This window comes from Sciurus carolinensis, chromosome 4, assembly GCF_902686445.1.
Source record: "Sciurus carolinensis chromosome 4, mSciCar1.2, whole genome shotgun sequence".
Taxonomy (NCBI): Eukaryota; Metazoa; Chordata; class Mammalia; order Rodentia; family Sciuridae; genus Sciurus; species Sciurus carolinensis.
Window position 1 is genome coordinate 89623468 of NC_062216.1, and position 72089 is coordinate 89695556.

A 72089-nucleotide genomic window follows, 5' to 3' on the forward strand; every position below is an offset into this window, starting at 1 on the left:
TCTTGCATAGAAGGGAAATAAATTAGTTTCCAGGCTTGCTTTCTGAATGTCCAACATAAATACAACAATGTTTCAGCTCACTGGCTTAGGTATGGTCAACTGCCAGCTCAAGAACAAAAATAACATGTATTTAAACTGAAAACATGTTAAAATTCTTGTCTCAGCCACAGTTGCATTATGGTGATAGAAGTCATCCTAAGGTGAATAGAGTCTTCTCTTTCTTGGTGTCCATGTGGAAGAAAATCCAGAGATGTGTGTTCAAAAGAGAGGGATCACTTGTTTATAACCCTTGATTGTTTCTAAAACCACTTGCAGTAGCATTTTTACTTTAGCTGCTTTCAACAATACCTTCACAATACCTTCTCAAAAAGAGGGCATCTCACTGAGGAAAATGGCTGTCAGATGATAATGGTTCTTTGACAATTCACCATAAAATACAAGGAGTCTGGATATGGAAAAGGTTAAAACAGGGTAACCTAGTAATACACTCAGTTTGTGGTGTTATACACTGTGCATACGATGGTGAGGGAGCCAGAGAGCTATAATTAGGTTCTCGATAGTTGAATAGCCCAAAGATAGAAATTGTTGTATTGAAAAACACCTCAAACTTAACAGTCCTGTGTCTTGCAAGGGACTGAGGGATGCCTGAGCCTGAGATAGACTCTTTATGGGAATAGGCTTTTCTAATATGTTTCCAGAAGCTCGATTCTACCATCTGGCTGAAGCAGCTGTGAGGAAAACCTTTGTTGTGTTGTTTTGCAATTTGTTTCTGCTAGTGTCAGACGGAAGCTCAATGCAAGAGGAGAGGGATGCAATACAAACAAAATAAAATCATTGAAAATAGATCATTGGAAAGAGGGTATCAAGGCCACCTAGGAAACACCTGGCATGCTGGTAAATTCTACTGGGGCACATAGGGTTGTTATTTCTTGGAATAATGGACTAGAGAAATGCCCCTTTGGGAATTTTAATTAGTTAACCAGAATTAAAATAATGCTTCTGGTTTGAAGTTTGAATCATGAATGCAAGTGTGTATTTCTAAAAAAGGTTTAATAGTATATCAACAATAAAAAGTTATTTTGAAGTACATCTTTAATAAGGTATGTAATTGTGAAGTCATTTTTAAATGTGTTTTTTAGCATAAAAGTAATCCATGATTATGGAAGATAATTAAAATATCAACAAAAGACTTTTGAAAACCATCAATAATCACACCATGCAGAAATAACTTCATATCTACGTCTATTGCTTTCTAGTGTTATGTATTACATTAGCTTGAACATATATCCATGAGGGTAGGGATTTTTGTCTTGTTTAGTTTTGTTTATTGCTGCATCTTCAGTGCCTAAATCATTTCCTACTTGGTAGTAGCTGCTCAAAATGTCTTGGGTTACTTAATGAATATTCACATGAATGATAAATTAAATGTGAATGATATATATAACTTAAGAATACATACAGATCACCTGTTATCCTCATTTTTTCATTAATATTGTCATGTGCTAGTAAATATTTTTCATGATTGAATTATATTCATCTTATGAGCTCATGATAATTTGGGTAACCAGTACACTGTTACTACTCTTTTTCTAATATTGATACTTAGGAAAATTTATTATTATTTCCTTAGAATTTAGCCCTAGAAGTGGAATATTATTCAATGGGTATGAATATATTCATATACCTGGAAATATATTTAAAACAACCCTACATATGGCCATGCCAATTATATCTATTATCTATCACATTATACACTCTATCTCCAATCCTGAAAATTTTTACTTTTAAAAAATTATGGGTTGAATAGACAAACATGATGTCTTCCTGATCATTTGAAAATATTTAGTTAATTACCTATAAGTTCAAAAGCTTTTATTATTTGTATTAACTCTTTTTTTATTTTTACAAACTGCATTTTGATTCATTGTACACAAATGGGGTTCAGCTTTTCCTTTCTATGATTGTGTATGATGTAGATTCATACCATGCACGTAATCATACATTTACATAGGGTAATGATGTCTGTCTCATTCTACCATCTTTTATACCCCCAACCCCTCACCCCCTCATTTCCCTCTACGTAATCTAAAGTTCCTCCATTCTTCTCTCATCTCCCATCCCCACCCCCATTATGTATCATAATCCACTTATCAGGGAAAACATTTGGCCTTTGATTTTTTGGGATTGGCTTATTTCACTTAGCATGATATTCTCCAATTCCATCCATTTATCTGCAAATGCCATAATATTATTCTTCTTTATGGCTGAATAATATTCCATTGTGTGTATATATATATATATATATATATATATATACACACACCACCATTTCTTTATCCATTCCTCTGTTGAAAGGCATCTAGGTTGGTCCCACAATCTAGTTATTATGAATTGCACTGCTATAAACATTGATGTGGCTGCATCACTGTAGTATGCTGATTTTAAGTCCTTTGGGTATAGGCCAAGGAGTGGGATAGCTGGGTCAAAAGGTAGGTCCATTCCAACTTTTCTGAGGATTCTCCACACTGCTTTCCAGAGTGGCTGCACCAAATTGCAACTTCACCAGCAATGTAAAAGTGTGCCTTTTTCCCCACATCCATGCCAACATCTATTTTTGTTTGTGTTCTTGAACATAACCATTCTAATTGATATAAGATGCACTCTTAGATTTCAATTTGCATTTCTCTAATTACTAGAGATGTTGAACACTTTTTCATGTATTTATTAATTGCCCATATATCTTCTTCTGTAAAGTGTCTGTCCAGTTCCTTGGCCCATTTATTGATTAGGTTCTTTGTATTTTTGGTGTAAAGTTTTGTAAGTTCTTTATAAATTTTGGAGATTAGTGCTCTATCTGAAGTGTATGTGGAAGAGATTTTTCTCCCACTCTGTTGGCTCTCTTTTCACATTATTGATTGTATCCTTTGTTGAGAAAAAGCTTTTTAGTTTGAATCCATCCCATTTATTGATTCTTGCTTTGATATCTTGTGCTTTGGGAGTCTTGTTAGGGAAGTCTGGTCCTAAACCAACATGATGAAGATTTGAGCCTACTTTTTCTTCTATTTGGTGCAGGGTCTCTGGTCTAAATCCTAAGTTCTTGGTTCATTTTGAGTTGAGTTTTGTGCAGGGTAAGAGATAGTGATTTAATTTCATTTTACCGCATATGGATTTTCAGTTTTGCCAGCACCATTTGTTGAACATTTCTTCATTGTATGTTTTTGGCTCCTTTGTCTAATATGAGATAACTATACTTATGTGGGTTTGTCTCTGTGTCTTCTATTCTGTACCATTGGTCTGCCTGTCTATTTTGGTGCCAATGCCATGCTGTTTTTATTACAATTGCTCTGTAGTATAACTTAAGTTCTGGTATTGTGATACCTCCTGCTTCACTCTTTCTGCTCAAGATTGCTTTGGCTATTCGAGGTCTCTTGTTCTTCCGGACGAAGTTCATTATTGCTTTCTCTATTTCTATGAGGAATGTCATTGGGCTTTTAATTGTAATTGCATTGAATCTGTATAGCACCTGTGGTAGATCTTATAAGTAATCTGACGCTTTTCTCGCGCAACCTTTAAAATCCTGTCTTTATCTTGTATGTGGTATTTTCATTGTAATGTGCCTTGATGTGAATCTGTTGTAATTTTTTGCACGTGGTATTCTGCAAGCCTCTTGTATTTGATTTTCCACTTCATTTTTCAGGTTTGGGAAATTTTCTCATGTAATTTTGTTAAACAGGTTGTTTATTTCTTTGCTTTGTATCTCTGTGCCTTCCTCAATCCCAATAATTCTTAAATTTGGTATTTTCATGATATTCCATAATTCTCTTTATTTTCAAGATTAAATATTTTGTCTTCATTGTCTGAGATTCTGTCTTCCATGAGATCTATTCTGTTTGATGCTTTATACTGAGTTTTTAATTTGGTTAATTGTTTCTTTCACTTCAAATATTTGTCTGTTTTTTCCTCAGAATCTCTCTTTATTGAAATGATCTTTTGTTTCCTGCATTTACTCTTCTAACTGTTTATTGGAGTGATCATACATTGCTTGCATTTATTTCTTATCTCATTTTTTGCTCCATGGATCATTTTAGTTATGTAGATTCTAAACTATTTTTCTGTCATTTCTACTGCCTTGCTGTCATTGGATTTTATCAAAATAGCATCTTTATTTATTTATTTTTTTAGGAATACTTACTTCCCGTTTTTTCATGTTGTTCCTGTATCTTCCCCTCTAGCAGTGAAAATCTGAGGTATTGCAGCTTCCCCCCATAGGCTTATTGTGACCCTGCAGGTTTCCAATAACTCTTTTTTGAGGAGGAGACCAATATTAGCAGCACCCAATACAAACAATATGTAACCCTAAACCAGATAGCCCCTATAAAGACATTAGCAGTATTGTAATAAACAGATAAGATGAGTTTGATTATTATCTACAGGATAGCCAATAGGCTTGCAATGAGCTCTACAAATTTCAGTGGTGGATGAAGAGGATGCAGAGGGGTGTAGGATGTAACTGTTAATGGGATAAAAAGTGAGTAAATAGAGATACCTGATCAAGGGAAGAGTGAGAGTGGGATGAAAAGAAGTTCGTCTTTAGCATGAGAAAAGGGAGAAAGAGACTCCGAGGAGATAGGTAAATAAAAGGAAAATAGAGTGAGAGAAAAATAAATAAATAAATTTTTTTTTAAATCTATGATTCAGTCATCCACCACTCAAATCTCTCAACCCGCAGCATCTTGATGCAAGTGCAGTACCTGTCAAAGGGCCTTCAGTCTTTTGCAGGCATCTCAGGATGGGAGCTGCCCACCCAAAGATGATGGTGGCTCAGGGATAATTCAAAATGTCTGCACCAGCCTCCAAACATGCTGGGGAGCCATAGTGCAGGTGGCGAGTCCGGAAGTGGCAGTTGCAGTCGGAGATCTGGAAACCTGTGATAACTCTGTGAATAATTTCTTTATGTCCTTTACCTATTGTGGGAGGTTGCTTTTCTTTTTCATATTAAGTTTTGATAATTTTCTTTATATTAAGTGACAGAAACCCATTGGTTCTCTTATACAATAAATGTCACTTTCTTTCCATTTACCTATTAGGTTTGTTTATAATTTTGAAATAAATACATTTTCTTATTTGATATAGCAAGTAGTCAGTCATCTTTCCATTTCCTAGCACTATTTTCTTTCATTTTATTTCATTGCTTTAATGTTTAATAAAGTCTTTCTCTTGCTATAATTAGACCTATTTTCATCTAATATGATTTTCTACCTTATCATTTAATCATAGTTAATCTGGGATTTGTTTTTGTTTGTGGCATGAGATGAGTGTAATATATGTCTCATTCTAATAATGAGTGATCTTAGATTCATTAGACAAATAATCCATTTATTATCCACTGGCTAAAAATAGAATTTTACTTTACATATATTTTGTATATATAGTGTCTTCTTATGTGACTTTTTATGGGATTTCTATTCATTTCCCTGCTCTGTATATTATATATTGCTGTTATTATATTTTTATGTAAATGTTTGTAGAATATTGTAGTATTTGGGAGAGTAAGTCTTGCTTCATTAATCATCTTTTCTAAAAAGTGTTTTTAGAATATTCTTTTCTACATATTGGTCAGTGTTGGAGTATTTTAAGTTTCAAAAATTAAGAACCTAAATTGGTATTTTATTACCTATGTAAATGAACTTTAAGAGGTTTGATATTTTGTATCTTACTGAGTCTTCCTACCAGGAACATAATGCAATTTTCCAATGAAGTCTATTCATGACCTTCAGTATTTTATTTACTCATACATATTTATTTTGCTATAGGGGTCTTTTTAAGGTGCTCAGACTGACCTCAAAATTGCAATCCTCCTGATTCAGCCTCCTGAGTTGCTGGGAAACAGGTGCGTGCCACCACACCCTGCTAGTAATTTTATACCCTTTGTCATATGCCTATTTTTACTGAGTGTGGTCATATATTTAGCAGATCTATCTGCACTGTACACTTTAATCAATATGAACTGACCTTTGTTCCAGTGTTTTCTTTGAATTACTCTATGATTCCCTCTTAGTTTACATTTGTGTTAAATTTTGCTGATCTTTAACTTTTAATTTTTCTATTTTACTAGATATAAATGAATCTCTACAAAACTCAGCCATGTTATCTTATTTATTGAGCCAACAATCTGAGTTATTTTTTGTTTCATATAGAAATATGATCCACTTGTAGTTATTGTTATTACTGGCATATTTATCTTTGTTATATCACCTTATACATTATATTTCTTATTTTTCTTTGCTGATTAATTTATTTCTTTATTACATATTTTTCTATATTTATCTTAAAGTCTATTATTTTAGGAGATATAAATTTCTTTTATATTATTGCCTATTTTTGTTTCTCAATGCATTAACTATAATTCTCCATTCAATTGTGAACAGAAATTATAACTTCATTTTTCTTGTGTTAATTAAACATAATCTGAGCTTAGAGGTATGTATTTCTCTTTATGTATACCAATAATATAATAAGATTCTCATTTTAAAAATTTACATATTTATTTCTTTCAGAATAATTTTGATTTTGTGGCATTTGATTTTTTTTTTTTCAATACTGGGGATTGAACCCAGGGATTCAAAATGCTTAGTCATTTTTATATTTTATTTTGAGACAGAGTCTCACTAAATTTCCCAGGCTGGCCTTGAAATTGTGATCCTCCTGCCTCAGCCTCCCAAGTAACTAGAATTACAGGTGTGTGCCACAGTGCCTAGTTGTAACACATAATTTTAATGTCACATAGTTTCTGTCAATTATAATGCATTGGAAAAAGATAATTATTTCATATCAACCTATGTTTAACTTTTCTAATTGTTTACTACATGATCTTAAAATTCTCATTTTTTGTTTTACCTGTTTCTGGTTCATTTGGGTGTTAGTTTCATATTATACAAAACTGAAGAAAATGTCCTTGACTAAAGGAGATTCCAATGTACCTATACTTTTGCTATTATAAATCCTTTTCTGTGGGGAGGAGGGGTACCAGAGATTGAACTCAGGGCACTCAACCACTGAGCCACATCCGCAGCTCTATTTTGTATTTTATTTAAAGACAGAGTCTCATTGAATTTCTTAGTGCCTGGCTTTTGCTGAGGCTGGCTTTGAACTCTCTGTCCTCCTGCCTCTGTCTCCAGAGCCGCTGGGATTACAGGTGTGTACTACTGCACCCTGCTAAATCTTTTTTTGGTTTAGAATATTTTCTCCACTTGTGTCCTTGCTGCTTCTTCAGATGTACAATTTGTATTTACATTTTAATTTTTATTCTCTGTTATCCAAATATTTCCTTTTTTAAATTTGTTCTTTTAGATATACATGACAGAAGAATATATTCTGATGTATTATGTGAACATGGAGTATAACTTATTCTAATTAGGATCCCAGTCTTGTGGTTGAACATGATGTGGAGTTACACTGGTGGTGTATTCATATATGAACATGGGAAAAGTTCTGTTTGATTCATTCCACTATCTTTCCTATTCTCATCCCCCTTCTCTTCCCTTCATTCCTCTTTGTCTAATCCAATGAATTTATATTCTTCCCTACCCACCCACATTGTGTTAGCATCCATAAATTAGAGAAAACATTCGGTCTTTGGTTTTTAGGCCGTGGCTTATTTCACTTAGCATAATAGTCTCCAGTTCCATTCTTTACAGGCACGTGCCATAATTTCACTCTTCTTTACGGCTGAATAATATTCCATTGTGTATATATACCATGTTTTCTTTATCCATTCGTCTGTTGAAGGGCACCTAGGTTGGTATTTCACTTTCATAGTGCACATTTTAATGTCTTTGTCTTTTCACTTAAAAGTAATCTGCAATTCTGTACACCAAATGACTAAATTTTCTGCTTTGTTATTTCTGTATTTTACTACCAGATGATGCATATTTGTTTCTTCAAATAATTTTTATTTATATATTTTAATAGTCCATTCTGTTGACTTTTTGCTTTTGTTTTTGTTTTTTTAGTTCTTTTAATAGCTAAACAGAATAATGGTTTATCTTCTTAGACTTTATCCATTGTGACAATTTGTCTTCTGCAACTTTCAGAGCAGATCTACTTAGAGAAATACTTTGACTTTAGTCAAATGAGGGAAGATATTTTCAGAACTATTATTTACTAACTAACAGGAATCTGTGTTACCTAAAACTGTCAGTGTGCTCCTATCAATTTTTTTAAATTTGGAATTCTAGTTGACTTGCATAGAACTGACTTAATTTCTATTTTGGGTAGGCATTAATATATTGTTTAATAGCCAGTGGAGCATGTGAAATGCTACACTACTAAACTGGCACTGCTCCTGACCCCTTTTTTATCTCTCTTTGAACTAGTATATTTTACTTGTAGAAACTATGCCTACAAAGCAGGGTTTTTGTTTTTGTTTTTGTTTTCAAATTTACCACTTTCTTGGCTTTTCCAATTTGCTAAATCTGAGTGGATGTGAATAGCTAAGACTGCAAAACCAAGACAGGAACAGCCTTCAATATTTTCCCCAAAGCATCACCTTTTGAGCACAGCTTAGCATAGACTGTGGGTCTCTGTTTTAATGAGAAATACAACATACTTTTTTTCTTATTTCTTTTTTCCCCAAGAAGGACCCATTCAGTGGCAGAGCCTAGGTTAAAATTTTTCCAATCAAATTTCATCTACCTATACTCAGTGGAATTTCTCTATGATTCTGGCATATGTTTTATGTTTGTGTCTTTCTTCAGTAATAATGACTTTTCTTTTTGGTGAGAGGGTGAGTTTTCATTCTGTATCTACAGGTTTTATAAGTTGGAATTTGTGAAGACCTGTATCTAGGTTTAAGGTGGAGGTGCATTCAAATATATCCATGAATGTAACATATAAGAATTATATACTTACACTATGCAAAATTACATGACTAACTCAAACATTACATGATTGTATTGTTGATGATTTCTAAACCCATGGACAACATCAACTAGTTTACCAAAAAAAAAAAAAAAAAAAACAAGACATAGGCCTGTGGATAAAGTTCAATGGTAGGGTATTTACCTAGCGTGTACGAGACTCTGAGTCAATCTGCAGCAACACACACACACACACACACACACACACACACACACACACACACATATGCACACAGACTACCTCAAAATATTCATAACTCTTAATGTAAATTTACTTTTCATAATTTAGTATCAATATAATAAAGAAGCACTATAATAATATCCAAAATGACATTAGTAATTGTGAGTCCAGACTCAGACTCAGAGAGCCTGGAATGCTCCATCATTCCAGCACCTCCCTGTTCTCGGCCTCTTGCAGTATCACGCTTGACACTTCCACTTTAGTACAACTTGGGCTTGAATTTTGCTAGGGATTTGCTCATCCTAAAACTAGGACTTCTGCCAAAGCACTTGGGTTAAAGCACTTAAAACTCTCACCATACATTTATATCTCCCTCTGACAGGAACATAGATTTCAGAGCTAGGAAAAGCAAAAAGATTGAGGAATGAGAGTTTATCACTAAGATGAAGAGATGAGGCCATTATTAGAGAAAAAAATAATAATAATCAAGACCTTCAGAAAACAAAGGTTAAAAGTATGTTTTGCCCATATTGTACTTATGCTTAGAGTCAACATTTACCTAACTCCCTGTCAGTTAGCAAATGATCTGATACCTACTTGAAATTATGACATGACTCTATTGACAATGTCCTTCCTGGAGATAGAGTATTTGATAAAACAATAATCAGGAGGTACTATTTGTTGACCATGCCCAGTGGTTAAGTACGATTTTTGAGGTTTTGAAATGTTCTATTTGCCACAGCCTTCAATACGACTTTAGCTCTCTTTTTTTATTCCTCTAAACCTGAGTCTGCATGTAGAAAAAACAAATTTTTAAAGTTCTACAGGGGAACATTTTTATTAAATTCGAAGCTCTACAAGGACAGAGAATTGTATTTTTCCCATCTCTGTCCCTGGCATTTAGGAGCATGTTCGACAAATAACGGTTGCTCAGTGATTAGTTGCTGATTGAATAAATTAATAAATGAATGATAAGTGAATGATATTAGGAGTAATTAAAGGGCAATATCAAGGCTACTGGACTTTAGGAAATTCTGTCTAGTTTAATGAGTACAGCCCTGAAAGAGACATCAGACTGGATTCTCCTTCCTGGCATGGAACTTGCTGTATAATACTTGATCGACAACATTATCTCCCACTATTGAGTTTTTTCCAACATAAGGTATCCCTTCTGAAGTATGAATGCTAGGAGAATTCTTAATGAATATAATCAGTATAAACTTTGTCACAACTTAAGTAGTAAATAGTTAAGGGTACTTTTTTTTTCCAATTAATTATTCTGATACCCCAGGTGTTATATTAGCCAGAATATCTGCTCCTTTTTCTCCCTGAATTTTCTGTTAACTTCGGGGTTTATGCAGTACAAAATGGAGAACATCAGTCTTAAAATTACATGCTGCTTGCTGCTATTGCTTTGCTCTGCCACATGGTATCTGACACCTTTGCCGGATAACACCAATCTACCCAGCGATGACCTGGATCCACATAGCTGTCCCTTCTGCCATAGATCTACCAGAAGGAAGAGTAAGGAGAGTAATTATTCTCACTTGAGTCGCTTGAGTAACTCTTAGGTACAACAGTGCTCAACCTTTTGAATCCCAAACCCAGCTGTCTTCCAGGATGCCAAATCAGCATCACGTGATTTCTTCCAGTATTTGCTCTTTCTGCACCAGAACCACCAACCTCTTCCCTCTGCAGGGGTCACACCTACAGAGACTGGGATGCCTTTCCTTTAAACCCACAGAGCATAAGTGTTCCTGATCATCATAAAATTAGTCTCCACACAAATTTCAGTACTATATGCTTGAGTTGTCAGTTTTGAAATTGCTTATTTATGATCAGGTTAGACCAAGAGGGAGAGAGTGAGAAAATGATGCCCACCCAACCTATGGCCAAGTTGTACAATGTTTAATTTTTATTTCCACTCAAACTGATAGGATATTTTGGTAAGCTGTATCTCCAGCACACACCCTATACCCTAACTCATTTTATTAATAATACAGAACTATTTTATTTTTAGGAGGGGTGAAATAATTGCATAGACTTTCTTCAATTATATTGCCCCATATGTTGTAAGATAAGTTATATGAGCATATGTGTTTCATTATGAATATGAGTATATCAAGAATAGAATATAAAGATATTTGGACACTTTCACTGCAAGCCCTCTCTTCTCCAACCCCATTGAAACCTCTGAAGTCTCAGGAAATTTGGATGATAATCACCTGTGAATCTTCTCACATAAAATTTCCAGTAGTTCCTGAAGTTAATACAACCAAAAATGCCAATAGAACAGACTTTGCTATATTACAGAACATCTGGTTCTGATCCTGGCAAGAGAAAATGAAAAGTAATGGAAACCAATATTTTGCCAGGGTATGTTTTTTTCAAGATTCTTTTTTAGAAACGGGCAGAGATTCAATGGGCATCAATTCCAGGAATCGCTCGTTCCCTCCCCATTTTTGGTTCTATAGCTTTTTCAATTATGCACACATCCAGATTTATATGCAGCCATATCTCCTTTTATTTGTAGAGAAAAATCCTCACTCCACTAGAAATTTCTGATCTATAAGGTGGTACATTTGCAATAGAGTCAACATGATAAATAGTTGAAGTAACAGGATTATAGCTATTAATTAGAATGTGTTTTGCATTTACTATTTAAAAAACAAGTGGTGGGTGTTCATGAGATGTCAGGGACAGTGGCCCCTTTTATTATAATCATATTTCTCAAAGCTTATAAATTCACAAGAGATCTCATGTTTCATGGAAACACATAGTTCTAAAGACAAAGTATGCTATTATGTTTGCTCTTAAAAGGAGAAATTTTTAAATTCAACATTTAAAAATAGGAAAATAATAATTGTGTGTGTGTGTGTTTGTGTGTGTGTGTGTGTATTTATCCCCAGGTAACAAATACAATTTAATTTTATATAGAAGAAAAGATCACCTACTTTTAGATACTTTATTGAAAAGACACAAATTTGTTTATATGTTTAATTTTATAAGATTATTTACCAATAATCCATGATCCTAGAAAAGTATGAAGAGGCATAAGCAGGTATAAGTATTTGTGGAAGGATGGTCTACATTTTATTTTATTTAAATTAAAGTCAAGGAATGGTCATATGTTTGTGACTGTCAGAAAAATAATATTTTCATCTTTCATCTCTGTAGTCCCCTTCCTTCCCTGTAATCAAAGTAGATTTCTTCAAAAATGTGAAATTTTAGATACTTTGGACAGGGAAAGACAGCTTTGTGGAAACGTAGCGATGATTTGAAAGAAATGATATAGGTGGGGGAAGAGAATGGGAAGTCAGGAATTTGTAAAATTGGAATTTAGTACTTTTGAAGAAATCCGTGGCATTACAAACAATTCATTGTTAAACTGACATTACCTTCCCATTACACTTCTCTCATTCCATTATTTGATGATTAATGTTGCTAAAGTTTCTGATAAAGAGACTCAGATCTAATAAACTCACAAAGCACTTCTCTCTAATAGTTTTATTCAACTTCTAGTTTTAAAAGAACAGATATGCTAGAAGTAGAGTTAAATATTGGGGAAAGTCAAGATTTGGGGTTTTCTCTAGTTTTTCCAGAGCACTGGGGTATTTCTGGGAAATTCCTCTCTGTCCTCCAACTTCCCGTTAGTAAAACGGACCTCAAGTCCACAGGACTGCTTTCCTCCCAAAGCTGTGTTTGCTCAAGGACAAACACAATTTTACTTTTCTCATATCGGCAAATTCCCTAGGAAAGAAGAAAAACCTACACTAAATCCTTCAAAACATTAAGTCCTGTGTAACCAAAATTAAACCTACACAAAATATTTTTCAAAGTTTTCAGCACTCCCTGTTATTCCTCCATATGTTCTCTGTTTGTTTTTTGTACTGAACAAATAAAAAGGGGAAATTTGTGTTAAGAGAAGTATGTTAGAGTTACTTCAGTGAGGTACTGCATATCTATCAAAGTCATTCCCAGTTTGGGTGCAAAACTAGATGTAAAATTTAATTAATATGTATATTCAATATCATAGTATGAAAAACGTATGTGCTACAAAGGCTTGGGCAGGCCGCGATCTGTCAGGTAAATACATATTTTGATGCGTGTCCAAACCCCAAATAAAGTTTTGAAACCATTTGGGAAGGTCTTGAGTAAATGTTCATGATATTTAAAATATGCTCTGCCTTACCATATGTTTGAAGAATTATGAATATTGGCCAGTTTCTCTTTGCGAACAGTTGCAGCGTGAGGACTGACTTTTAGAAATTCCTCACTACAGGATAGTGTCTCGGGGATCATTTGAATTTTCTGTGTATGAACTACATGAATTTTTAAGTTTTGAAGGATTAGTAACAGGGCAATTGGGTCAATTTAAACCCAAGGACTTAGAGGCAAACGTGTTTGTAAAGAGCAATGTGCACTCTGGAAATGGCAATAGGATAGGCATTTAGCAGCAATACAGAGCCTCCTTCCTGAGCATCTGGGATGGTTCTTGGGTATCTGGACCACTGGAAAATGGAAGATGGCAAAATGCTATGAGATACATTCAGTGAGAGGAACCTGTGCCACCGGGGCAACTGATGGCCACCACTGTATGTGACAGATAGCTGAGAGCAGTATGCTACAGAGAGGAGAGCAAGATCTTTATAACCAAATAAGCTAGTTTTATATCCCAATTCTCTCTCTTTGTAATTGGTAGCTCGGGTAAGCGGCTTAATCTCTCAGAGCTGTAGTTTGATTATCTGTAAAATGGGGCCAATAAAACTTATCTAGACAGTCATATTAAAGATGAATAAGCTAACAAGGAAATGCGTCTAGCACAAACTTGTCTTTTGAGATTCTTCTCCCTTAGCATACCCTTCTTGCATGATTTTATTCATGATTGAGATTGAAATTAAGATATGTGCTGATAACTTTCAAACCTATAATTCCAACCTAGACTTTTCTCCAGAGTTTCAGGTTCATAAAGCTCCATTATCTCTCAACTGGGATCACTCAGTAGTTCCCAGAACAATCTCTGCCATATCCCCGCCAATGCATTCACTACACATTTGGCAAAGGAATCTACCTAAAATCCAAATCCAAATGGTCCTTCCCTTTTTAAAAACCTTCCATCATGCTCCATCACCTACAGCAGGGATCTGCAATTTGCAGCCCAAGGGCCACACACAATAAAAAGTGCAACAAGATGGTAGTGGTCTGTGAAGCCTGAAGTGTTTATTATCTGGACCTTCACAGAAATTGTTTGCCAACATGGCACACTCTGAGTCCTGATTTACATGAACTTCCTGATTTTTCTCTTGTTTCTCCTTATTTCACACTGAACCATTTGTATATTGTTTAGTCATACAGCATCTACATAGTCATGCCTTTGCTATAGTACATCCTGTGGTATCTGTCACAAATGTCTTTCCTCTTATCATCACTTAATACCTACTCATTCTTTGATTTTCACACTGGCTCTCATCTGCTCCAGGAATCCTTTCTTGAATACCTGCCTCATCTATGCTCACGAAGCAGAGTTAAAGGTCATTTCCTCTGCCAACCTATATAATTTCTTATGAATATCTCTGTCTTAGTCCCTTCCAGTTGCTATAACAAAAAATACCATAAACTGAGGAGCTTATAAAACAACATGAATCTACTTCTCATGGTTTTGGAGACAGGGAAGTCCAAGATCAAGGCTTGAACAGATTCAATGTCTGTTGAGTGCCTGCTTCCTCAAAGATGGCACCTTCTTGCTATGTCCTCACATAGTGAAAGGGATTGCCTCCTTTGGTCCTATTTAATAAAGGTGCTGATCCCAAAGGTCCTATCTCTTAATACTATTGCATTAGGGATTAGGTTTCAAAATACAAATTTTGAGGGGACACAAACATTCAGACTATGACATTCCTTACCCTCATCCCTGACCCCTGCCACCACTGCTAAATCTATGACCTTCACACATGCAAAATGCATTCATTCCATCTGAATAACCCCCAAAAGTCTTAATTAATTCCAGAGGCAACTCAAAAGTGTAAAGTCCAGGGTCTCATTTAAATATCATGTGAATCTGATATGGGTGAGACTCAATGTATAATTCATCCTGAAGCAAATTGTTCTCCAACTGAGAACCCATGAAATTGAACATGTTATGTGATTGTGAAATAGAGTGGTGGGGCAGACATAGCATAAACTTTTCCATTCCAAAAGATTGAAAACAAACAAAGAAATGAATGACAGATTCTAAGCAAGTCTAAAACCCAACAGGACAAAAAACATTAAAAACATGAGAATAATCTTTAAGTGGATGTCCTGACATACCACAGCAGGGATTTGGCTCCCAGGTTTCTAAGCAGCTCCATTCCCAAGGTTTTACTGGGCTCAGCTCTCAGGTATTAGAGTCATTTTCCTGCAGCTCTCCCAGGCTGGACACACATAGCAGCGGTATTAACCTGGGATTGCAGGAATGACCTTGCCCCCTTATTATGGTTGCAATCCAGAGCATTCTGTAAAAAGTTTATGGGTTGGAAGCATGGTCTCCAATACAATAGGATTCAGAGGTGAGGATTTCAGGCAATGACTAGAGCTCTGATCTCATCAGAGGTCACTGAATGGATTACTGGGTGATAACTGTAGGCAGGTAGGGTATGCTAAAGGAGGTGGGTCACTGGCAGTTTGGTTGTCTGATGAGGGGCTATTCCTCATAGATTCTGCCTTCTACTAAGTCCTCACATGGTGGAAGGGGAAAGGCGACTCTCTCTGACCGCTTAGAAGACCACTAATTACCTTCCAAGTTCCCACCTTAATTCCCCACTGGGGATTAGGTTTCAATATATGAATATGGGAGAGGGCACAAACATTCAGATCATAGCAATAACTAATATTACTACAAGTCACATTATAGTATTTTTTTACTCTGGGTCATACTTTGCAGCTTCTTCATATACCTGACAATATTAAATTAGATGACAGGCATTGTGGAATTTCATCTTGTTGACTATGATGTGTCTGTATTCCTAAAAATATTCCTGAGCTTTATTCCAAGATACATTTATGGTGCTTGGAAATAGTTTGAGCCTTTCAAGTACTGATTTTAATCTCTATTACGCTGGACCCGACTGATCTTCAGTCTAGGGCTAATTTTGAATCACTACTGAGTAGTATGCCTAATGTTTCATGAATCATATAGTTTCCTCCTCTGGTTTGTAGGGAAACTAATCATTCTCAACTCTATGTGAGTCCAAGTATTATTTCTTCTAATCTCTTTGGGCGGTTCTTTCCTTGACCTTGGATGGTTCCCTCACATGATTGTTGACCAGTACCCCATAAAGACTGGAGTGGGTCTTTCCTGGCTCTCTAGGACCTTTTTTTCCATGAAGTGATCTTATTTTATGCTGTCCATCATGAGAACTCCAGCACCTGCTCTCCCAGAACCCTCAGCTCCAACTCCTAAACTCAGAGGATCCACTGGGCTTTGATGGGTTTCCTCTCTCTGCTCTGTGGTCTTAAAACTCTCCAGGCAGTATTCTGGGGCAATTATACAGTTTGCCTTATTTATTTCTTATGTCTCAGAAAACACTGTCCTTTGTTGCTATCTATCAATGTCTTAAGAATTATTTTGTTTATTTTTAGTTGCTTCAGAAGAAGGGTAAATTCCTGTTACTTCATCTTGGTCAGAAGCAGAAGTGCTGTGTAATTATTTACTTATGACTGTACTCTTATCTGTATGTTTGTGTTCCTCCAAAATTCATATGAAACCCTATCCCCCAAAGTGATAGTACTAGGAAGTGAGAACTTCAGGAGATAATTATTTCATGACGGAGGAGCCTTCTTGAGTGGGATCTATTCTCTTATAAAAGAGGCCCAAGAAATTTCTCCTTACCCCTTTGCCATGGGGGACACAGCAAAAAATGACCATCTATGAAGCAGAAAACAGGTCTTCACCAGATATTGAATTTGATTGCATCTTTATTTTGAATTTCCCAACCTGTATAACTATGAGAAGTATATTTATATTGCTTCTAAGCTACCCACACTATGATATTTTTTGTTATAGCAGTACAAGTAAGCTAAGACACACAGTGTTTCTCCTTACTAAACTATGAAGTTCTTAATAATAGGGCTTTGTATTTCTAATACCTAGTACAGTATTTTTTTTACACATAATAGTTTCTTGTATTTTTTAAAATAAATGACTGTAGCAATAGAAAAGTGAAGAGAGAAAGTGAGATACATATAATTAAATCTTATATAGGATTCTCCATACCACAGTTATTGCTGAAGCTAAAATCTCTTCAGTACTAACCTTAAGGCAAGGCTGCCTACAGAGCCACTTAACTAATGGAAATCAATACATAGCACATGTATTATTTATTGCTATTAATCAGAGCTCACAAAAATATGATATTATAATGTGAAAATCAAACAATGTAGTTTGACTTAGCCTGATAATAATGAGTACTGAATCTCCCTGAATTATAGAGTTTCTTTCATTGATAATGATTTGACCTCCTCTGATGCTGCCATGTTGTAGGAAGACAATTATATGATGTTTAACTAAAGAAATGTTTCAGTAATTGCTTTCATTAAACATCTCATGTAGGTTATTATACAAGACATTATTACCTGACAATCTGACAAACCTGCACTCTTTAGTAGAAGAAAATGATACCAAATTAACAAGTATTAACATTGAATCTTTTGTTTTACAAAAATCTGTCACAATGGAGATGACTCATTGTGGGTTGAATTGTGTCCTCCCAAAATTCATACCTTGGAGTCCTAATGTTCAGTACCTCAGAATATGACCTTGTTGGAAATGGGGCTTTTCCAGATGCAATTAGTTATATGAGTCCATACTGGAATAGGCTGGGCCCCTAAACCAATATAACCAATCTCCTTATAAAAAGGAAAATTTGGATACAGACATGCACACAGAGGAAATGTCATGTGATGATGAAGCAGAGATCAGAGTAATACTTTTATAATTCATGGAACACCAGATTACAAGCAAACAATCAGAGATAAAAGAAAGGTATGGGACAAATTTCTCCCCCATAGTCCTCAGAGAGAACCAGTTCTGCTGACATTTTGATCTCAGACTTCTACCTCAAGAAAGGAAGACGATAAATTTCTGTTGTTTGTAAATGCCATCAGTTTCTGGGACTTACACATTGATACTGGCAAACTAAAAAAGTTATTTGAGTTAAAATGTATATTAGAGAATACCTGATCCCCTCTAAATATAAGAGTAGGAAGATGGAAATTAACATCTCTTGAGCATCTATCCTGGTAATGCTATCTCATTTAAGTCATACATTCCTGGATTGTAGATCTCCTCCTCCTTGTTATACACATGAGTAAATAGAGAGTCAGTAAAATAACTTGTTCCACCTTGCCAATCTTTGCTTATCTCACCCAAAGCCCATGTTTTTTTCTTTCACATTGCTGTGTCAGACAGTGAAAAAGAAAGAAATGTGGGTGTAACAGTCAGCCAATAAGCAACCTCAATGCCATCTGCAAACTTAATTTCCCTTTGCCATGTAAAGTTACATATTCACAGGTTTCAGGAATTAGGATGTAGGCATTTTGGGGAAGGAAGGTGGCATTTTTGTGCCTATCCCAAGGTCCAAGGCAGGTTACATGGGGGCTTATAACAGGACTGTGTAGAAGAATTACAGCAGAATTTTTTAGGATTTTGAATAAAATCATTTCATCTTTGTCAAGTGCCTATTCTCATTTGGAAAAGTTCTGGTGGCTTGGCTTGTCACTGAACTCTGATGGAGACTAAACTCTTCACCACAGAACATCCAGTGTTTTGTTTCTGGGTATTTCATGTTTAAGCATATCTTGTTTTCAGGTCTGTTTTAGACTATTTTATTTATTTATTTATTACTGGAGATTGAACTCAAAGGCACTTTACCACTGAGCTACTTCCCAACCCTTTCTATTTTTTCTTTTTTTGTGTGTGTGTGGTGCTGGGGATTGAACCCAGGGCCTTGTACTTGTGAGGCAAGTACTCTACCAACTGAGCTATCTCCCCAGCCCTCTATTTTTTATTTTGAGACAGGGTTTCAATAAGTTGCTAGTGTCTCACTAAGTTGCTGAGCCTTGCCTTGAACTTGCCATCCTCCTGCCTCAGCGTCCAAAGTCGCTGGGATTGCAGGTGTGCACCACTGTGCCAGGTTGGACTATATTTTGAAGGGTGTTTGCATAGCAAATAGTCTTGGAAAATAACTAGGTGTCTTTCTAATGCCAAAATTGTGCAGGTTTGCTAGCATCCCTTCTAAGAGCCTGGGGTTTCCTAACAGCAGGGCTCTTCGGCTGTTGATACACACCCACTGTGTGTGCAGCATTCACGTGGGTCCTGTGGGACTTTGGAGATGGGGGAAGCAATACAAATATGAAACTTTGCCTGCCTCCTCTGCCCTGAGTAATAAACTTAAGTTTCTAACTCAAGAATTGTGTGTCTTTCATCAGCATCTTTGAAACTATGGTAGGCTAATGTGTTAGTTTGCCTGAAGGGTAAAAATCTCAGATTCTTTAAAGTTCTTGACAGTTTTGGGGATGAGGATGAAATGCTGACAGAGACATAGCTTTCTGGAAGAGAAAAGGACAAGGGATATTTGTGGGCTGGGCTAGGAATGTGAGATGGCCTTCCTCTCTGTCTGCTAATGAATCCCAAAGGGTGGGGAAGATGGGGGAGCAAGGGTTCCCTACTGCCTAACCTTCGGTGAGATTTAGGGCCAGGACGCATGCCAGAAATGAGCAGCCTGAATGGCATATTTGCTATTCATTCTCCTCCAAACAAGAAGAAAGGAGGAAAAATCAAGGGGTCTCTAAAGTTTATGTAGGGTTTTAGGTGGAACAAAAGCACTACCAGTTCATTAAGTTGAACCATGACATGTCACTCAAAATCAGAAGTACCTTGCTGCTGGAGTTGAGAGTCTCTCTATTTCTCTCTCCCTCTCCCCCAGCCCTCCCTCATTCCTTTAATCTTATTCTACCCTAACTGTGGGTATGACAGGGTACATCCTACACAGACCCAGGGAAGGATGCCTGGATTCCACCAGTGGGGTTTGGTGGGGGGGCCCTTTTGCAATTCAGGATATTGTTTTTGTGACTTCTACCCTTTGATGTGTTACATACTTATACTTCTTTGCCATATTTGAGCCAAAGGAAATTATCCCAATCTGGAAAGAGCACAAATAGAGAAATGCTAGTTGGACAAGTTTCATTGCCACTCACTATCAGAGGGGCTTCAGAAATTAAAATGAATATTATCTCTGCCCTCTGATATCCATAGCTTGTCATATAGAGATCATGATATTTTGCTTGACAAGTCAGAATTCTTCACTTAAGTAGCCCTGATTAAGATATCATACCTCCACCAACAGGTGTATTTCCATGTAGTTCCATGGGTTGGTTAGCACAAAAGCAAGTCATTGAAAAGTGAGTGTAGACTCTCCCCTCATTTGCTCTCTCACACGTTCCTTCCCCATGTACCCACCTCCTCTTTCTTCTCCACAGTGCTATGACGAAGAACAAGATCCTCACTAGAAGCTAAGTAGATGCTAGCACCATGCTTTTGAACTTCAAAATCATAAGCCAAAACCAACCTTTGTTTTTTATTTAAAAAAAAAAAAAAAAAAAAGACCCAGCCTTGGGTATTTTGTTATTTCAAGAGTTAAAGGACTGAGCCACATGTCCACTGGGTGCACACCTTTTAAAAAGCAGCTACGAGTGTACTACTGAGCTCTTGTCAAACTTAATGCCTGGCCCATGGAAGCCTTGTGATTCTCTGGCTTGACATTCTATTTGGATGGGTTAATTTACGCTCAAATACTAACAAGGTGGAAAGACCTCAAAGGCATTGCTTGTCAAATGGGAATGGTGTATTCAAGAAAGCACCCTGCCTGGCCCCAGCAGCATGTTAGTTTAACATGAAAAAGCAACTGCTTTACTTCCCTACTCCTCCACATGAAACCAAGCTTCTGCCTCAATGAGGCCTTTGATTCTCAGAGATTCTCCTATGTGCCTGGGTCTGGTTTACCAATGCTGACATTTTTTTTTCAGGCTACTGATCAAGTGATTTCATTGTAGCCCACAAAACAAATCTCTGTTATGTCTTTGACTTTTTAGACCATTTGCCATCTCACAATGATATAGCTTTTATCACAAAAGTTACCTTTATTAGCTCCTTTTCTCCTGGTTCATATACCTTAGTAGTGCAGCTTGGTCATTGCACGTCATTGTTCCTAGAAAGAGATAATCCTCATCAGTTGCTACCTGAATTTATTCTGAGCATAAATTTATTTGGAAACATAAGAATTCCATCTTGGGAATGCTGTGTCTTTCACTTCCCTAACAGTGAACCCAGGATAGTTTATTTAGCCCATCTTCCAGACAGAAACCTGTCCAAAAGGAGACCTAGGGAAGTCAAGCTTAATTTTGGTTAAGTTGTATAAAAATTCCCTTGTATGTCTTGTATCTGACTTTTCCAGACAAGAAGTCTGGGTATAAGGAAAGGACAATTGGGGAAAAGCTGAAGTTATAGCTGCTGAAATGGGACACACTGATTTTATAGTGAGAGAGGGAATACAATTTGGAACCTAGGTTCCTCATTATACCCTGGGAGATGGAGGGATATTAATGATCATGTCATCTTCCTCTGGAAGGACAACACCCTAGTACAGCTTTCCCAAACAGTGACAAGTGCCTTAAAATTAACTGACTGCTAGGTCTGCCATCTCTCACCAGATGGCTGTGACCATGAATTGATTAACTCTCCCTTTACCTTACCATGAAGTTTATCAGAGACAGCAGGGATGGCCAGAGTTCCGTCATCTCCCACACAAAATATGTACCACCACCTCTGAATGTTGCTCCACTCATTTAATGGAGTAGGTGAATGCAACCTTGCCGGTGTCATGAATGAACAGGACAGATTAAACTGATACCTATCGGGCAATTCCTCCAAGTGTAGACCCAATTATTCAAACAGAACTAGGAATCCTAAGGTCACCTGCTAGACAAGAGGTCACACAGGCGGCACTGTGGGCCTGAGTCATCAACTGGTACATCCACTGAGTGCCCCACATGTAACATTTTCCTTTTGATTGTCCAGGAGTGCTCTGTGTTTTCTCAGGATTGCCCTTGTTTTCTGGAATCTGGGCATTAATTAATTAACTTACTTCTGTAAAACTCAAACCATTGTGGATTCACTATCCATCTGGGTCTACCACCACATTGTCTCTATCAGACTCTGGAGCAAAGGGAACTGATATAAGCATGAAGTTTAAGCTATCTGCTATGCCATGAGTAATAAAGTCCTTTGTTTCATATCCAGGAGTCTTGTATCTTCTACCAGCATATGTGGAACTGCGGCAAGCTAATTACTGATCTTGGAAATCATGGTAAAATCTTAGATCCTTCCTACTTGTTGACAAGTTGCCTTCATGAACTAAGTATTATCTTATTAAGTATTAAGTATTATTCATCTTATTATTATCATCTACCTATAAAGTTGGACATACACACCAGGAGTTGAAGGGAAATAGTGTCTATAGAAATGGTCATAAGCTGGACTAGAAGGTAATTTAGTTGCATAAGACAATGACTCACACCCTCAGGTTTTCTAGTATTATGCTGTTTCCCCTTCCTTAGTTCCTCTAGCTTTATGGTGAATTAACTATGATAAGCTGAGTACTGGTTAAGAACATATCAAGCTTAGTTTGACATTTATTGATATGGTAACATGGGCTCCAGGTTCTTTGTTGCATGGTGATTGGTCTGAAGATTTAAATTAGCACACCTTGGATCTCCCCTGGGTACCACTAGTGTGGTGAAGGAGCCAATTCTTAGTCCCCTCTGTCACCCTCAGATCCTGCAGTATTTCCTGGTCTCTTGTGTTCAGTCTCCAAACTCACTATCTCCTACCCCTACCCTTTCGAATTCCCAGCCATGGGAGTCTTTTCTAGCCTGTCCTGCCAGCAGCAGAATTAAAGAGGAAGGGGGAATCAGGTGGGTTTCCATGACCAGTATTCTCCTGTGCAAATCCCTCTCTACATTTGATTTTCTTCTGATCACTTAGACCCACTCCATATAATGCAGTGTGGGTTTACCAGGTCTATATTTTGGGCCAAACTCGGATTTACCTGGAATTGGCTCCCCCAGCTGCCAGCCCCACACTGTAGCTGCAAAATGGTTCCTTCCTCTGTCCTCTACTGGTGGCCACGAGAGATGCAGCTTCCTTCCTGCACAAGCATATTGTGCAGGATGCCTTTCAGTTTAGTCAGGCTGTGTCTTTGATCTCTGGTCTTTCCATATCCAGACATGCCTCAAGCCTCCTAAAAAGACTGATTCCTTTAATCCCCTTATCCCTCCACTCTCCTGGTAGAGGGACTGCTCAGGCCAGCACCTCCACTGGTGGCAGCGGCAGTGGCACTGGGGATTTCTTTCTTATTTTATTATATCGAAACTCCTGCGTCCCCAATCTGCTTTGAATGTCCAGTATTAATTCCCAGTAAAGTCCCTTTTTCTTTATTCACTCACCTTACTGAGAAGCTGCCTATTTGCTTTCCTGGTTTCACACCAGAGAGCAGCCAGGAAAGTCACCTTCTCTATTCCGCCATCTTGAAAATCCTGCTATAGTAGATATTAAATCCCATTACTTCTCCTCTTTAAAAGAAAGAAAGGATAATCTGAGGTCAAGATTTGCAGTAATTCCTGGCTCCGTTACTGGCTGGATCTTCAAATCCATACACAGAAAGTCTTCCAAAAATACGATGAGAGCATGAGAATATTCATATCTTATATATTTGCTCCAAAAAGACATCTATTCAGAAGAAATTCTTAATAATTAGACTGATAGATGGCCTACTCAATAAATTATGGTCAAATTAGCTTACAGCTTGACCATGGGTCAATAGACAAGGAGTCACTGTGAGAGGGATAGACCTTATGACTAAGAAAACAAACTGCACCTCTTTAATCAAGACCAAACTGCTTCTTTTTCCAAATTAGCATTATGGAACTATATTACCAGGGATCAGTTAGTTGCCAGATGACAGGTTAATTATGTCAAACATCATCAAAGAGGAAGTGGAAAAAAAAAGGAAGTGATTTGTACCAATTGGATTAGAACTTATTCATGATTTTGGTTTTATTGTCTTCCTTGTTATATAGCTGCTAGTAATATCTTCATTGGACTTATTGAATACTTTTTACACTATCATGGTAAAAAATCCAATGCAGCTTCCAGTCAATAAATACCTGATAACTCTGAATTTTAATAGGTTTTGTCAGAAATGCTACCGCCAGGACACTCTGGGCCTTATAGAATATTCAAGATTAAATGTTTGCATTTTATCAAAAATTATGCCATCTTTATGCAATCTCCCACAATACTTTTCTTTATATATGAATTTTGTTGCATTCAAGAATCTGCATTTCATGGGTTAGTAATGTTTACAGCAAATTGGTAACAAAAATAGTAATGCAACAGGTAACAGAGGTCCATACTTTTTTAGAAGTTGCCAATAGCCTTAAATTTGCAATAACATTCAATATCTGATCTTATTTGGCTGATATATCCTAATTTTATCCAGGTGTTTTAGCAAACTTATTCCTTTGCTGTGTCACAATACACTAAATTCTAACTACTCCAAATAATTTTATCACAGTATATTTAACTAATTCAGTAAGTATTTTTAAACTCTTACAATTTATACACTATTTCCTTAGGATTTAGGAACTGGAAGATACATAAGAGAGTCCTATCCTTAGAGCATTAGCAATCACAGAAAGTTTCATCATTCATTCAATAAAGAATTCCCTCATATCTCTAAAATGTTTGAGTCTAAAGGAAATGCTGAAAGACCCATCGTTGGAATAACATTTTTTAGGGTTAACAAAAAAACATATATTAGCCTAAAGATACTCTAATGCCAATAGACTGCCTCCCCCACTGAACCACCTACATACAGTTAAATATAGATATTAAGCCAGAAAGTCATATTTAGTTTAATTTGGGGTTCTTTATGTTTCTTACTGACAGCCTTATGAGCTGTTCAGTTTCTGCTCTGAAAAGTTTGAATGGTGGTGTCTCTAAGAGCTTGAAATTTTTAACTTTGTATTTCTATTTTGTTTAATAAGCACTTTCCATAAACCATCATTTCAACTATTAGTTCAAGAAAAGTAAGGTCTGTTATAACATTTCACCTAATTTTGGAAGACATTTTTTTAAAGAACTAGTCTCCAACAGGCAAGGAAATTATCATCTACTGCAACATTAACTAGAATGAAGTTAAAAATAGTAAAACTTATTTCATAAATTGACATTCGCTTTATAGTTCTTCCCAATGTTTTTCTTTCTCTTTTTAACAATTTATGTTATAATTTTTTAAAATCTTCACAAAAGTGATATAACTGCTGCACAGCTAGGTTATAATAACTGCACAGCAAGGATTTCCAAGTATCTTGCCCTTTGTTCGATATCATTTTTTGCTCCTTGAGAGAAGGTTATTGTACAGTAATTACACACCTTGTTATTTATACCTTATTACTTTAGTATTGTGTACTTTTCTCTGCACTTATTAGCAAAGAGGATAGGATGTGACACAGAGCCAACAGCAAGTATTGACAGGTTCCAATCAGAAGCACCAATTATGAGTTATATAATTAGATTAATGAAAAAATATCAGTAATATATCCAAGTCTCTTGAAATTTCTTTCTTCTATTTTTCTAGGATACAGATGCTTTTAGTAAGAAAGAGTTAAGATGAATGTTAAATGGAGACAATTGAAGGGGAATGATTTCATTTTTCATTTCATATCTAAAATCCTCGCTATCCAAATTCTGGTTTTCATCCAAGCAGAAGAGCATAAAAGTAACATATAACATCTATTGTCTTTCCATCTCCAATTTTCAGCTTTCCTCTCTTCCTCACTTCAGTGAGTTTAGGACCAACAAAGGATGTCATCTCAACCTCCAGTGTAATAACTCCAGAAGTTTTCAGCATCACCAGTTTCCAAAATGTCAGTTTCAGGTGAGTTCTGGCACACTTCTTCAGGAAGTCGATGAGTTTTTAAAAGCTAGTCAAATAGCAACTCACTCTTTTAAATATGAACCAAATGCTTGTTGTGGATGCGACCCAATCAATGAGAAAGATAGGCATGATCCAAGTACTCGAGAAGCATGTGAATCAGGAGCTAAAAACTGACCAAGAAATTAAGATGCAAATGTCATGAAGGAGAAGTACAGAGTAGAGCTTGCAATGGAACCTAACTGCTCTGAAGGAAGTAGGACAATTGGATTTAGACAAAGTGAAAAAAGTTATCCTGGTGAAAGAGAACCTTAAGCTAATCACCAATACCTAGTAAGTTAGTAAAAATGTTGAAAGTGGGAAAGGGAAGTTGGTGGAGATTAGATTAACACTCCAGGCAGAGTAAACATGAAAAGGTCTGGAGGTGGGAGAAGGGTATACTTCAACCCATCAAATGAAGAGGTTGTCTTAGTCCATTTTCTGTTGCTATAACAGGATGCCTGAAACTGGACAATTTGTAAAGAAATGAGGATTATTTTGGCTTAGGGTTCTGAAGTCTGGGAAGTCTGAGATCATAGTGCCCACATCTGCTCAGCATTTGGCCAGGGTCTTCTTGCTTCATTATAACATGGCAAGACAGAGACAAATTGGATTTTATAACAGATGCACCCAAAGATAATCCATCATTTCATAAATCCATGAAAGGATTAATTCATTTATGAGTGCACAGCCCTCATGACCTCATCCCCTCTTAGAGGTCTCACCTCTTCCTCTTCTTAATACATCACAATGGGAATTAAATTTCAAAGGAGTTTTGATGGGACATTCAAACCATAACTTTTAGTTAATAGGACTTGAAAACTGAGAACAAGTTGGGAATTCCATAAAGGGTTCCTTAAATCTGTCCTGAGTACAATTTTCTTCTCATTTTATACTGTTTCTAAGGCTTCAATAGGTCATGGCTTTTATTATGACCTACAAGAAAATGCTTTATGATTTTATCTCTGTAAGTCAGAAACCTCATCTAAACTCCAGATCATTATAAGCCACAGCTTACTCAAGGTCTCTGACTGACTTTCTCAAAGGCACCTCAAATCCCATATGTACAAATCCAACTCACCATCCTCCCCAGAAAATCAGTCCTTTTCCAGTGTTCCCTGTCTCCCCATTATCTCATTTTATAGGCCATACACTAGGAAGTAATTTTGAACAATTATCTCTGTCTTCCTCCTTGTCATGGACTATGTTTGTGTCCCTACCTCCCTACCCAAATTCTTATGTTGAAGTCCTAAGCCTCAATGTGATAGTATTTGGAATCAGAGCCTTTGGGAAGTAATTAGTGTTAGAGTAGGTCATGAGAGGGGCCTTCATCATGGGACAAAAGCCTTTATAAAAGGAGAGAGGAGATTCATCTCACTCTGCTCTGCCATAAGACGATACAGCAAGAAAGCAACTGTAAACTTCCAGTAAGCCAAAAAGTAAGCCCTCGGCAGACTTAATCTGCTGGCACCTTGATTTTGAACTTCACAGTCTCTGAAACTATGAGAAATAAATATGTGTTGTTTAAATCATTCAGGCTATTATGCTAGTTATAGCAGCCTGAGCGGACTAAGACACTACCCTATTCTTATAATCAAACATATTAGTTTTACTTCTTATCTGTCTTTTGAGTATGGTTATTTATTTCCACCTCTGCCATCACCACCTTAGCCAAGGTAACCATTAACCTGCTTCTGGACTACTCAGATTCCACTGCCTTGTTTCCCTGTATCCATATTCTAGTCATGCTATATGTTCCACACTGAAACTGTAAAATTATTCCATACATTATAAATTTCCTATTTTTGTTTAGGATGGAGAAAGTTAGAAAGAAACTTATTCCTATCCTTGCAAAACAACACAAAACAACATAAGATAATCTATAAATTCACGGGGTTTCTTGAATCACTCAGAGGTCACAGGACAAGCAACTAATCTGAAATCCAAGAATACAGGTGCTTTCAAAGACAGATTGGATGCTAGCCCTGCCTTACTTAAGAGAGGTGTCACAGAGCCGTGGTAAAAATAATTCAGCTAAATTTTTTAAGAAATTGGTAAAAGCTGAGCATGGGCTAGCAAGTGGTTAGAACTTCTAGGGGATACAGGTATACAAGGAATTCCCTCCTACTGGCAGACCCATCTGTTGGACCTCTCAGAATGTTCACAAAGAATCCACAAACAGAATGACAATAAACACACAAAGAAATCTAAATTAAGTCTAAAAATAAGGAATAATACAAAGAACAGATAGAACTAATGGGAAATAGATGGCAGATTTTAATCTAACTGTACTAATGATTATAGCAAATGTAAATAGTGTAAACACATTAAGTAAATAACAGAAATTATCAGATTCAGTGAAAAAAGAGTGCAAACTAACATTTTTTAAATGAAACCAACATTAATTATAGTTATAATAAAATAATAAAGAATAGACTACATGTAAATTCTATATATCTAAAATAAATCAGAACAAGTGAACTGAAAGTTAGCATAGCCACATTAGTATTTGACAAAATGAACCTCATAACAAGAAATATTACCAAAAATTAATAGGATCATTTTATAATAAGGGACCAATTCCCCAAGAAGTTTTAACAATCCAAATGTGTAATCATATATATATTATATATATATATATAATATATATATATATATCATTTCAAAATCCACAAAGCAAAAATGAATAAAAATGAAAAATATATACAACTCCACAATCATGTTTGGAATCTTTAACATTTCTTTCTCAGTAATTGATAGAAGAAAGAAAATGAATTAATAAGGATACAGAAGACCTGAAAAGCTCTATCAACCAATATTATCTGACACTTCTAATATACTCTATTCAGCAACAGAATATATATTAAAGCATATATTAAGTACTCAAAAAATTTGATCACATTCTAGGTCATAAAAATTGAAAATATTTTATCTAATAATAACATACTAGAAATTGATATGAGAAAGATACCTTGAAAATCCAAAGTTCTAGGAAATTAAACAACATGTGTCTAAATAATCAATGAGCAGAAAGGAGCTCTCAAGTAAAATTAAAAACATTAGCTGAACACAAATTAAATAAAGAACATATCAAAATTTGTAGAAGGCAACTAAAGTGATGCTTAGAAGAAAATTTATACATTAAATTTTTATATTACAAAAGAAGATGCAGTCTGAAAATAGTAGTCAAATTTTCACTAAAAATTTGATAATGAATAGAAAATTAAACTCAAAACAATCAGAAAAATAAACTTAAACCACTAAAAGCAGAAATCAATGAAACTAAAAATAGAGGGACAATGGGAAAACCCAGTGAAATCAAGAACGATTTCTTGGAAAACAATGTAACAAAATTAATAGACTACAACTTGACCAAGGAAAAAACAGAGCAGACACAAATTATCAACACAATAAATGAAGAAGGGAGCATTACTGCAGACCCAACAGACACCAGAATGATAATAAAAGAATAACTACATGCCCATACATTTGAAAACAGTTAAATGGACTTCTTAAATACACAAATAAAACCTACTGAAAAATAAATAAATCATTCAAATGTTTATTTGTTTTTTAATAAGTGTTGTCAACATAAGGAATAAATAATACCAAGTATATACAACCTCTTCCTGAAACAAAGAAGTAGGAACACTTTACACATCATTTACAAGAGGACAGCATTACCTTGAAACCAAATCAGACAAAAATATTGCAAGAACATAAAGTGATAAAACAATAAATTTCATAAACATCATTGTAAAAATTCTCAACAAAATTTTTGCAAAATGAGATCAGGAATATATAAAAGGATAATATTTTATACATACATTCATGACCAAATAACCATATGTAGGTAATTCATTTCAATATTCAAAACTAAACCAATGCAATTTGCTATATTAATAGACAAAAGGCTAAAAATAATCTGTCATCTCGATGTATAAGTAGCATTTGAAGGAATTCAGCATCCATAATAAAATATCTTTAAAAGTTATACTAGAAAAGAACACCCTTAACATGATTAAGGGCTCTGTAAAATCCCCACAACCAGCATTATTTTTAATGGTGACAGATAAAATACTCCTTTGAACTCCAGATCAAGAACAAAACAAAGATATCTCTGTCACTTCTCCTTTTCACCATTGTATTTGGAGTCCTAGCCAGTGCAACAAAGCAAGAAAAAGAAATGAAAGGCTTATTGATTTGAAAAAGAAATAAAAGTGTTTCTATTAGCAGATGACACAATTCTCTATATAGAAAAAATCTAACAAATGCTTCTAGAGTGAGTTTAACAAGTGAGGTTAGTAAGGTCACAGTCTACAAGGTCAATATACAAAAGTCAATCACGTTTGTACATACTAGCAATGAACACTTGGAATTTAACTGGAACTCTCTTTGATTGCTGGTGGTCATACATAATGATACAGTCCTTTAAAAAGTAATTTGTTTTAAATTAAATATGAACTTATCTTATGACCCAGGTATTTGCCCAAGAGAAATAAAAATGTATCTTCAAATAAAAACTTACATGTGAATGTTTATAGTAGCTTTATTAATAAGAATAATACCAAACTGGAAGCAACCTAAAATATCTTCAACTCTTAAATAGATAAACTGTAGAGCATTTGTAGAATGAAATACAAATCAGTAATAAAAAGGAACAGATTGTTGAAACGTGCTGCAACTTGAAAAGATCTCCAGGGCTTTTTACTGAGTGAAAGAAGCCAGATCCTAAAAGTTATATGCACATTGATACCATTTATATGACATTTGGGAAAAGGCAAACCTATAGAGACAAAGAGTTAAGTCAGTGGTGGCCAAGCTGTGGAAGTCAAGAGTGTGTTTATTTACAAAGGACTAATAAACAGGAATTTGGGATGTGATAAAAATGTTAATGTTCTGCTTCTTGACTGTGGGAGGATACAACAGCATTTGTCAAAACTCAGAACTACACACCACAAAAAGTACATTGTACTGTACATAAAAAAAAAAAAATTTGTAAGACATTTATATAACTTCTTCCTATTCTAATGACAAAAAAAAACTTTTACCATGACTTCAAAGGCCCTATATTTATTTTTACATCTCCCCTCATTGTTCATCAGATTCCCTCACTCTCAAAAATTCCAATAGATAGCCTTCTTTCATTCTTCAAATACGCTATGTTAACTGAGGGATTCTGACATGCAATTCACTGCCTGGAAATCTCTTTCTCTATATTTCTTGCAAGTGCTATTATCTTGATTGTTTCCTATTCTTCCTTCAGATTCCTGAACATTCTTTTCAGGGAAATTTTCTCTAATTTTTGCCTGTTACAAGTTTTGTAGTTTTCAATCTCTCAGTCATAACATTTACTCCTCAACAGTACTTATTCTTTGATTAATATGCTTCTTTTCTACTAGCTGCAATATGACAGAGACCATGGCCATCTCCCCCAGCTAAGTACAGTACATGGTACATAGTAGGTGCTAAATAGTTTTAATTGCTTGAAAGTATGAGTGGATACTTTAATTTTTTTCTCTAGTTAAATAAAATTGCATATGTTTATGGTATACAACATGTTTTGATATATCTTTGTATGTATACATAGCGGAATGATTAAATCAAGCTAATTAATATATTCCTTACTGCCTTTATTTATTTATTTATTGTAGTGAAAGTACTTAAAATCTACTTATTAACAAATTTTAAATATAAAATGCATTGCTATCATTGTAGTTATCACAGTGTATGATAGATCTCTTGAAGATATGCATCATGGGTAACAGAAATTATGTATCCTTTGACCAAAACTTTTCTAGTTTCAGCTCTCCTCCATGCCAACCCCTGGTAACCACAATTCTACTCTCTGCTTCTATGAGTTTGACTTTTTTAAGTCAAATCAGTCACATATAAGGAGATCATGAAGTGTTTGTCTTTCTCTCCTTGGCTTATTTCACTTAACCTATATCACATGTTCAGCCAAATTGTTGCAAATGATGGAATTTCCTTCTTTCTTGAAGTTGAATAATATTCCACTGGGTTTACACATTCCATTTTCTTTATCCATTCATCTGTTGAGGGATACTCAGTTTGATTCCATATATGACTACATGAATAAGGCCATAATGAACATGGGAGTGCAGATATCTCTTCAATATACTGATTTCATTTTCTTTTGGTAACCCACACAGAAGTGGGATTGTTGGATTGTAGGATAGTTGTATTTTCAACTTAAGGAAACTCCATACTGTTTTCCATGATGACTGTCACAATTTGCATATTTACTGACAGTGTCAAGGGTTCCATTTTTCTCCAGGTTCTCATCAGCACTCATTGTCTTTAGTCTCTTTGGTAGCTATTCTAAGAAGTGTGAGGTGATATGTCATCATGGTTTTCATTTACAATTCCCTGGTAATAGGTGATAATAATTTCTTTCAAATACTTTTTAAGGTTTTTAAAATATCTTTTTAAAAGAAATATCTTTATTATTAATAAATATTATTATTAATAAACCAATCCAAGAATAAGAATGGAAAAGTAGGAAAGACTTTTCTCACTCAGAATTTTTGATGCTATGCTTAGGGTTTTGGATTTATTCAAGAGAAACATACAAGAGTATGTTTATGTTTAGTATGTTTATGTACATATAGGTTTTAGTGGAACATTTTTATTATTATCTTTGCTTTTTAAAATTATTTTCAAATCATTCTGAGAACATTATGGAGAACAGATTAGAGATAGAAAACATAATTTCCACCACTTGTTCATCAAAGCCTTCCTCTCTTGTGTTAATAGAATTGTATAGCTAGGATGTAGTTGATCATCTATGAGCTTATTTTATCAGTATGTCTTGCCCTCAGGTGTGGTCCCATAACTAAATAATCATAAATAGAAAGTCAGTAGAAATGGTACATGTCTTTTCCAGTTGGGCATAAGAAACTTCAATTTTACACTCTGTCACACTCTTTTCTCCTCCCCACAGTCTGGAGCAATGACAATTAGAGCAACTTTGGACATTTATTTTGCACAAGGAAAGGCTGCTTTCAACCTGAGTCCCTAGATGACTGCATATGGTCTAGTGACTACCAACTAATACCTCATCAGTGATTGAATGCAAACTCCTTAATCTTTCTCTTGTCTCCCATGCTGCAATAATGATAATCACAGCAATTGTAAAAGCCACATGCTAAAGAAGGCAAAGCAACCACCAATTTTGACCTCTGGATTAATTGCTGCATACAGTGGAGCTATTTACTTACCTGGAACATCTAAGCTATTTACTTCCTTATCTTGGGAATTTTTTATTGCAGTTTTTTATCTTCCACCATTATTAATAAAGAGGCTGTTGTGATATTTAAAAGGAGCTGATAATGACTTGTACTAGGTAAAAGTACTGATGTAGAATTAAAATCTACCTTTAAATCTCCTGAGGTTGTAGATAGTGGAGTCATTTAATGAGATCTGAAATATTAAAGGAGGCAGAACGTAGAGAGTGCAGAATGCAAAGCTGCTCAGCACCATGTTCTTCCCCTGCTCCTGCCAACTTTACTTTTGAAAATTACCACAAAAAAGTCATTATGAGCTCTGGAGATCATTTAAAAAGCACATGATAAATAGAGAGACAATCACTCAGGAAAATCTAACCAGCTTTCAATGAGAAATATTAGTCTCTGTTATCTTGTTCATGGCCATTCCCTTAACACCCCTCCTGCAGTTCTGAGCTAGGAAAGCTCTACTCCAGAAACATGCAGCCATGAAGAGGTGATTCCTTGCCCTCCAACCTCCCAGACTGGAGCTACAGTTTTAACCTGAGAGTGTCAGGACAACAGTATTTATCATGCTCCCTACTCTAGGCAGGAATAGTAAAGGACTGCATCTGCTTCCTGTTTCTACCCAGTTAAGCATGTAGGATGGAAGTCCTTCTCTCCAGCAGTGACAGGCTGAAGATACTGGGTTCACATTTTCCTCTGCCCCAGCTTGTTTAGGTTCCAGGCCAAGAGGGAAAAGCCAAAAAAAGCAAGAGGTAAGTCATCATCCAGGGCCCATTCATCTGGGGGGAACACCATCCCAGGAAGAGCACACCTCTTCTAGCTCAAAGGTTTTGCTCCAGTGGAAAAGGCAGACTCCAAGAACAAAAGGATCTGGAACTCTACATGAAGGAACCAGCTTTATTTAGAACAGAGCAAGAGGAAGTATTGACACAAATGAACATTTTGGTAGATAGCTATTTTTAAAAACAAGGTTAATAATGCCACACTAGCAAAAAACAAAGTAGTCAAAAGTTTAATAGAGCCAGGGAAAAAACAACCAAAAAGAGCCATTTGGAGATACCCGTTATGGAGCAGATACAAAAGATTTCTCCAAGGCATACACAGCCTCAGCATCACAAGACAGAAGCCTCACTGGGCACAGAATCCCTAACCAAACACTGACTGAAAAATAAGCCACTCTAGCCACAGGGTGACTCCTGGGAAGCCAGAATTAAAAATAAAATCACACTCAATCCTGGCAATGCAAGAACTTTATGCCTGAGGCTGTACTCTCTCAGAAAACATCATATAAAACCCCTCTATGCTACTAGTCTCTAACTGAACACAAAAGGTATACTCATTAGCAGACTTCAAGTCATCCATCTATTCACAGTATAAGAGTAAATTCTGACTGTCAAAGGAGATTAACTCTTAACATATAAGTGACTTAGGTTGTCATCAGGGCAACCCTAGATTTGAAACCAAAAAATTGTTACTAGAAATAGTCATTTCATAGTGATAAAAGAATTAATCCTTTGGAAGATTAATAGTTATATAAACATATATGAGCTTAACAACAAAGCCCCAGAAGACATGAGCAAAACTAACAGAATTGTCCAAGCACTACACAATAAATAAACACAAACTTTTTTAAACTTGCAGAGTTGAAGAGAAAAATAAAGAATCCAATAATAATAATTAAGGGCTTTGATAGTCTACTTTGAATAATGGTTATACAACTAGACAAAAGATCAACAGGAAAATAAAAAACATGAACAACTGAAAACTAACTTCAAGGACCAGAAATCTATAGAACACTCTATTTAACAAGAAAAGCACACATGATCTCAATGCATTTGGAATTTTCTCCAGGACACACTATCTTTAGGCCATAAAACAAGCCTCAATACTCTTAAAATGATTGAAATTATGCATGAGATGTTCTTCAACCAGAATAGAATCCAAAGCAATAACAGAAGGAAATTTGGGGAATTCACAGATATGTGGAAATTAAACAACACATCCTAAATGATACATGAATCAAAGACAAATCAAAGAAATTTGAAAATACATGAATATGAATAAAGTGAAAACACAATGTGTCAAAATCAACAGAATTCAGCTAAAGCTGTGCTTAATATGAAATGTAAAACTTCAAATGTCTATAAGAAAAAAGAAAAAAGATCTTAAATTAATATCATGAAACTAAAAATGGCAAAACAAACAAAACCTAAATCAAAGGAAAGGAACAAAATAATAATGAATGGAGTTAAAATAAGTGACAGAGAATAGAAAACTAATAGAAAATAAAAACCAAAAGTTGGTTCTTTAGAAAGATTAAAATTATCTGAAAAATATTTAGGTATATTGGCCAGGGGAAAAAGAAGGAGCAAATCAAGAATGACAATGATTATCACTATATCATATTATCAATGATTATCACTATAATCCAGATAAAAAAAAGAATTGTAAGGGAATACTGTGAACATCTGTATGCCAACAAACTAGCTAAATCAGGTGAAACAGACAAATTCCCAGTGAGACACAGGTACTGAAACTAAATCAAGAAGAAATAAAAAATATGAACACATCTGCAACATATAGTTAGACTGAATTAATAATTTTTAAAAAGGAAACTTCCCACAAATAAAAGTTCAAAACCAGATGTTTTACTGATGAATTTTATTATTAACTGAAAGAATAACTAACAACAGTTCTTCCAGAAGTACTACAAATCAGCAGGAAGATGTCTCAACTCTTTGAGTGAGGCTAACATTAACATGATACCAGTGCCAGAGAAAGACAAGGAAAAGGAAAAATAACTACAGACCATTATTCCTTAATTATAAACACAAATAAAACCACAAAACCCTTTAGAAAATACTAGCAAACCAAATTCAATAACATATAAAAAGAATCATATACCATAATAAAGCAGGGTCTAGTCTAGCAATACAAGGCTGGTTCAATAGACAAAAATCAGCCAACATAATACATCATAACAATAAGCAACAATAAGACCTAATAATCTCAATAGATGCAAAAAAAGTATTTGACAAAAAATCCAAACTCTTCCAAATTAAAATACTCACCAAAATAGGAATAGGAATATTTCTCAACCTGATAAAGGGAATATGCCAAAATAATCACAGCTAACATCAAACATCATGAGGCAAAACTGAAATCTTTCCCCTAAGATCAGGAACAAGGATGTTCGTTCTTAATATTTTTATTCAATATTGTGCTATAGGTTCTATCCAGGGCAATTAAATAAGAAGAAGAAATAAAAGAAACCAGGTTGGAAGGAAGAGTAGATGTACATCTCTTTGCAGATAACATGATCATATACATATAGAAGATTCTAGGAGCTCACTAAAATATAAATATTATAAATAATAAGTTTCACAAGATCAACATACAAAACTTGCATTTTTGTACTCTAGAATCTAATATTTCAAACATGAAATGAAGAAAATAATTTCATTAACAATAGCATTAAAAAGAATAAAGTATAATTTTTTAAAAAAAAATTTGACTTGTAAACTTTAAACTGCAAAACATTGTTGAAAGAAATCAAAGAAAATATAAATAAATGGAAAGATATCCTTAAGTCTATTTACAGACTCAATGCAATCCTTAACATAATACCATCCGATTTTTTGCAGAAATTGATGGCATGATCTTAAAATTCGTAGGAAATTTCAAATAACCCAGAATTGCTACTACCATCTTCAAAAGGAAGCACATAGTGAGAGGATTCACATTTTCTGATTTCAAAATTTACTACAAAACTACTATAATAAAAACAGTATGGTATTAGCATAAGGACAGATATATAGACCAATGGAATAGAAGAGCCCAGAAATAAATCCTTACATATGTAGCCAATTGCTTTTTAGAAAGATGCCAGGGAAAATACAATCTTTTTCAACAAGTGGTGCCGAGAAAACTGGTGTTCCATAAGTTACAGAATTAGTTTCAACTCCTATCTCATACCATACACCATTGTGAGTTCAAAATGGACCACAGACCTACATGTAAGAGCTAAAATTACAGAATTCAAAGGAAAGAGGGACATGAACTTTGTGACCTTCAGTTAAGGACAAGTGTCTTAGATATGGCACTAAAAACACAAATGACTAAATATTGGACATCAAAACTAAAACCTTGTCACTGAAAACTATACAATAAAAAAAGTAAAAAAATAACTCACACGATAAAAAATATTTGTAAACTATATATGTAATAAGAGCCTTACATAAAGAATCTATAAAGAATATACAATTGTACCATGAGAAAACAACCCAATTAAAAAATGTATTAATAATGTTTCTAGCTCCTATTAATCTGATGCTTTAGCATCAGCTCTACATGTATGTAGACACACATTGCTCTGGACAACTTAATAATATGCCTGAATCATCTGATCCCCTTCTTGCCCCCTTCTCCCCAGGGAAATTTTTTTTTCCCAGGAATGTACTTTCCAAGCACAAAATAATCAATCCATAGTCCACATTCTAGTCACTTCCTTTATCATCAGATTCACATTTTGAGCCACCATACACCTGTCCTAATCACCCCAGAACCAAGTATCTGAAAACTAAGAACAGTCCCTATAACCCAGGGCACATTAAAATTATTCAAATTAGCCACAGTAACCAGCCTGCCCTCCCTCTGCTGTTTCTTCCTCCAGAAATAAGAATAAAGGCCTTGGCCACAGTTCTTTCTCCTCTCTGCCTCATGACTGGGCCTGGTGCTTCCCCATGAGGCCCCATAAGGTGTAGTATCCCCCCTCCTTCAACTATAAGCAATAAAATACCATTTCAATGGCAGTCATCTTCTGATCTACAAGGCTTACTACACCTCAAATACTGCAACACATTATATTTTAAAACAAAAAATAGGTCCAGGATATGAATAAATATATTTCTAAGGCAAATATATAAATAGTCAATAAGCACATGAACCGGTAATGAATGTTCGTAGTCTTGAGGGAAACACAAATTAAAATGATAGTGAAACAATTCACAATAGCCAAATTGTGAACCAGCCTAGGTGTCCATTAACAGATAGATGAATAGATGCAGTGGAGTTTTATTTAGCCATAAGGAAGAATAAAATTATGTTTTTTTCAGGAAAATGGATGGTAATTGAGAACGTAATGCTAAGTGAAATAAGTCAAACTCAGAAAGTCAAGGGTAATATGTTTTTCTCTCATGTGGAAACTAGAGAGCAAAAAGAAAAAAAGGTGGGAGATCTCATAAAACTAGAAGGAAGACCAGAGGGAAGTAAGAGGGGAGAAGAAAGGAGGTGCTGGGGAACAACAGTGACCAAATTATATTGTCCAATTGTGTGCATGCATGAATATGTAACAACAAACCTACTATTATGTATAATTCTAATGTATCAATAAAAAATGACAATGAGATTCTACTTCACAATCACTAGGACAGCTATAATATTAAAAGTATAAACAATAACAAGTATTGGCAAGGATGTAAAGAAACTATAACCCGGCAAGATGGCGGCGCCGGGGTCCCGGGCTGCGGCCACAGAGGGTGCGGCCGGCCGGGGCGGGGTCGGGCCGCCCCGCGCAGGAGAACCGCCCCCAGCGGCTGCACCACCGCGGCGAAGCAGAAGCCCAGGCCCCGCCCAGGGCGGCAGCCGCCGTGGGCGCTCCGGCTCCTCCAGCTCCTCCAGCTCCTCCAGCTCTTACTTCTCGGTAGGCTCGTCCAGTTCCGGCGCTGTCGTGCTCCTCTACGCGAAAGAGCTTAAAAACTGGGACGATTTTGAAGATATTTTGGAGGAGAGGAGACATGTCAGTGACTTGAAATTGGCGATGAAATGCTACACACCTCTTGTCTATAAGGGAATTACTCCTTGCAAGCCAAGCGATATTAAATACAGTGTTCTCAGTTCTGAAGAGATTCATTATGTCATTAAGCAGCTCTCTAGGGAGTCCCTCCAGTCTGTTGACGTCCTCCGTGAGGAAGCCTGTGAGATCCTGGATGAGATGAGCCATAAACTGCGTTTGGGAGTCATTCGGTTTTACGCCTTCGCCTTGAACAAAATATTTCAACAGATTTTCTCGAAGGTGTGTGTGAAGGAAGAAGGCATCCAGAAACTGCAACGCGCCATCCAGGAGCACCCTGTGGTCCTACTGCCTAGTCACCGGAGTTACATTGACTTTCTGATGCTCTCCTTTCTTTTGTACAACTACGACTTACCTGTGCCCGTTATAGCAGCAGGAATGGACTTCCTGGGAATGAGAGTGGTTGGGGAGCTGCTGAGGATGTCGGGTGCCTTTTTCATGTGACGTACCTTTGGTGGCAACAAACTACTGGGCTTTGTTCTCTGTATATGTAAAAACCATGTTACGGAATGGTTATGCTCCTGTTGAATTTTTCCTCGAAGGGACCAGGAGCTGCTCTGCCAAGACACTGACTCCTAAATTTGGTCTCCTGAATATTGTGATGGAACTGTTTTTTAAAAGAGAAATTTTTGATACCTACCTTGTCCCAATTAGCATCAGTTATGATAGGATATTGGAAGAAACTCTTTATGCATATGAACTTCTAGGAGTTCCAAAGTCAAAAAAATCTACAACTGGGTTATTGAAAGCCAGAAAGATCCTCTCTGAAAACTTTGGAAGCATCCACGTGTACTTTTGGAGACCCTGTATCGCTTTGCTGTCTGGCAACTGGAAGGATGAGTCAGAGCCCATATAACTTGGTTCCAATATACATCCCGCAGAAACAGTCCAAGGACATGCATGCTTTTGTCACTGAAGTTGCCTACAAAATGCAGCTTCTGCAAATTGAGAACCTAGTTCTGAGCCCGTGGAGCTTGGCAGTTGTGGTGCTGCTTCAGAACCGGCCATCTATGGACTTTGACGCTCTGGTGGAGAAGACTCTGTGGCTGAAGAGCTTGGCCCAGGCGTTTGGAGGGTTCCTCCTGTGGCCTGATAATGAACCTGCTGAGGAAGTTGTCCAGTCCAGCATTTTTCTGCATTCCAACCTCGCCAGCCTTGTTAGAGACCAGGTGATTCTGAACGTGGACTCCGGAGACTCAGATGCGGTCGATGGACTCCTTTTCCAGCACATCACTCTGCTAATGTGCTCGGCTTACAGGAACCAGTTGCTCAACATTTTTGTCCGTCCTTCCTTAGTAGCTGTAGCCTTGCAGATGACACCTGGGTTCCGGAAAGAGGATGTCTACAGCTGCTTCCGCTTCCTCCTTGACATGTTTTCAGATGAGTCCATCTTCCTTCCGGGAAGCACACTGAGGGACTTTGAAGAAGGCTGGTTACCTGCTTTGCAAAAGTGAGACCATTCAGATGACTTTAAGGGACATCCTTGTTACAGAGAAAGGAAATGCTGTGTTAGAATTTCTAGTAGGACTTTTTAAACCTTTTGTGGAATGTTACCAGATAATTTGCAAGTACCTCTTATATGAAGAAGAAGAGCACTTTATTGAGAAGCAATACCTGGCTGCAGTGAAGAAGTCCACAGGTCAGCTTCTCCATCGAGGTACCTCTCAGTGTTATGATGTGTTATCTTCCGACGTGCAGAAAAACTCCTTAGCAGCTTTTGTGAGACTAGGTGTGGTAGAGAAAAAGAAGATAAACAATGAAAATGAATAAACCTGCCACAACCAAATTAAAAGACATGCTCAGTTGTAAGGCACCAATAGGAAAACCAACAACTGTGAGACTTTAATAATCACGAGACAGTTATGGAGAACTTGGCCACCTAATTACTGTCATAAAGGACTACTGCAAACAGGGATGTAGAGGAAGACACACCTCATGCTCCACAAGACTTCATGACCGTGGACTTCATGGAGAGGAAGAAATGATCTGTGTAAGCAGTCAGTGTAATCTTCCCCACCACACGGTCAAAAGGCATTTGCATCCAGCTCTGTGTGTGTTTAAAATAAAAGTCTTAAAAAAAAAAAAAAAAAACAACAACAACAAAAAGAAACTATAACCCTCATACATTACTGGTGGAAACACAAAATAGTGCACCCACTGTGGAAGAGTTGGGCAGTTTCTTAAAATATTAAATGTGGAGTTACCATATGATTCAGTCTCGAATGTCTTTCTCAATACCATCCAATGAGTCCATTTCTACATATCTCCCTACAAAAACTGAAAACAAATGTCCACACAAAACCATGGACATGAATAATCACAGAAACATTATTCATTATAGCCAAAAAGCAGAGAAAACCCAAATGTCTATCAACTAATGAATAATAAACAAAATGGGCTGTCCATATAACAGAATGTTACTCTATTAAAATAATTCAAGTACTTTGAGACCCTAAGAGACTTAGCAAGAACCTGTCTCAAAAAAGGACTGGGGAGGTGATTCAGTGGTAAAGAGTTCCCTGGGTTAAATCCCCAGTACCAAAAAATAAATCAAATACTGATACCTGCTACCACATGGAGTAATCTTATAAACATTATCCTAAATAAAAGAAGCAGTTACAAAGGATCATATATTGTTATGATTCTGTGTATCTAAAATAAGCAGAATAGACAAATGCATATGGAGACAGAAAGTAAATTAGTGTTGTATAGGGCAAAGAGGGTTATGGAGTAGGGAATGCTGCTAATGGACTGCTAATTTTTTTCTGGGAAGAAGAAAATGTGAAATTAGAAAGTGGCAATGGTTGTATAACCCTGTGAACTTACTAAAAAACAATGAGTGTATGATTTATGTATTATACGTGAATTATATTTTAGTAAAGTTGTTAAAATATGAAAATAATGGAGATTCCTTTGACATCCAAAAGAAGATACAAAGTTTCTAGCTGAAAATATTAATTTGACAGGCATGTGCACTTGAAGGAAGACACATGATCTCTCAGATGCAAGGAGGTCAAGGTAAGGGCTCAGTTGACTTCCTTCACTTTGCTAATTCATCAAAGTGAGTTTTTTAATAATAAAAAAAAAAACCTTGCATGTCTTAGTACTTTCTAATGAGTCCAATTTTATTGTATTTATCATAATCGGAGTTGCTATTATATGTGCATTGTTAAAAGCTCACTTTTCTGTGTGCTTTGGGTGACTCTGAAAGCATCTTAATGGCATTATGAAGCTGGTAGGATGATTAGCCCATTTGCAGACAATGTGCCTATTTGAAGAGCAGAGGAAAGAAAGTAGAAGAGAGAAGAGAGGGAGTAATAGAATAGTAATAACTTAGTAACTTTGCTAACATTCTGTATTAGGATTTTCTATGCTTTGGCAACCACCCATGAGTGAGACATTTGGCAACTGATGCTGGGTCATGGGGAAAATGGAATCAACTAAATCACTAGTAACTTCAGTGACCAAATTTAAAATATAATCATTCCTTTTTTCCAATCTCTGACTGTTTACAAATGTGTGACTGCATCTAAGAGGATAATTAGACATTAAGTAATTTGATTTTCATAATAATGGGGAAGCTAATATTTCACATTCATTTACAGAATACTGTTTCCTCAAGGACACATTTCAAGAGCAATGGATACATCTGAAACGGCAGTTGAATATCAGGGCAGAAGGTTCTCACAGGGATGTTTCCTTCTAAGGAGAAATGCTAAGACCTTTCTAGTAGAATTTCAACTGTGTTTTAATTAACTTTCCTGAGTACAAGTGTAATTCAAATGAAGGCTAGCAATGTTGTTTAGATGTGTGTTTGGAAGGGTAGCTATTAATAAAAAAGGGGAAACCACCGGACTAGAGACAGGTGGATTTCATTTAAGGCAGCAAAAAGTTGATTACCAACTGCATTGTTGTGGAGCACATCATAATTTCAAAGAAATCTTCATGCCAAGATATTTGGGAATCTTTTCTCCCATCCCAGCTCTGTGTTTTCTTTCCTGTTCTCACCCAGCTCTCCTGAAAAGTGGGTAGAGATCATGTGAAAGCACTCTGGTACATATCTAAACTTGAGATTTAATAAGAGGTTACACTCGAATAGCATATCAGACTTTTGGAAGAGGTAGACAGAAAAGGCATAATTTTTAAAACACATTGTATGTTATAATGTTTTTAAACAACAAAAAAATCTGCTCTAATAGAAACTGTATAGAACCAAATAAAGCTTTATCAATATATTACTTACAGGACTCTTTCATGAATATATTGCTCTTATATCATAATTTTGGGAGGCGTATATCTGGAATTCTCGGTTTTTAATCAGAAGAGCAAATGTTTTAAAAATTTCAGAAACACTGATTTCAATAAATTAGCTCTTAATTTATCAATATTGTGAGTTTGAATTTTTAGGGGTTTGTTGTTTGCCTTCAAGCATATGTATGCATAGATATGTATGTATGCATAGACACATATTTCAGTTATGTACATAATAATTTGAGAATTTCTAAAACCAATTCAAAACAACTGACTTCTCCATTTTTCATATAAAATGTTCCCTATAGAATACACTATGATATTATGATCATTTAAAAGTATGTTAAGCAAATCATTTCTATTACTTCCATTAAAGAAGCATCTTTGATTATTAGAGAATATGTTCAGATGAGACCATGAATCACAAAGAAATTCGAGTCTCCGGCCTGCTGAACTACTTAACAACTGCTTCCAGCTGATCAGAACAACACCTGGGGTAATTGGAACAGGTAAGACTCTACTTGATTTAAAAAAAATTAAAAAAATAAACAACTGGAGAAAATATCCCTGGTACCTCAACCACAGCTTATTATAAAGCTTATAACCTCTACCATCTAAAATTTCTCCCTCCACTTAAATGGAACCACAGTTGATGTATTGCATTTGCAGCCCATTTCTTCTCATTCTTTTCAGATAGAAGACAGATCTTGTTAATTGCACATCATCTTTCAAATGGCATTTGTATTCTGTTTTATATTTTATTTAAATTTTCAGGGTTAAGGAAATGCCAAAAAAAACTTTTTGTATTAAAACTTTATTGGCTTTCAGACTCAAAGGTCCAATGTTCTCTCTCATATGCAAAACCGGAGCAAAGTAAGGGTGGAGGAAGGCGGGGTCAGAAGTCATAAAGACAAAGGGAAGATCAGTGGAGCACAAGGAGATTGGCAGAGAGGAGGGAGGACTGGGAAAGAGGAGGAAATGCAGAATGAATTTGACAAAATTATGCTATGTCGTATATCAATATCAAATACAAAAAACGAATATAAAAATTCTTATTGGCTTTAACACACCATACAAAGATTTAAATCGACATTCTTCACTTACTGGATATTTTAATATAATTCCATCTTTTGGTTATAAATTGTTATGGCTATAACCACTTCATAGGCTTAATTGCAAGGTTTAAATGAAACAAAACAAATGAAGAACCTGGCCTATCATAAAGCATTCAACAAATGACAACTCTTACCAATAATACAGCTCAAAATTGGTAAGGACTTCATAGGTTTTCTCAGTTCCCTCTCTTTTCACGAATGAAAAACTGAAACCCTCAAAGGTAGGTTACTCATCTAAAGCCACCCAGCTGACTGATGACAGTCAATGCAAGAGTCTAGGCTCCTGCCTTTCCCCTTCACCAGCCTCCATGGGCTTCAATTTCAGACAGAAAAATTTCTAAATCGCTTGGCAAATCTAATGACACAATGGGAGCCCTGCCAACCTGTTCAGTCGCATTTCCTCTTGTACAGTCCACTGTTCCCACACTACAGAATCACTAAATGTCTCATGGGATTTTGAAATCCTCCAGGATTCTCAGACCTCCTGTCCTGGGCCACCCATTGCTTTCTGCTCCTCCTTCTCTGGGCAGAACTATCCATCCACTCTGCAGTACTGCACGGTGCTCCCTCTTCCTCACCTCTGAGGTGAACTGCCCTGGTTCTGCTTCCATGTCTGCATTTCTCTGCTAGAAAACTGACTCCCATGGAAAGGAGCACAGCTGGGAGCACTCCTCTCTCTGCTTCTGTTTCCGTCCTTGAGACTCCATCATAGAGAAACACAGGACAGTTTAGGAACAAGCACTTTGGGGATGAAGACTGGAAAGCAGCTGGGAGTGTTCCAATCAATCCTCCAGGCAAATATGTATCTCTAAACATCATGGCAGGCAGGGGCTGTCAGGTATTCACACAAGTTTTTGAGTGGCGTCAGATGGTAAGTATTTGCTCTCTTAGGAATAAAATGGTATTATGTATATATTATGCTCAACTGGGATTTCATCTGCTATTTGTTTACTTCTCATCATATTCATATTTGTTCTAATTGTTATTACTTTACTTTCATCTTCAATAAACACACTGTGTGTGTTTTTAAACTCATCTTGTGTCTATACTTGAAAAAATATACTTATTACTTGGCAATCTACACAGAAGCATATGCTAAATCTCTGATTTATTATGTATATCTCAAGCCTACTTGATAGCTGAACTACACAAGCTCTGTTTATCTGCATAAAAATCTCTTCCCATTCATTGAACTCTCTCTCTCCCCCAACACCCACTCCCATACACACGTACAGAACGACAACTGTGTTGTCGTTCGTCTGAGCTGCCACAACATGAGTGACAGGGAAAAGCAAAAAGAAACTGAGAGACCAGAAAGTATGACATGGAGATAGAAAAAAGCAAAAAGAAAAACTTTAAGCAAAAATGAAATATGAGTGAGTGGCAGGACTGAAATATGAGATATTGTCATAGATCCAAAAAACTGTTCAAAAACAAAGACCAAAATAATATAAATGTTTGGCTGTGAATTAAAGCAGGAAGGAAAATCAAGGATTTGTCAAAATATATCAAAATGCCCTCTTTCCCCAAAAGGCAGATGGACAAATGTCCATAACCTCTGCTCCAAATTTGTATCATGTATTTGAATTCATCTGTGTGTATATATGCATGTGTACACAACAATGCTGAACATTTTGGCAATTTCTCTCTGGAAAATAGAGAATTCAGGTAACCAAAACATTCCCAAAGAAGTGTCATTCTCAGATACTGTTTTCATCAGGCAATTACTAGTCCCCCCACTCAAAACCAAAATTAAATAAGCCAATAATCATGCCCTTTCAAAATAATTGTCAAGCAATATTCATTGGAATTGATTCATTGAAGATAGAGGGACAACTTCCTATTAATACATACTCCATTCACATACAGATTTGCTTATGAATTTACTTTAAATGAGGCCAGAAAGGCAAGATGCTTTCTAATACTTGAGTTTTACATTCCACAATTTATATCCTTCCCAAGTCAGACATTTTTTGGGAAATCACATGGTAAAGTGATTAAAATCCCAAAATAAATAAAATCATTTGTTTTCAATAAACAGCACTATGCAATTGTTATTCTCTGTCAGAACTTTAGTTTCCATGATTTCCAAGTTCAGGTGGCTATCTACTTGCTAGCTTCAGAGTTGGCTGGCAAGGAGTGTTTTTATTTTCTTTTTTAAATTCTCTTTCAGGGCATCACCACTTTGGCGGAAGCAGGACCAATATTCATCTTGCCAATAATATAAGGAATTGCTTGTGGAAACCTGAGTATTTTGGCACCATATATTTGATTTATTCCACTGAAGTTTTAACTCCTCTTACAGATTAGCACCCCTGGTGAGAACCAGCTGGCCCTTAATCCAGCTTGTCCCTCACTCAAGAGCACTGGCTATTCAACATTGTGCTGGATGTTTTAGCACAGGAGACAAGAAATAGGAGGTGTAAGAACTGGAAAGGGAAAACCTAAATTGTCAGTGTTCTCAGACACTATGATTAGCTAAAGAAAAAAAAATTTCCATATGAATCAATAAGGACAAATGCAATTTTACAATGTTTGTAAGATTAATGGTGCTCATAAAGATCATCAACAAACAGCACAAAAACCAATAATAAAAGATGTTTCCATTCAAAAGCACACAAAAGCTTTAGTGCATCTAGGAATAAGTTTAACAAAATATATATAAGAACTCTATTGAGAGATTTAGAAAACTTATGTAAAGACCTGAGACAATTTATCTAAACAAAGTGACTCATGCATGAGAATATGAAAAAGCAATGTTTTCTCAGTGTACATTATCTGAAAATTAATCTTTGCATTTAATACAGCTCCAAACAAAACCCCAACTTTTTCAAATGGAAATGTACTGATTCTAAAATTTTCATGGATTAATAAAGTCGCAGGAAGAGTCAGTATTTTAAAAGAAAATAAACAAGAAATTACCACTAAAAGAGTCATTCAAATATATTATAAAATTATGATAATTAGAACTGTGTGGTATTGCAATAGAAACAGACAAAAAGATAACTGAACCAAATTAAAGTGCTCTGAGCATAAAAAGTTCTATGGCTTATGATCAGAGGGGCATCACACATCAGTGGGGAAGAGGGTAGAATTTTCAGTGAATGCTGAAATTGTGCTGAGTCAATTGTCTGTCATTATAGAAAAATGAACTAAGATTTTTCTCTTCCAGTTCTTAAAAAATATATTCCAGATGGATGAACATGGAAAGATAGATAATGAAGCACCAAACAATCAGAAGAAAATGTACAGGCTTAGCTTATAAACTTTGGTAAGAAAATAACTTGAAAAAGACATAAAAAACACAAATTGAAAGGAAAATATTGATGAATTTGGTGACAGTATAATAAAATTTACTTTATGATACACACATGAAAAACTCCAGAACTGAAAGAAGATATCTGTGGTGCATCCAACCAACAAAGTTTAGTGTTCAGAATACATGAGTAAATAAATGTCTTTAAATCCTAAAGAAAAGGTAGTCAGCCAAGAAGAAAATTGATGAAGGATATGAGCTGCCAACTCACAGCAGAAAAAAATTCACCGGCCCAATGGACATGTGCAAGGTCCTCAACTCGAGCTCCTACCGCCATTGGGTAGTGTGGTTTGGCTCACTCCATCTCTTCTCTTCCCTTCCTATTTGGAGAGAGGAGAAAGCTGAAAATATCCTTCTAGACTTGCTGGCTGTGAGGATTTCAGATGTACATTAGGTCTTTTCTATCAGGTGTACTCAAGGGATGTTTACAAAGCAGAGTGAAGAGGACACCATTTCTCCTGCCTCTTTTGGCTATTTGTGCAGGCAAGCAGGGCAGAAGGAAATGTCATCTTTCATGCAACAAGCATCCAATGTCCATCCCCTAGTGGACTGGGTTTTGAGAATTACTTGCAGCTGCTACCCAGAGGAGGAACTTCTTGATTGTGGCTTTCTGTTTGCTGGTTGTCAGCTGTGGAGTATGTTCATGACAGCCAGTAGAGAACAGTTCCCCTAGAAGGACAGTGCTGCTGAACGCCTGGCCTAAACTATTTCTTCCAATAATTTCATAAGGTCCCAATTTCTGTCTTAAATCCCTTCCAACTTAATATACCAAGGAAGACTTTAATTTTCCTGCACCTAAATTGATTGATACAATAGATAAATGCTAATTAAAATTATGCCTCTTTCACAGTCCTCCTGTGGACAAAACATTATAAACTCTGATAATAACCAAGCTTTGCTGAGAAGACCCAGAAGTAGTGGTGAGTGAAAAAGCTATCACTTTGTAATTGTTAATGTCAAGCAGAGGACCAGCAGGCAATAGATCTTGGTGATGAAGGGCATAGATTTCAGATCTTGATAAACAATCATTCAAATTACAGTTCTTACTTTGCCAAACTACTTTATCCAAATTTTTCTGTCCTCCACTCTAGAAAATAGTGACAATCTATGGTGTGACAATTAAATACACTATTATTATTATTATTATTATTATTTCTTGAGTCCAAAACTCAATGAACCATAAATTATAACTCTACCAAATGAAACTGACAAAAAATATGTGTACATGGAAAAGAAATTCTAGAAAGACTAAAATTCTCAGGCTATCTCAGAGCTTCAGAGGAAATGAAAGTTTCTATCTTCTGGACTTTTCAGACTTTGCTAAAGAAAGAGGATTACCCACTACATTTTATACACAAATCAGTATGTTATAATTCTGCACTATTTGTTATAATCACCATTCTCAAACTGCGGTCCTCAGTTTATTCCATTCAGGCCTGTCTCAGTGTCTCACTGTAGCCACTGTCACTGATCTTATAGGATGATGAGTGTCCGCTGCTCCCCCACTTACTACACTGGCATGGCCCACCTCTAGCTATGGAGAAGAAGCAGTGAACTTAAAATTCCCATAATACAACTCCAGACCAAAGGGAAAATGTAAATAAGACTTGCCAATGGTCTGAAAGAAAGGATAATACAACAAGTAGTTTACACATGCTTTAGGCTGACTCTTCGTAGGACGCACATATTGAGAGTGAAATTTAGAGCCCTTGTGCTACAGTGGCAGTCTGTACATGGCAGGAATCAGCTCCCTAACAGAATCTCCAGTTACCTCCACACTGTGAAGGGCAGGCCCAACTTTATTTTGGCCCAGAAAACAACGTTCTTCTCAGCTTTTGTTTCAGGTACGATATGTTCATTTATTATTCAGTGCAAATTCTAACCCAATATGATATTTTACCCAAAATCTGTTAATAATTAATTACAATGTTTTGTAGTGATAGATTTTCTGACACTGAACTATCTTTGCATTTCAGAGGTTAACTATATTTTATCAGAATGCATTATTCTTAGACTGCTGTACTGATTTAACATATATAATTTTATATTAAGCTTTTTAGATAAAATTATTAATCAGTTGATCCTTTTCTATGAGGTGTTTGGTCTGGTTTTCTATCCCAAAATGATAACCTTAGAAAGTTAGTTACATAATTTACCATCACTTTTAATGTTCGGGAAGTTTTATGAGAGATCCAGATTAATCTACTGTTGCAAGCAGTGAATAAGAGAGGAATCAAGTTTGGTTCCAACAAGTGGATTTTATTCATGCAATGCACACTCAACTTAACATTCTTAATAATAATAAGTCACAAATACATTGAGGATTCACTACCTTGTTCACCTAGATTCCAATCCCCATGGACTTACTCAATGCAACGTCTCTTAGCCAAGAAGTCGGTCAGCAAGACTGAGGGGATTCTTCTCAGCCGTAGCCTCTCTCAGTTCTTCGGATGTCTTTGAATGTCCCTGGGTGTCCAAAAAGCCAGAGGCTGGATGGCAGCCGTTGTCAAGGGAGAGGTGGTCAGTTGTCTGGCCTTGGTGACAATGGTTGATCATCAATCAGCGATAGTGGGGACAGTGGCCGGGGCAGTCAAGAGACAGAGCAACGTGGAGTCCTCTGGTCACACTGCTGCTGACAGTTTGCTCCAAAAGTCCAGGGGTTTAAGTAGTGATTTTCAGCCCAGTCATGCTCTGGTCTTCATTGATAAAGACCAGAACACTACTAGACTTGGAGCCACCACTCAAATCATAGATAAAGGTTCTTTTCGGCATTGTTCAGGAGTGTCATCCTGCCACACAGCAAGTTTGTCACCAGGCGCCTTCTATGATTTTAGTTTTACAAGTCCAGGCAAATACCAAATACAGCTTATTATTACTACATAACACACAACCATAGCAATTCCTATTATCTCCTTGTCTCATTACATCTATCCCTTGATAGTTTAGTAGACCTTTCTTATGGAGTCACAATGACCTGGTGTCTTTTGCAGGGGGTGATATCTTACCATACACTTATGTCTCTAACTAAATTTGGCCTCCAAGATCTATTTTTTTTAAAATCCATCTCTCTAATTTTTTAATTTTATTTAAAATTTTAAAAAATTTTATGGAGAATTTTTTTTTCCAAATTTTTACTGAGTAAATTTGATTAGAATAATCTATTGTATCTCTACTTTCTATAGTTATTTCCCCTTTTTCATTTCTAATGTTATTATTGCTTTCTGTCCTTTATTAACTTTTGTTAATTGGTTTGAAGAGTCATCTTTTCGATTCGTTGATTACCATCACTAGTTTTTGTATTCTGTTTCGATATTTGTGTTTTATTTGAACCTCCTCCCATTTTATTTGAACTTATTTTTCTTCTTGCAATTTCTTGAGTTTTTTAATCTTTTAATTTAAGAAGTTTGGTATATGATGTTTCCTAGTCATTTTTGTAAATGTATACAATTTCTATTTAGGTTTTATTTCAATCCATGTTATTAATAAATATTCACTTTAATTTTCCAATTCAGTAGAGAAGATTGGTGGCTATTTAATGAGTTTTATGCAAAAATAATAATAAAAAAGCAAGTTGTACATGGTATTTTTCAACCCATTAACATTTTTCCTTTTATTATACCACTCGTAACCTTAATTTGATCATATAATATTCCATAATGCCAATGGTCCATAATTTATATAATCATCCTCTTAGTTTGCTTTTCAGGTTGAGTTAAAGTCACTGCTGTAGAAGCTCCAGGCATAGCACTTTCTTCCCCTCCTCTAGAGAGAATGGATATTGAAAAGGGAAACCTGGGGGTTCAGGGTTTAACTGGATTAACTACGGAGAAAAGATGCTGTCAGCACCACTAATAGAATAATTTTCTCTTTCAAAAAGGAGGAAATTCAGAGAATTAAGTGTGAATGAACATCATTACTTCATACTGATGATGTAAGCCATGAAGATAAATCAAGATATTCTTTTAAATACAACACAGGATGATACAATGGTGTTCATAACAGCCAGGCCTAGAAAAATTTCTGTTCTCTCTTGGGCTTAGAACAGAGTGTTCAGTGACCAGTTGCTGGAGTTCTCAAGCCCTCAGTACACAGGACCATTTTCCCCAAGCATGTCATATCTCATCCACAAAGTCAAGAACCCATAAGATGTGGGTGTCCGGGGAGTGCAGGGCAGGAGAGGTGAGGATTTTGCCACCCTTGGAGAACACTGCAGCTTTTGCCCTTTTCAAGGGCTGGCAGAGTGAACCCTTTCCTCCTCTGCAATGCACTGCCAATTTCTCCTGCTTGGGCATCTCTTTTTAAAAGTTTAAGTAGGTTTTATTTATTTTCTTATTTATTTTAACGTCAGACCTTTACAACAAAGCAATGTAGCTCTCATCTTTTGGCGGGGAAGAAGATTTATACTTCTTCAATAGTCTTCAGCCACCAGGCAACCAAAACACCTTTCAGCTTCCCTTTATACTTCCTAACTCCTTGCAACATACCTTTCCAGAAGTCTCCACAATGTCACCTTTCTGAGTATCAGTAGAAATGTCAAAGAAACTTAAGTCCTTGGTAAAGTCAAATGAGGTGTATTTTGCTGATGCTCTTTGCCTGAAAGGAATCTCTTACTTACCTCCCTCTGTTTTGTGTAACTTTGCCCAGTTCTGACCTGGAGGTTTGCCCAATGTCTACAATCATATATGGCAGAGACTGTGGATTTTAAATAATGCTTCCCTTCATAAGGGAACTGAGAAAATAATGCCATTCCAGCCGTTCAAATGTGCTGTTAGCACAGGTAATATTAGCATTATCCTGGGAGGAAATTTGAAACTTGGCGGTCTCCTGAGTCTCTCAAGTTAAAGTTTTAGCAGATTCAACGCTAAAAAGGATTTGGGGACTATTAAGGGAGTACAGAAGTGCTGCTGTTCTCAGGGCCGCCCTGTTTGGGGGATTTTTCTTCTTTCCTCCATGACCACATCGCCTTCCTGACTTCCATAAAGCACATGTAAAAATAATTTTAGAAGGAAAGAAAAGTAAGTGAAAAAGGGCTAAACTAGGTAAAAATGATTAAAACAAAGTGAACACCATACAGGAAAAGTTGGGAAGGCAAATTAAAGAAGTAAAATAGTAAAATAGTAATAAACATTTTAAAATGTTGAGAGATAAAATAAATGAAAAGAAAATAGTGTAAGTTTAAGAACAAACGATTTCATTCCAGAGAAAAATCAAGCTATAAAATCTTTGAAGTTTAAAAGGACACACATTAATGATCACTTAAAAATGGATAAAAATGATAAAATAAAAATGAAATTATGAAATAAAAATTGAAAATAAAAATTAACTAAGAGCATATTTTAAAAAAGCATAAATTTATTTTCACCTACCCCTAAGAGTTCCTTTGGGTAGTTCCTCTCTTGTTCTGTCTCCCAACTAAAGTTTTCTCCTCATCTGGCAGTGTCTTGCAGGGAAAAGATCACTGTACCTTCACTCCATCACTTGTGCTGAACGGTCTTTCCAAGAATCTGGTCAGGCCCAAAGCTCAGGAGGTTAGTCACGTGACTCTACATATTGCACAGACACATCTAAAAGGAGAGTGTTTCTGTTTCAGTTGAGCTCCACAACCTGACACCACTTCTTCATCATCTCCCCCATTCCCCCCAACCTTCAGGTTCTCTATGAAAACAAAGACAATAAAAACAGAAAAGGCAACTCTTTACTAAGGTGACCTCAGGAGATGAACTATGCCAGTGTCATTGCCATTGAAAATTCCAGTGCCCTGTCTTTTACTACGATAAACATTTACGAATGCAGCGAGTTTCCAAGGAGTGTGATAGCCAGAGTCCTGACGAATGGGTCAGTGTCCAGGGTAACTTCAAAACCTAAAACCGAAGCCCTGAAGTTATTTGCAACCCTGGGTCAGTCCTGCAGGCCCACCTTCTCCCAGGTCACACTTGGATAAAGGCTCATATCCGCTTAGAGTCCCAGGGCATCTCACCTGCCTGCTCATATCCAGTGACCCCATCTCCTCCAAAAAGTAGGTAAGGAAACACGCACTCTAAATATATGACACAAGCAACCTCAGAACAAAGTCTTAAGCTGTGACTTCACCCTAGTGGTTGTGTACAGAGACCTCCTGTATACACAGAAATTCCTAGCTCCATGGGAGCAGTGATGGGAGTCCCTGGGAGGCAGCAGCTGTGGGGGCAGCAGTGTGACAACATCGCTGTGGGGGAGGGGTCAGCGCAGTGGTGCCACCTCACAGGTCAGAAGAGACAGGCAGTTTCTGTACTCTGGAGCAACCTTACTTCTCTAGATAATGGAAACCAGCAAAAACAGTGGCAATATACATATCTACACATTGCTACTTAGTAGAGGAAGTAAAGAATAGCAGAATGAATTTGTTCATGAATCTTTTTAGGACCCCAGGGAATAAGTGGAGGAGGGCACAATGCAGGGATTAGAAGACTGTAATAAGTAGAGAATGGTTTAAAAAAATGAAAGGGAGCCAGCCAAATGTACCTCCTTAACTCATTTTTACTCAAAGTGTGCTGTGACTAGGAAAAATGTACAAAGGCATAAAGAAACTAACTTAAAATGACAGCAGCCTGAAGTCTACAATTGAGATGAAGTTGGATATAAATTGGACATCCTATATTAATTCCTCAGCCCTCAGTTCTCTAACTCACCTTACGATTTTATTCCTCAAGGAATCACTCTCTGCCATGATATAATATCATCTTCCCCCTACCGTTTGCAAATAAAAAGGAATGTCACACTTACAGACGACTTGGAGAGGGTCCAAAAGATCATAACAAAAATGATCAGGGCTGTTAAAATGAGCAATTAGAAAATGTTAAAGGAATCAGAGTGATACGTCCTTGAGAAAAGAGAAGTAAGGATGCCTTCACAACATGTTCAGGTATTTCCTTTTTAGTCCCAAATGAGAGTTTTTGATTAGATAAAAGGGGTACAGAGAGTGAATGTGGAGGAAAGTTAATGGAGTTGCGGGTGTGCACTGACAGGCAGCTCTTTCCAGCAAAGAGTGAAAAAAATTATCAAAGCATCGACAACAAGAACAACAAAAAGTGTATATGTGCTGCAATTCATCTGTTAAAAATCACATTAAAACTCTGCATTAAATTCAACCTAAAAGTTTTGAAGGCAGATTGCATAATATTTGTAATTGGGGGTAAGAGTTACACTCTTAGTAGAGACATATTAAATAATAAGAATTATTATTTGTGTTTGGAACTGGGAGAGGAGCCATAGAGAAAGATCTAGAATAAATACGAAAGGCAATCTCTGGGACAAAGCAGAGAAGAAATATATTGCTAAACTTATCCTAGAGAAAATCATTTGATATATGTAGAAAAATATATGCATACAATATCTGGAAAATAAAAAGAATCCCTGAACGGACATAAAGTTCAGAAGCCTGGGGCTTAGCAAGCCTGTCTAACTTCTTTTTAATATAAAAGAGAAAGAATTGGTCGTGGAATGTTCTTCCTTAGGCAATTATATATTTCACATGACTGTTAGGCAGCTGTCAGTATCAATAATGACACTATGGAAATGGCAATCTTAAAAAAAAAAGGTCCTGTTTATATTGATTAAAAAAAAACTCTACTAACCAACCGAAAGGAGCACAATAATGTGAAAACATATGAGTTGTGAACCAAATACACAGTTCCTTATTATCCTTGAATTTTCACAAGAAAACTGATGGAAAGAAAGTGAATTTGAATATGTGGAAGAAGATAGATAAGAAATAATATCAGGTTTGCATCAGAAGGGGCTGACCTACTCACTCTCTTGACTTTTTTTTTTATTTTTAAATGAATATATTGTTAAAATTCATAAAAAAAATCATGTGAAACTGCAGTGTAAATTATATAATGGCAACAGAATAAACCTAAGGAAAGAGAAATGGTGCTTAATAAAAGAACTATATGTTTATTTTTTAGTAAAATGAATAGTAAATCCAAATAATCAATGACAAGATTGCTGTTCAACAAGCTAGCTATTGAATCAAGAAATTTATGCTGATTATACATATAATGCATATTTCCTCCAGTATCAAACATTTCATTCAGACTTTGAAAATATCAGATTTCAAAATATATTCCCTTTCAATTACATAATTAGCATATGTTAATATTAATCTCTTCATTCTTTCTAACAATAAATGCGAGTTCACTCATAAAGATTTGCAGCCCCACCATATTCTTTTCATATCATCTTCCTCATAGCATTAAACAAGGAAGAAATCTCAAACGGCAGGCTTGGAACAGCCTGTATCAAGCCCTGGCCTCCCCCAATAGGTGAATTAGGCATTAACCAACTCTATTCTCCCCAGTGTCAAAGATTCCCGTTGTTACAGCTCCAAAATCTCAACAGGGCATTCCTATTTCAAGTGTTCTCCCTTCAGTTCAACTGAAGATGAATAGAAGTGAGTTCATGAGCTACTTTCTTATACACAGGAACAAAGCATTAATTAAAATCACAAATTGTTACCTCTGATAATAAATGTGAAAGAAGAAACAAAATTAGTAAATGTTCTCCTTCTTGCCTCTTGAGGTTTTTCAATTCTTCCCTTCTCATTCCAGATATCCTTCTGCACAGACTCCATGGTCTGCCACTGAAACATTTCACAGAAAGTGGTCAAATTCAGTGTGGTGCTCACCCTCAGTACCTGGTTCTCTTCCTTACCTGAAGCAGAACAGCAAATCAGCATCAGGCAGTCACCTAGCTTCAAGGTAGGGAATAATCATGCTGTAGAGACATTTATTCATGTTCCAGTATAATAAAAGTCTAGAGCAAACACAGACAGGCTAAGCTTTAATTGCAAAAACAGATAGACTGAGCTTTAATTTTGCATCCAGTGGTATCTAGCTAGTCCCTCCTCCCCTTCTCCTCACGCTTTAGTACCAGCCACCCAGGCCAATGTCAGTTTCTTCATGGCCCCTTCACACGTTTGTCTATGAACCCCCACATCTGGTGCTTTCTCTGTCCCCTCTTCACCAACATCACTTATCTGATACATTTACATAAAGACCTCTTCAAGCTCTACCTCCATAAGAAGACATTTTCCCATTAAATATAAATGAAGGGCCTTCTCAATTAAAGGCATAGAGCAAGTTTTTATTTCCTAACCTATTCTACATTATAACCCTTAACTTTTTCCTTTCTGTTTATTGGATGCTTTAATTTCAGCATATAATCTTACAGTGGCTTGTTATCGTTGTCTCAGTCCATCGTCACCTGTTTTCAATTGTAAACTTTAAAGAGCAGCAGGGAGCATGTCTGTGAGCTGCTCTGTATGGTACCCAGCACAGCACTACACAGAGATCAATGTCAACTGGATGTTCATTAATGACAGTGTCCAGGAGGTTCTGCCTTCCCAGCTCTCTCTCTTATTGAGCTGTCCACTAGTGAAAGAGCGTTTAGGAAAATTTTTTTGTTAGAGTCTAATCAGAATGTCACAGTGCTCTTTCACTCTTTGTGTTATGCCCTACAGTGGCTGTGGTATTTGAGTGAGGGGCAAAAGAGAGAGAAGAACAGGGTTGCATGTTGGGCAAGGATATACGGATGTTTTATTGGTGTTGATTTAAGATTCTACTGAAATTATACCAAATGCTCTTCCTATAAAGGACTTTCATCCTCTCTCTCTCTCTCTCACTCTCTTTCTCTCTCTTCTCTTTCCTTCCATTCTGTAGATCCATTCAGGTTTGAACAAATACAATAAAGAAGAGTTTATATCACCAAAGACATAATTACATGGTGAACATGGGAAATAACAGATAGGTACAAGTTTGTATAGAAAGTGTACTTTGTATTGTTATTTCAAATACCTTTCTTCACCCTACCTTGAAAGAAAAGCTCTTTCAAAGAAGGATTTGGCTTTTTATCATCTATCTGCTTAGCCATCGCTCCTTGGTATATGCATACGTGAGTTAACAGAAGCAACCCTTTTTGTTTCTCTTAAAGATATCTAAGTAAAGTTTCAAGTAGCCAATTAGCTTTTTGACCTAAGCTTTGTTGGCTGCAGAAAGCCTGAATCCCAGGAACATTTGGTTCTCAAGGCATTTGGATCTCGGAAGAAAGATTTCGTGCCAGCACCAATCAGAATGGCTGCCAGTTGTTATTCTTCTTCACAACTGGCGGCCATTTCCAGCACTGTTACGGAGCCGTGATCAATCTCTGCACCTGTCTATCAGTGGATGTTCATAGAGAGAACAGTGTGGGCTGCATCTGCAGATACCACATGTAACTAAAGGGGAGAAAGGGGGAGGGAGACCGTGAACTCCCAAATATGTAAAGTGAGAAAGACTACAGGGAGAGAAAAATGCAGAAAACACACACACACACACACACACACACACACACACACACACAACTAGATCCATGTTGTGATTTAAAGTCAGAATAAATGAAGGAAAGGACTATTTATAACAGGATAATTATTGTTGAAATGCACAGTTTCCGTGCCATGCATGAATTTAGTCCTTAATTTAACTCTTAAACAGGTTATCTCAATGTTCCACGGATTTGTCTTATCTTTGCACTACCTCAAGCTTCTTATAAAGGCAAATAGTCTTATTATATTTTTGTGCCCTATATCCTATCTTGTAAGTGCCTACACTTATGTGTTAGTGTGTAGGAACTTTGAATGTTGACTGTTTCCTATGGGTCTCATTTTTTGATTCTTCGACTTTTTCTTAATGTGTTATTAACATATTTCTTATAAACAAGGTAATTGAGTAATCATTTTGATAATTAACAGAGATCGTAATATATCTTTAAACAAAATTTGTAAAATGTTGATTATATATGCATATATATGTATGTATATATATATATGTATATACACATATATATATAATATTTGCAAACATTAGAACTCTTTCTCAAGAACTGGAACAGGAAATCCTAAATAAAATATCAGATTTAATTAGAAAATAGTGCTTCTTTATATTTGCATATGCTTGCATTTGCATCTAATATAATGTGCAATGTATGATTCCTGAAGCCCCTTAATTCTGTGTTGAAAATTGAGTTCACATTGCATGATAATTCTGTTTAATTGCCCTGCGATGATCTTAGCCCCTTAGTGTTTCTCTCTCAGTAAGTTTAGAATGCTTTACATAGTTAATCAATAAAATTAACAGTTTAATGTCTCTTCTCTTATTTCATAATGCTGTTTTATAAGTACTCCTTTTAACTTCTTTGTTCAATAAACTTCCCTTGAATAAATGGATTCATGTTAGTTTAAAATTAGAATGGGGGAAAATGTTTTCTAAAATCTTAACTCTAACAAGATGTTTGATATAGTTGACAGATCAAACAGTCTGCAAGAGAGTTGAAACATAGAAGTATTTCAAATTTAACCAAACATTAAAAACAATAGTTCACATCTGTCTAGTGATTTCAACCCCTTTCTAAGACCAGTTAAGTCAGATCAAGTAATAGGCATTTTTGAAAAAGTGTATATATGTGGGGGAAAATTATATCTATTTATGTTGTTTGACATCGTGACCATGTAAATTTTTAAAGGAATATTAAGAATACATTTTTAAAAATCTGTAATCCTGGTGAATAGAATATTGATTGTGTGCATGTTTTTTTAAATTTAACTCATAGTATCTGTAGTTTCTCCTCAAAAAAAAAAAAAAAAAAAAATCAGGATCCAAAGATAAATATTCTCACGTCAGCCTATAGCTAAATTTTTTTCACTTGATAAAACTTGGTCCAAAAGGATGGTAATTTTTGTATAGTCCAAATACTATGTATTCTGTGATAACAACATTGACTTTTACCATCTCAATGAGGACCTAACAGAAATTGAGGAAGAGTTCTTCTTAATAAAGTCTCATCACTTACAGATATTTCTCATACTTCCAAAGGAAAAAATAAACAAAGACTTTTGAAGACTCCACTGGGGAAAAAGCAAAAGATCCTATTAGTTGTATATCATTTTAAGAGATATCTTTTCAATACTTATGTTTTGGAGTATACTCTTTATTTGATTTGCAACAAAGACATGAGAATTAAAAATCCAATGATTGTTTACTGACTGGTATGGCTTTGAATGTTGGTGTTCCTTCAAAATGCATATGTTGTAACTTAACTACCAAGGTGATAGTATTAAGAAGTAGGGCCTGTGGGAAGTGATTGTCATAAGGGCTACACCTCAGAGATGGGATTTGTACTTTTATCTTTAAAAGGCTTATAGCAATCAATTTACTTGCTTCTGCCCTGTGAGGAAGCAGAAAGAGGCACAATCTATGAAGCAATGAGCCTTCACCAGACACCAAATCTTCTGGTTCCTTGATCTTTGACATCCTAGCCTCCAGAACTATGAGAAATAAACTCCTAGTATTTATTAATTACTCTGAAGTATTTTGTTACAGCAGCCTGAACAGACTAAGACACTGTCCATTCAGTGTTCCAAGCCATAGTCCTATGATGGTAGTTTCCTGATAGCTGTGGTCAGTGAACAAGAGAAGAGAGGAAGCTTCCATGCAATTTGGTGAAATGATGACCTTCACCAGTGCTGTTCCTGGGCACATGCCACCCTCTTCTCTATTAGAGTCCTTCTCATTGGCAGTCCAGTGACCCAGATTTTGCTCTGATCTTCCTGAATGAAAGCTCTTTCCATCAAAACTTGGCAGTTTCATGCCTCAATCCCTTAGAATCTACTGGAAAACAAAAATAAATGGATCAATAAACTGGTTTGAAAATGTGTTTCAAAATGGTTTTATCTAAGGCTCTTCCTCCCAGAGTACCTGCCCATCACAATAATAGGAGAATAAGTAGCAGGAGACTTGACATATGGTGGCAAGTGAAGAGGTATATGGAAATAAGATTTACAATGCTCATGAAATGAGCATATTAAAGAGGACTCTTCTTCCAAGGAGTCACACTTTTTCCTTGGATGCTGGGCCTACTGGAAGATTAAAATTTACCAGTGCTTACCACTTCTTGACTATTGCTTTTGCTGCTGTTCAAATTTCTTATACAATAGCAACCATCCCAGTCGGCTGTGACCAGTGATTTTTCCAGCCTTAGAGTATGGAGGTGGAGGTTCCACCAGGAGTAATCAATGTGAAATATTAAAGTAAAAAATTATACTAACTAGATTTTAATCTTTCTGAGGCATTGATTCCAATCCTATGATATGTTTGCATATAATGTGTCTCCTACAATCCTGTGTTAATGCAGGAATCTTCAGAGATAAAATGGTTAGATTATGAGAGCTGTAACCTAATCAGTCTGTCCTAGTTTAAATGGATTAGTTGGGTGGTAGCTGTAGGCAGGTGGGACATGGCTGGGGGAGGCCTGCCACTGGGGGTGCCCTGGAAGGGTGTATCTCTGCAGCCGGTTCACTCTTCACTCCCTCTGTTTCTTGGCTGACACGAGGTGAGCAGCTTCCCTCACCATGCCCTTCTGCCATGATGTTCTGCCTCACCTCATGTCCAAGGTGATGGAAATGGTCAGCCATGGACTGAACTTTTAAAACGATGAGCCAAAATAAACTTTAGATTCCTCTAAGTTGTTCTTGTCAGGTGTTTTGGTCACAGCGACCAAAAACTAACATATCCTGTCAGTATGAGATCCTGCCATCCCAATCTTCCCTCGAGCACTTCAGCTTCACTATCCCTCCCTGACCAAGAGAAACTGTCTGGCTGACAATTGTCCCTAGATTTGCTAAAAACTGAAGGATGAAAGAGCAGAGGATCTATTTTTAGACTTTTGAATGCCTTTAAGGAGGAAAAAGGAGTTTTGTCCAACACCGCAGGTCCATATACTGACAGCAAAGAAGCATACCTCCATATGGCGTCAAATCTCTGCAGCAACAGAATGCTAGCAAATACGGAATAGAAGAGAGAGTCACTTTTGCTGTAGTGTTACTTGTCATTATTTTCTTGCTAGAGTTTAGAAGTAGCATATGGAGATAAAGCCACAAAGTAAGATTTCACGAAGACTACAAAACTACTTTCAAGCCAAGTCAACGTCTGCAAGTGACTGCAACATGTCTGCACGTGGTGTCAATAAAATGTGAGACTATCAAGTTGCCTTTTATCATAAAATAAATTTAATAAGGAGTTAATTCTCAATCTGAAAAGCAAAAAAGAAAAATTTGACCCAATTAAATCAGTTATTCACTCACTAAATGTCAATGGAATATTTATTTTGTGGAAAAAATTAATGCTTGAAAGTTTATGATGAGTTTCAGGTATACTAACTCATTGAGTCCCCCAAATAACCCCACAAAATCAAAATAAGACCCAGAGAAGTTACTTAACTTGCGGGTACTCATAAACTTGGAATATACAGATGCATAAGGTTTTTCACTTTCAAGAACTTTTATTTTGAGAACAATTCATCTGAGAGTGATGGTCATTGAAAGCAGAAGTTAGGTGTATTCTATTCATGCACTCCTGGCACAGTACTAGGAAACTAACGTAGATTAAGAAAACATTGGAAGTGACAACGAAATAACTAATATAGTAACTCCTCTTGAGGAGAGTGTCAAGTACCTGAGAATGACCTATAAGTTGGTAAAGGGTCTTAGCAAGGAGGCAGGTGAAAATGACAGGACTCGATTTCAACATTCCTTTAAGTTTTTCATTAAGGTTTGATGTTAAAGATGATATTCTTTAAAACACCATCTATTTAAAGTAAATGGGACTAATTTCAAATGTTTTTTGATTGTGCATCGCACATTTTTATTGAGTATTGGTCGGGAGGCTGCTGTTTTGATTTGTTTTTGCAGTGCTGAGGATGGAACCCAGGGACTTATGCATGCTGGGCAAGCACTCTGACTCAGAGTTGCTTTTCTAATGCATTATGAGGCTTATTTGATTTTTAAGTTCTGAGTTTTACTTGAGAGATAGGCTTAGGAATCAGAAACTTTCTATTATACGATCATGAAAGACCTTAATCTAAATATCAAATTCTTGGAGGAAGTTTCAGAATAGAAAATAATTAGAGAATAACCTAAAATTTATGAATTAAGTTTTTTGATCCTATTCTTCTCTGCCTTTAAAAATGTCTGATGACTCTTTTATAGAGGAAAATCAATGTCTTAGCTTAGCATTGACATTCTTCCACAACCGAATTCCAACATTTAACACCAAATGCAAAAGCCACATCTCTTCAAAAGCCTTCCTCAGTTCTTTCAGAGAATTAATTCCTCTGCTTTCCTTGATCTAGCTACTTTCATTGAAGTAGTAGTTGTGTGGCACTACTTAATGAAATACTGTATAAAAGCATTCTGGTTTGTCTTCAGTCTTTATTTCTGTGTGTAGCAAATAACACATACAAAATAGCCACAAAAAGTTTTTAATAAGAGCAACATGGAAATGAATAGATGAGATTCATTTTAAAAGATATAAGTATCTGTCTTTTAATTGCCTGGATTAATGGTATACCAAGTTTAGATTACTCCTCTGAAAAGACTATATCTCTGGAGAGGGCTCTTTAGAAATTCACAAACTGAACTAATTTCAACACTTTTTGGTTTCCTCTTTCTGATAAAGACACTAACAAAAAAGAATTGGTCATCTGGCAGTCAAAAGCTTCCTTCAGGAAATAATAATAATCGTGGATGACAGAACAACCTACAAACTGTGTCATAAGCCTCCAATTACCTAAAAATGTGGACAGACCATAGTACAAAGAAACATCTGAATGAGGTGAAAGGAGAAAATTGAAGAAAACACACTTGGATAGAATCACTGCAGAAAGGAAATGACAAGAAGGAAGCACTGCCATGTCATTTTCCCCCTTATATCTGAGAGTTCATGTTTTGAACAAGAGTGGTTTCTATAATAATCAATGAAACAGTTACTAACTATGGAAACCCTGCTGTGTGACTTCTGTTAGATTTTAAACTCACTGAAAGGGTCAGCTCAAGGAAGATGTTATTTCAGGTCCATGAAAGATAACATGGGAATAGGATTTACTGAAGCCAGTTCTGTGATCAGAATCACTTCTTATATTAAGGACTGCTAAACTAAACACAGCTGACTTTGGCAAGCACCAATACGTAATAAAGTTTCATTGATACCTAGGAGGACAAAGAGAGAAAGTGTGAGAATGAACCCTTGGATAATTTTTAAAGGACACCTACTACCAAAACATTCTCTTAATTTTTTTACTGTAAGCCTCTTTTCCAATCAAAACACTACAAACGTTATTAAAATTATAAATTGCCTAATTTTGGCTCTGGCTTTCCTGATTGCTTTGGATGCTTTTCCATTTTGTGCCTCCATTTTTACTTACATAAAATGAGGATAGCATCTGCCAAATTCCATTATAATGCAGAAGAGGAAAAGATTTATTTTCCTCACCCATCACTAGATTCATGGCTGAAAGCTCCATAACAAAAGACAGATTAACAGAAGACAGGCACACAAATTTACTTAAGTTTTATGTGACATGAGAGCCCTCAGAAAGGAAGACCCAGAGAAAGTGGGAGGCCTGCATATTTTTATGTGGGGTTGATTAAAAAGTGGATAGTTGTGGAGAAGTATGATCGGACAGAGGGGGTGTGAGTGAATGGCAATAAACTGGGGGGAACTTAGCAAGGACTATCCAGTCAGAGTCCTCTCTGTGTCCCTGCATCTTCAGAGATAAGGATGCTCCTTTTCTCCAGGCAAAGAGAGCACCCTTTCAAATGAGGGTCTCATGACCTGCCTCAGGGAGAGGAATAAGGCGAAGGTGAGAATGACCTTCCTGCTTATGTTGTTTAATCAAATGCTAAGGTGATGTGTTTGGAGTGTCATGTACTGAACCCCATCATTTCACTGTAGTTAGGGCGACATGAATATACACAAAACAGGAATAAAGTTGAGCGATTATTTTCAATTAATATTAAATTTTTTATTAAAAATACCAATGATCCTAAAAAGGAGTAATAGAATAAAGCAAGGGATGAAAGAAATTTAGAGATTAACTATCTCACTTTGTCTAGAAATAATGTTATAAAAAAAAGTGAAATATAACATTGTCCATGGCACTTATGGGTTAGGAAAATGAGCTTCGACCCAGCTCTAAATTATGAATCAGGCCATTTAAATACTCATTCAATTTTTTGGAGAGAGGAGAAAAAAGGCTGTTATCCTATGGCTTCCCATCACATGTAGAAGCTAATATGATAGGGCTTCCCATTATATATGAGAGTTAATGAGTGTACATTAATTTTAGAAAAATCATACCTATGCATCTTTGAAGAAAATAATAAAGACATAAAATCATGAATTTTTTTGTTTGTCAGAGGAAACCAGCTTTGGACTGAGAAAAATATTAGTTGTGTTTATACATGCTCAGAACAAGTTAATGATTTTTTTTTCTTTTTTAAAAATCAGGTAAAAAAAGTTAGTTAGCATTGTTTTAAGAAAAAAAAAAAAAACTCAATAAATTAGACTGATAACTGCTTCCCCACCTCATTTTGTACTTTTCTTAATCCCATCAGTTAGCTGTAGTTACATAAATTGAGTGAACTTGCCCTGAAAGGAAAAGAAGTCTAGTATTCCAGAGGTCTGGCAGGAGTCTGTGATTCAACCCTGCAGGGAACAAGGAGTAGCTGGGACTGTGAGAGACTGGAAAAGAGCAGAATATTGCATCATAACAAAAGATGGAAAGAAAAACTAAGAATTGTCCCCAGAATTGTCTTCAGTAAATTAATGAGGAAAAATAAAACAAAAGGAGGAAATACCATAAAATTTGGGGATGGGGATGCCATGCTCTTTATCCTTGTGTACTCATTGTTCTGTTAATTATTATATTTAGTGAAGTAATAAAAGGATTGATTTTTCTATCATGACTAAGAAATTGTTGACATTTTCTCCATTAGGAGACAATTTATTGCAGGTTTTTAAGTTTTGTTTCTACTTCAAAAGTTAATAAATGGGTGAGGATAAGTAATATCTTTAAATGTTTTGAGTTCTTCTAATACAATATGAATATAGGTTAAGATATATTAAGATTATATATTATACATATTTTATATATATATATATATATAATTTGCTTTATTGAATTATGTACAATAAAGAAAAAAATGCTTGTCTCCTAAGACTTTCTTTGGGTGCTTAATCCCATAGTCCTGACTTTAGAATAATAGTTACCTTTTTCCTAATTTATCCTTCTTGGCTACAGTGAGGGTAATTCAGAAAAATTGAAATGAATTTTGAAGCTGACACCCACATAGATCTTGATGATTTAGGGAGGCTGCCTTATCCCTCTTTTCATGCAGGATTATCTTTAATGTTTTCCAGGGAACCCAAGTGCATCCAATTCAGGGGCTCCCTAAATCTCTGTCTTTACAAAATAACCAGCCAGAATTCTTGGGATGGGCTCTGAGAGAGGCAGAGACATTAGGATTCTCAATGCACTAATTGATTTAGCAGCAGTTTAAAACAATGTTGAGCATTGTCAGAAATGCTCCTTTGAGGTATTAAATCAAGTTTCCCAAGATGGATTGCATGCTAACCACATACTATCTAAAAATCTCAAGGGCTGTTTATTGTTCTGCAATTTATGATCGCCTTGTTAGAGGATTGCACATCAGCTTCCCTCGAGCCTAGGAAGAAACAGAGACAAATAGCATGCAAACTATATTGAACAATTCATTATATTATATTGTAGAAACCTAAGCACAGTGTGGAGATAACCCTTTTATGCACGCTGCCTTATTGAACAGTAATCACTCTGTAATGCTTTAGATATTTAAATCATATTTATAATAACACATATTAATGTAACATCCCTCATAAAGTTCTCAAGGCATTTTATGGGGTATATAAACCATAGAAAAATACAAAATTTTAAAATGCAGATATACCTACCCTGGGGTCTTTGAGGCAACCTAATGAGGAATATATACAAAATCCCAGGCTGACAGTTTAACTATTTAAATAGCATATAGAATAACTCAAACACATTTTAAGATATTGCTGGTTACGAACTCATTCTTTATCTAAATATTTGGCCAGGTTGTATAAGTGCTTATTTTCAGTTTTACTGTTATGGTAGGAAGAAAGGGGGATTAAAAATGTTTAGAACATTTTCAATCAAAGCTTTCAAATTCATATGCCTGAAAATCAATCACTGACTTGAGTTGATGTATTCTGTAAAATTACATTATTCGAGCAGTGGGGTTAATTTCAAGGCAAATGAAGGCGTTTGTCTGGGCAGCACTTGCCTAGATTTAGCATGGGGCTGTGCATCTATGTGTCTAGTAGATAATTCAATAATTAGTTGTTGACTGATTAATCTGTTTATCTTGAAGGAAATGAAGAGTCTCGGGGTTTCATGAGGATATGCTATCCCTTTCATAATATGAGAGATAAACCATAGGAGGTCTAGATTGATCTAGTTGCTTCACTTGAATTTTTCCTTTTGTTTTCAATACTGTTGCATTTATTCAGCTTTGCTAGGGTAATTTCTCTCCAGTCTTCAAAGTTCATTCAACAAGGACATTGCCATTTAGTGGTCAGTTTGGCCTCAACAGAGCTATGTGCTTAATAGTGTTCAATGCTCTGGGTGTTTTTATTTTTTTATTTCATATCTCCTCTCTCCCCATCATTTTCTTATTTGGAACATTCAAAGCAGAATAATATGAGGTTTTAAATATTCTATTTTTGTTTATAGTTTTTCTGCTTTCATATGGATAAGGCCTATAACGTTTTGATTCCTGAAACATAATATATTCAAAAGTCCTATGGAGGAGATAGAAAAAAGAATAGGACTCTCTAACAATAGACCAGTCACCCCAGTAGCAGTTACACCACCGTCTGCAGCCCTTCACTTTCCTTCATGACATTGGTTTTGACTCTTTTGTGGCTATACTTTATTCAGGGGCAAGGAACACATTAAGTGTTATGAGGAAGGAATAGAATAAGTGCAGGATAACCAATTCCCAAATTGTTAGGGAGTTGTTCCTGGGTCAGAAACCTTTCTTGACAACATCATCTACAACACATTAATACAACTTAGAATGTTCTACACAAAGGACACTTTAAGTAATATAAATAAATGTTTTCCCTTCTTGGGGGAGAGAATGGAACCCTGAAGCAATCATTCATTAACATTGACAATTGTTTCGATATAATGAAAATTTTCCCAGTTGTATACAACAGTCTGTCTGGTTGCATGCTCTTAATTTTTAAGAAAGATGTTAGATCCAGCAGTCTGTTCACTAGTATTGCCATACTCTGTTTAAGTCACAGCACAAACTTCTCTTTATGAAAATGGGACTTCCTGGAAATACAACTGAGCTCAGGTCTAATTGCAAGAGAAAGACTTTTTCCTTCACACAGATGAGTAGCTCTGCTGTTTGAATCAGAATGGGCTAGGCCACTTATCTCCAAGTTTCTTGAGTTCTCAACTGCAAGTCTTTGAAGTCTTGACAGGAAAGATTAAATATACATCCAGAAGACATGCAACTTTAAGAACCTTAATTCACTCTGGATCACCATTTTTATGCATTTCCTAGAAATGACTGCCTGTTGTATTTATGATGATCCATTCAACAATTATTCATTGAGGACCTACTAGGTATGAGGTTCTGTGCTAGGTGTGGTGAATTCAATAGTGAACACAAAAAGCCTAACTGTGAACAACTTCCAGCTCTTTCATGTTTTAGATTATTAGATGATAAAGATATCAATATCTCCAAAGTATTTTTTGAGGGGGTGGGTGTGTGCCCAGGGATTGAACTCAGGGACACTGGACCATTGAGCCACATCACCAGCCCTATTTTGTATTTTATTGAGACAGGGTCTTACTGAGTTGCTTAGCACCTCGCTTTTGCTGAGGCTGGTTTTGAACTCTTGATCCTCCGCTCTCAGCCTCCCAAGTCACTCCAAAATTGTTTCGTGTATATTTAATTCCTGTAAATTGGCTAGACCTGGGCTGACATATACTTCCTTATTTTAAACAATTAATCAACCTTCCTCGTGTACTTGTAATTGAAAACCCTTCAAACAATGTTACTTGAATTAGAGGGAGTGACATTTCATTAAGTACTCTATTCATGAGCCAGGGTGCTAGATGGACTTGAATTCTATGGGAGTCTCCCTGAGAGATTTCAGGGTCTCTGATTTCTTCCCATTGCCGGTGGTGCTCTAACTCCCTTTAAAGTTGCCCCTGAAAACCTTTACAGACTGTTGGGTTCAACACAAGCCAGTGCCTGGAAGGCTTTTTTCCCCTGAAATGTGAAGGAAGAAGGACTCCCAAGAAAGTGTTACTGTAGGGAAAGGGGAGGGACACTGGCCACATCCTGTATCACCCACCTTAGGTAAGGATCAAAGCAGAAAGACCTCAGTTGTGAAGTAAAGTGATGAACTCACAAAACATCTGAAGGAACTATGTATCTCTTTCCCCTGCTTGTGGAGTGCAGGGCAGCCTTCTATTTTGTCCCTGCCTGCCACCACAAGAAGTACCTGAGAAACAAAATATCCAAACCTCCATTGTCTTCTGAGTTCTTTTGGGGGATTGGAAAACTGTGCTGGTCCTTTGCAACCCTGGGGTTGGAGAAGACACAGAATTATCCATCAAAAATAATCAGAGAGAGTTCCCATACAGGTTTTCATCTGGTGTTGTCTGTGAATAACACTCCAGAGAAGCTCATGCATGACAGGAAGTGAATGGAATCAACAAGATCATTCCAAATCTGTCTCCAGACTTTAACTTTTATTGAAAGCTTCTTGTTGTGTCTTTGGATGAATTCTGAGTCAGCCTCCTTCTTTTATCATGACAGCTCTTTAAATGTTTTAATTCTATGGCAATATTCTTTCCAATCTTTCAATATAACCAAGTGCATTGAGTTCTTAGCAAATATATGTCATCTGATGTAGTTCAGGGAGTTCACACCATGACCATCACCCTTTCCTCTCTGGTCCAGCTCAGGTACTTTCACATTCCTCTACCCTGGCAGGATATTACTGATGAAACTTTCAAGTTAAAGAATCTTCCATGTCACCTTTGATTTTGTCCATTAGCCTGAAATCTTTCCATAAGTTTCTATAACAATTTGACCAATAATCACAAAAGTTTATGTGGTAGTGGTTAAAAATGTGGGCTCTGGGAATAAATCTGAGCTCTGCTGGTTAGTATCTCCACAAACTTGAACCCATTTAGTAATTTCTTATAGCTCTGTTTCTGAATATGTAAAATGGGGTGAGAAAGTAAAATACCTAGCTTATGTGGCTACTGTGAAAGACATTGCAATAGATGAGATAATATCCACAGGGGAATTTAAATACAGTAAGCACTATAAGAACTCTTAGCTGTATTTATTAATAATGAAAATTCTTCCAGAAATTGTGAATAATCTGATAATTCAGATAATCAAGGGTTTTCTTCAGGTTATTCTATTTTTTTAAACTGATAAAAAATAACTGCACTAATTTTTCAATTCAATCCAATCTTTTAAAAATTAGAATATATTTTATCAGACATGGTACCTAAAATGATACAGATCTAATGTGCCCTTTGTGAAATCAATTTGTGATTTATTTCAACATTGAAAATTCTGTCGAATTTTGAACAGGATAGCACATTCTCAATGTTAGTTATATAAAATTACCATTTTACATGCCATTGCCCCAAATGTTTGCAGTTTAAAAGACATTTAGAGACAGTGTAGTCCTTTTTACAAGACTATAAGAGATTTAGAAACACAATTCAATATTTTCCCAAAATACTCTTTGAATTTAAGTGAGGTAGATGCCCATATTGAATTAGTAGGGAAACCGAGAAATTGATGATTTGAGTTGTGACCATCCTGTTACTTAAAAGCATAAAGAACATTACAAAAATGCTTCCTGTTTCCTGTAGAGTTTGAATACTATTGCTCCTAAGACTATATTGAATAAGAAATTATATACATCCAATAAATCCTAAAAGATTAGTCTATGCTAGAAATGAGCAAAACATCAGGTAAAGAAATAAAGTAGTTGGCACCGATTAAAGCTTGAAAGAAATAGGACATGGGCTGCCAAAAAAACAAAAAGTAAATGACATGAAAAGTAGTTAAACAAGGAATATTAAAATATCACCAGTAAGAGCAAACAGAAAGTGAAAACTGAGTGTGAAATTCGTGTGACTTAGAAGTGGCCAAGATATTAAAATCATTTTTTAAAAATCTCTTCAGTATAAAAGAAGAAATTGGTCTGCCAAGTCATGAAATCTTGCAAAAATATATTTCAACGAAAATCCTGTGTGCAGAGTACATTTTCACTTGAACATAGATCAGCATGTCCAAATGACAGGGATCCATGGGTATTAATGTAAACAGCAAATGAATACTCTAAGCTTCTTACAATTATGATAGAAGACTCATTTACACACAGAATGTTCTAGGAACTGTCTTCTCAGCCAATATTTCCCTTCGCAATTTCTGTTAATAAGTATTTAGGTAGAAGTACCTACTCGTAGTCAACTACTCATGTCTAAATGAAAAAGCAAGGTTTAAGGAACGCAGAGACCTCACTATACAGATAAATCACAGAAAGCTGCAGCTTTGGAATTTCCTTCATTCATGAAATGTCTGTTAGTGGATTTAGTTTTTGCTTCTTTTAACATCCAACCTCACTATAACTGCACTAATTTTTCAATTCAATCAAAAGAACCAATTATTTTGTATACAAACATATACAATACATGTGCATTAAATCAGTTATTGTTTAATGTTGAGGTTTTGGAGGCTATATTTTCCTGGATTGAAGTTACAAAGCAAGGACAGAAGAAGCAGAAAAACTTGGTTTGCAACTTTGCTATGCCAGCTTAATAAACCACTTTGCTTCTCTTAGTCTTCATTTCCTTATCTTTAAAATGCTGTTTTAGTCAGGACAGGATGAGCTATGCTATAGTAACAAATAATCACCAAAACATATTGATTTATCGTACCTACTCAAGGGCCTAGGCTTATGCAAGCTGTTTTCCCAAGCGTTCATGATTGTGGTGGGAGAAAAGATATTCTGCCAACCAAACATTTCTTCCTAGAAGTGATATATGTCACTTTTGCTCAGATCTCATTGGTTAAAGGAAGTTACATAGTCTAACGTGAAAGGACTGAATAATTGCAATCCTACTATATGTCTGAGTGGAGGAAAACTAGGTTATTTACAAGTAGTTCTA

At 36.1% G+C, this 72089-nt stretch overlaps 1 protein-coding gene across 1 annotated transcript; it reads left to right on the forward strand.

Annotated features, from left to right (window-relative positions):
* The first annotated feature begins 38924 nt into the window (after positions 1-38924).
* On the forward strand, positions 38925-41121 carry LOC124982828 (dihydroxyacetone phosphate acyltransferase-like). Its single transcript, XM_047549734.1, is given in 5 exon segments — positions 38925-39739; positions 39741-40068; positions 40070-40708; positions 40710-41035; positions 41037-41121. Coding segments are annotated over 5 exon segments (2193 nt in total).
* The last annotated feature ends 30968 nt before the right edge of the window (positions 41122-72089 follow it).